We start from the raw sequence: 72,089 nt of genomic DNA, 5'->3' as shown, positions 1-72,089 counted from the left end.
ATTAAGTGAACAATATGCCTCGGAGAGTCGAAGTGAATGAAATACAGACTCCAAGCGGTATTAACTGAACAATACGCCTCAGAGAGTCTAAGTGAATAAAATACAGACTCCAGGCGGTATTTAAGTGAACAATACGCCTCAGAGAGTCTAAGTTAACCTTTAATCCTAAGTAGGTCAGTTTAAAGGTTTAATATGAGGCCTAGTGTATAACTAGGAAAATATATTATGATGGTTTCATATGTAGAAAATACCGTGATAATACTTATTACCTTAAAGCCATGGATTATAAGGTAATTGTAAAGATACTGATTGACGGATGTAAACAAGACGACCTGCTGGCGTCGGAATGAATGTGACATTTGTCACCCCTTGGCTTGCTCGGTCGGGACTGTAGCTAGCAGTCAGGATGTGGGATGGTTTGTCCCGTATAGATCTATACACACAATGCCCGCTCTCCTTCTAGGAAACTCTGGTTACCACTCGACAAAGGTGAAATCCGCGTCATGAGGATGTATCTCGTGGTTTGATTTCTTTATACCTTTCTTGTTACCATAAGTACAAGTTCTTAGAATATAGATATAAGTAAGTTCTCCTTCATGAAAGTCATGGTTGGTTTCTAAACTATACCTATTATAGTTTACTCGAGAGGTTAACTAGATGCCTTTGCTACCCAAAGGTGTTGAACTGGAATAAGAGTATTAACATCTAACCAGATATACATAATATATAACTAGGACTTCAACGAAACTCGGACAAATAACCGGATGCTCTAAGTCCACAACCAAACAAGGAACAGGAAATAAAGCAGGTTATCAGTCCTAAGTCCTTCAAACCCTACTTATATAACTATATCTATATAGACATGATTCTATCAAGAATATAATTTTAAAAGACTTTGATAAAAGCTTGGTAATTTAAAAGAGATTTTGTTAGTTTAAAAGAGATTTGAAAACAATATTTGGAAACCTTTAGCTGGATAAAACAGTTTAACACGCAGAAATCTTTTTGCTATACAGTTATTAATCACATATGGTTGATATAATAACTTTATAGTTCAACTTGTATTCCCCCCATAAAAGCATTTAAAATCATTTAAAAAGGTTGATTAAGGGGTATGAACTCACCTGAAGTGGGTGATTCGGATGAACGGGTGGTATAGGATGCTAAGTGTCAAGTGAGGACTTGAACACACACGCGGATCTTATGGGAAGCTTGTAGGAGTGTTTATAGGCCAAGAACACTAGTGTGTGTTCTTGGTGTTTTGAAGAACACTTGAAGATATTTTTGGCGGATTTGAAGAAATGTGATATGATACTTGAGAGAGAATCTTGGGTGTTCTTGAGTTAGGAAGTGAAAAGTGAGCTAAAAATGACTAAGTGTCATATTTATACTCTTTAGAGTTTACGGCCGTAAACTCCATGTTTGGGGCCGTAAACTCCAAACTCTTGGAGTTTTGAGACTTACGTGATGCACGGCAACCTCTAAAGTATACTTCCTTTTATTTGTTCGCTTGACGAGTATAAAATAAAAACACCCAACGGACTCAAAAATGGCAAAAAACGTACTAAAATGAATTTGGATTTAATTTGATGTGCTTGATCGCGGAATTTATACAAATGAAAATTTCGGGTTGTCACATCATCCCGCCGTTAGAGGGAAATTCGTCCCGAAATTAAAGTTCAAGCACATGCGTAGATACAATTTAGCGAAGCAAAAAGATGAGGATACTTTGGCTTCATCAGATTCTCTTGCTCCCAAGTGAAATCAGGTCTTCGCTTGGCATTCCAGCGAACCTCCACTATCGGGATACGGCTTTGCTTTATTCGATTGACCTCTCGGTCCATGATCTCTATAGGTTCCTACACGAATTGGGGCTCTCAATGATTTCGATCTCGACGAGTGGGATTACAAGAGTCACATCGGACAAGCACTTTTTCAAGTTGAGACGCGAGATAGATTCGGATGAAAATTATGGAATCCCTAAAGTAGTCGAGGTCGGACGGAGGTTGGACCAATTCTTATCAAGAATCCCTGATGGTCCTAGGTTCTTGGGAAGATAGAATGTTTCAGTACTTGGAACATAATGTAGTTCCATGGTTAGATCATCACTTGGCGTGATCGCCATTCTGAAGTTCCACAAGTTCTCTCTTACTGGAGTGCACTCTTCCTGCTTGGTTCTTAGAAGGCTCAGGTCGTCTTCGGATTCGTATTTCCTACTGATTGGTTTTCGGAGGTTTTCTGGATCGTTGGAGGTATTCGCTATATACTGGCATCTATTGGTTACGTGGCATCTATCTCGACCCTGTGCAAAATAGACCTGCACTTCTGACTCTCGAGGTGTTTCTAACAGAAACTCTCAAAGTCAGTGAGATAGAGGGTTTTATCAGACGATGTTTATAAAATTTCAACTTTTGTCACCGCCTAATAGATGCTTTCACAGTATGATTCCTAATTCGAAAGAATCATTCTCTTACTCGATTTGCTGTTTCATGGATAGTAGTCTCTGGTCGGGGCTAGCTTCGCCGTTAAAGATTTTCTGAAGTGATTGACTATCTCGGGAGGTGGATCTACTATCTCTTTCGGGATAGTATTCTTTGGAACACCTAGTAGTCTAACAAATCTCTAAGACTTGCACCATTCTCCATCGCGTCTGCTCCCTCCAGTTTGTAGGAAGCGCGTGTTCTTGTATAACCCATCGACTAACATCTAGACTGGTGTCGAGTCTACAATCTCTTTATGATCTGTGTTATAAAGCTTAACACAAATTACCATCTACTTTATGCAAGTATTCTTGGTTGCGGAGGTAGTCATGTGGTTCTTAGCATTTTAGTATTTACTTTGGAGAATGCAGTCTATCGTCTATAGGGCGACGGTGACTTTTCTCGCATGAGGAGGCATTGTGTCCTAGGCACTACTCGTCTATATCTGGAAGGACAAAGTGCCTGAGTAGTGTGAGTATCCCTTGCAACTACTCTTCTGGTGTTATTGAGTTTCTTTATTTAGATTAAATCTAGATAGAAATGGATTCTGCTACCCAGAACCTCTAATTTCCGCATCCACTCTTCTCAGAGTTTAACCTGTCACAACTTTCAGGTTTTTGGGCCCACTGCTGAGATGCTTAATTCGTGGGATTAAGTGTGAATGAATGGTCGTAGTCAATGTTTTTGACTCTTACGACTTGAGTTACTTTTCCTAACTGAGGGTGTTAGCTTAACCGGGATGACAACAAATTTCGAATTCGTGGTCATTTTAGTAGCTCAACCCACAGTGGTTCTCTTGACTCCAGCTCCTTTTCTATGGGATAGGATGAAGGGTCTTATTATAAGGTTCGTGGCAGACCTCATACTCGGCTCAATCACTAATACTCGGTGTATGCAAGTTGTATATAATTGAGATTTACAGGATGTTCAGATGTGTGGCCCCACCCCAAACCCACAACCATACAAGGAACAGGGAGTAGGGAGGAAGCACCCATCTTAAATCTTATCGATCTAAATCATATACCACTCTAATGCATATACTCAGCAGTAGTAAGTTGATCCCATGAGTTCTTTCTCTTGGTTCACGAACCTGGTTGTGCGGTGCTAATGGTCTTTCTGGGGGATCTACTGAGTATGCCTCGGGCGGTTATTGTCTTCCGGAATATCTGTAGTGCCTTTCGTTTCTGGTTTTAAAGTCTAACGGGGTTGGTTAACAGCACGCGGTACCCCTCTCCTGGGTACTTCTGAAGGTTGGACGAGAGATACGACTGACGGTTCGTATTAGGTTTTCCTTATTAGGTTCGAAAGAATTTTCATTCGATGCTTAGGATACGGTGAAAGTTCTTTTACACAGCACCAGGAATTCTCGCATGGTTGAACCAAGTCAAGCCATGACTGACGGTAGTGTCGAAATTTACAATCATCGACACGATATGGAATGAAGATCGATAGGACTATGTGCTGAAAAGGGCACACAAGTTCTTAGCGTCTCGGGTTTCGTCCACGGAATCACTATCGTTGATATTTGTACCGACATGGTTGACGCTGAACTTTAGGGGTCCTGATGTTTCGGAATAATGTACTTTTCATGAATGAATTTCTCGCGAGGCCTCTCTATAACCGCCTAGTATACACTAGTCATGTATAATTAAGATTTAAAAGGACTGTTGACTGAGCGACCCCGCCCTAAATCCACAACCAAACAAGGAACAGGAAATAAGGCAACATCACTCACTCGTGGTCTATCAATCCCAATTATACATGGCCTTAACGCATATGCTAAGCCATCATAGCTTTACCTGATGGGTTTTTAAGTGTTACAACAGTGCTGCGACTTTCGCCTTAACGAGGGAGTAATTACAATTAGAATGGATTATTTTAAGTTTTCGATTAGCTACTTAAGGTTGAGAAGCGTACCAAAATTCTACCGGGTTCTTGATGTTTCCCCTAGGCACTAGGGTTAAACTCCTCCTGCGCCTTTGTCATTTCTTTCAGTTGGGCAGTCCCTCTTGAAGTGTCCGGTTTCACCACATAGGTGGCATACTGGACTGGTCCCAACATTGGTGGTTGATGTAATGAACTCAACCAGGGTTCTACAGAAGCGAGCGGTATGCTCCTTCATGTTGCACCTAACACAAAAGAGTTCTCGACAGATACCATGATGATGGTAGTTACACTTGCGGTAGCGGGGGAGGTTTCCTAGGTATGGTCTTCCAGGTGTCGAGGTAGAAGGGTTGACAGAGGCATTGACCACTTCGGCTCGTTGCCCTTTGGAAGGTCCTTGAGTCGAGGTACTTCCCTCCTCGTTCTCAGACTTTCTTTTCAGTGGATTAGGTTTGAGTTCTTGGGTGGCTTTACACACCGGTGCTGGTTGCTGCCGTCCATTTCTATGATCGGGATTCCCGATAGGGCCCCTGCTAACATTGGCGTTGTTAGCGTTTAGGTGAGCCATGACAGCTGCTACGGCTGCTGAAACTGCAGCTTGAAATGTAGCTTCATCGATTTGAAGAATCGGTGTCTTACAAGCGGGTTGGTTACGTTTCTTTGGAGGCATGGTTTTTCCTACACGAAAAGGAACACAAGCTGATGAGAGACGATGGTTAACCCTAGACGTATCCTTCTTTACTATGATAGGCATAAATTTTTTTTCCCGCGCCTTGATTTATGGTTATCTGAGCGTCGACCTACATCCCTATGATGCAGTCTGGGTAACAGAGTAGGAGTAAGTGTATCGGAAAGCCATAAAATGGGAGTCGTTCCTACTAAGTTATCTTTATATTGGAGAGGTTCACTCTCCGGCTTTGAAAAGATTCGAGAGAAGTTCGGAATGAAGATCACGGAAGAAAAGGCTCATGAAAACTTATGGCTAAACACTCTCAATCGAGGTTTTGTGATCCGATCTATTTATATTAATCGCGACGGGAAAGAAGATTTGCCTAGCACATAGTGTGAGTAGTGTAATCACTAACTCACTAAATTGTATTATTTTATGGATTATTAGCATGATGTTAAAGAGGTAGAAACACTTCTCGGGTTCCATGCATTGGCTCCCTCTGTCCACCTCTTATCCCTGACTAGAACAAGCGTTGGTTTCCTTCGGGTATCTATATAGGGTTCTCTGCTCTCGTGGACATATTGAATTTCTGCTCCGCCTTACTTCTGATTCTGATTCTGAGTGTCATCACTTCATAATGGATGACTGGAATCTCAGAAGTTCAGGCGAATTCCCCACCGATGTCCCTAAAAGGTATAGGCACATGGTGATTTCAATAGCCTCATCACTGTTCGTTCACTTCCTACTTGGAAATCTTTCTCAATGAACCTCTTTTGGGTCTTTATCGACTCCTCTGCTGATTACTGAAGTGGATAAGGTTCCCTAAAGGGGTTTGTGCGAGAATTGGAATGTCTAAAGAATCTTACGAGATTATTAAAACATTTTATTAGGTGATCCATATCGAGTGCGGCTACAATTACATAGTGTACACAAATCATATATAACTTAGATCTGATAGGCCTTCGAATATGTGATACTACCCTATATCCACATCCAAACAAGGAAAAGGAAGTAGAGCGAAACCACACATTCTTAGCGTATGAGATCCTCACTATATATAACCTTGGGAGTATACACTCTGTAATCATAGGTCTATCAATAAGGATCTCTTTTAGTTTTCACGCAAGGTTATTTATGGTTCCTAGAATACCCCTATAGTATTTTAATTACATGTTTGATTCCCAACTTCTGAACATGCTTTTGGTTTAATTGCGAGTCTTTTAGTATCCTAAAATACTCCTATAGTATTTTAACTTTATGTTTGGCTCTAGCATTCCTATTTGGTAAGTTTCAGATTCATTCCAACACCACCATCACTCCCAAGCACACGTTAGTCGCATCTCGAATAAATGTAGTTGATCAGGTTACATTTATTCCAGCTTACGATTACATAACTGCCCAGGTTTGACTGTAATTCTCAACATCCAAAGACTTTTATTCTTGTTCTTCTTGTGATACTTGTTCGGGCTTTTATATTTTGGATGTTCTTATACTTTTGTAAAATATGGTCATATTTTAAATTATAATTCTTGGTCAGAGTATTTTATACCATTGTATTTATAGGTTGTATATCTTTTATGATTTAATATACTGAGCTCACTATAAACAATGCTCCGATACCAATCTGTCACACCCCAAAACCGGAACGGCGGAAACGTTCTGGGGTGGAGGACGTCATGTCAAGTATCACAACATATGCAGTATAGTAATCAAAGTACAACAACCATTGCATTAATAGTAATAATTTTACATAGGTTACATTTAACAACAACATCAAAAGTAGATATAGGAAATAACATAAGCTGCAGCTTGGTACTAGGCTGACTTCGCAAAAGCTCCCGGAGTGTACCTGTCTACTGATGACCTGAGAATACAAGTTATTTTGAAAGCGAGTATCAACATTTTAATGCTGGTGAGTTCATAAGTATTTAATGACATTGGTATAAATACATGTTTTTCTTCAAAATAATCTCACTAGATAATGGTGATTTGAGTTTACAGAGTATTAGAATTCTTTCCAGAAAATCCTATACTTTCTAATAAAAGTAGTCTTCTACCAAGACCCAATTGTTTTATGTTTAAGGAGTAATTTGCCCCAAAGGTACCTAATATTATCAAAATATAGTTTATACTTTAAGGAATATGTGAGAAGATCACAAGCAAAAGTAATAGGGAAAATACTATTTTACCTTAGCAGTAACGCTGCTGACTAAAAGTGAATAAAACATAGACTCTAGGTGGTATCGAATGAACCATATGGCTCGGAGAGTCTGAAGGAATGAAGTATAGACTCCAGGCGGTATTAAGTGAACAATACGCCTCGGAGAGTCTAAGTGAATGAAATACAGACTCCAGGCGGTATTAACTGAACAATACGCCTCGGAGAGTCTAAGTGAATGAAATACAGACTCCAGGCGGTATTTAAGTGAACAATACGCCTCGGAGAGTCTAAGTTAACCTTTAATCCTAAGTAGGTCAGTTTAAAGGTTTAATATGAGGCCTAGTGTTCAACTTGTATTCCCCCCCCATAAAAGCATTTAAAATCATTTAAAAAGGCTGATTAAGGGGTATGAACTCACCTGAAGTGGGTGATTCGGATGAACGGGTGGTATAGGATGTTAAGTGTCAAGTGAGGACTTGAACACACACACGGATCTTATGGGAAGCTTATAGGAGTGTTTAAGGGCCAAGAACACTAGTGTGTGTTCTTGGTGTTCTTTGTGTTTTGAAGAACACTTGAAGATATTTTTGGCGGATTTGAAGAAATGTGATATGATACTTGAGAGAGAATCTTGGGTGTTCTTGAGTTAGGAAGTGAAAAGTGAGCTAAAAATGACTAAGTGTCATATTTATACTCTTTAGAGTTTACGGCCGCAAACTCCATGTTTGGGGCCGTAAAATCCAAACTCTTGGAGTTTTGAGACTTACGTGATGCACGACAATCTCTAAAGTATATTTCCTTTTATTTGTTCACTTGACGAGTATAAACTAAAAACACCCGACGGACTGAAAACCGGCCAAAAACGTACTAAAATGAATTTGGATTTAATTTGATGTGCTTGACCGCGGAGTTTATACAAATGAAAATTTCGGGTTGTCACATCAAAATTCGATTATGATTACGACATCCCTCTTCATAGTTCGAATTGTTAGAACATGGCAAATAAAAAAAATTATAGCATGAATCGTGTCCATATGCTTCGGGTATAGGTTCGATTACATCCATTCTATATTTTCCAAATGCTTAGGGCATTAAGAGGGAAAAGGGAATAGAACTGAATATGACTAAAATGATTAAGCAATTGTCGAGGACAATCTGAGGTTTACTAAAGATTGGTTGCTCGTGGACAATTGGAAGTATAATGTAAACTTTAGAAAGGACCATATTGACATATTCTGAAAAAGAGGCAAATCTTGTTCAGAAGTGATAGTCAAAATGGTAATATGGAATTGTTTCCATAGGTGGAAGTTATTCTTTGAATCTGTGTAAGATTAGAAAGCTTAATGCAAGAAGGATGTTCAAAGGAATGAACTTTGAATTTGAGACTTCGGTTCCATGTAATTGCTCTCCATTGGAATACTTTGTAATTTCTGTTGCCAAGTCTTTATGACTTTTGTGCATATTCATTACAAGAGATTCATTGCATATAAGTTTAGAATCTAACAGATTATAGTAAATGGCAAGAGTTTGGTATTCTTACATTTACAAAAGGGATTGGGATTGTGAAATGAGCATCATTGGAGTCGTGTTGAATTGAACTATTTCACAAAAGAAAGGACCATGGGTAAACATAGTGTACATGGTTAGAGCATGGCATGACTATTGTTTTAATTTAAGTATTACGTTGATAAATCGAAACATTATACAATGAATAATGAGTAATCAATATGGTGCTTAGTTAAAAGGGTTTTTTATTTACATTCAAGAGTTTGGGGCCATATAGGATTAGTATTATTCTTGTGTTTCACTTTGCATGTTTTAACTTCCAGAATAATTTTTTTATTCAAACTCTCCACAGTCGGTCATACGTTGGAAGTGGGTATTGAATTAAGACAGTCATGAATCTAGCTTGTAAGATTTGTCTAAGGTGCATGAGACATAGCAATGGTTGCTACAACATTCATGAGTGCTCATAAGTTCTGAGTATTGGATTAAACTCACGCTCATTTGAATCACTTCATGGATTTTATCACGAGTGAATCATGAGACGATAATATCTTATATTCTTCAAACGTAGAGATATGAGTTGTTGACTATGAGTCTGTTATACATTGATTGTATGAAAATGCATCAGTAACTTGATGTTATAAATCGTGCCTTTGTGTATGATTCAACAAGTAGTTAGTACAAGCATATGAGTCGAAGTTTATCTATTCCTTTTATCTCATAAGAATAAAAGTGATATCTGTGGGCCCCTCGATGATTTAGTGATGACACCCCTAAGTGATTGGCCAAGCCTGGACTGATTTGATTTGTTCAATTAGTCAGTTGTCATAAATCAAAAATTGGGAAACAACAAATGGACAGAGAGAATGATTATAATCAGTGTCTCAGTCCATATGATATCTAGAATGGAGGAATATATGATCACTTATCTGATGGACGCGTCATTTGATTTGCTCAGAGTTCGATAGCGGCTTTAAGAGCTATGATTGCTAGTTGGGTTATGAAGTCGTACTTGCAATAATATTTATTAGACTTATCCAATTGGGAGACTGTTGGATTAGTGTCTAAGTCCATAACTATAATTGGTATGACTTGACCTGACCCGGCATGGTCCATTTGGGTTGCACTTCACCAGAACAATTTGTATGGCTAAACTTATGAGAAAAAGGATATTTATGATTTATTAATATATTATAAGTTATAATATATTACTATTGAAATCGTATTATTTAATTAGTATTGATCAAGAATTAATTTGGAATTAATTTAGTGATCAAAAGAGGCTAATTAAATATGGACTCTTATATATATATATATATATATATATATATATATATATATATATATATATATATATATATATATATATATATATATATATATATATATATATATATATATATATATATATATATATATATGGAATGGCCCAAGGTTTATTTAGGATGGGCTAAAAGTGTATGGAAGTCCATGGATCTTTTAACCTATGGATCCTATGTAAATGAAAGGTCATGAGTATTAGGGTTTACATGGATGTAACCCTAATCCTCCATAATATATAAAGAGGTCCTTGGCTCACAAAATCGGCACTAGAAGGTGTAAAAGAAAAGGTGGCCGATTTTAGTGAGCTCCATATTCTCTCAAGTTATTCCAAGTTGTTGATGGTGATTTGTGATTCCACTTGAGGCTTCCACACTATTGGGGCTAAGCTCTTAAGGCTAGATACATCTAGACTTCAATCTCAACTATAAGGTATGGTATCCTAACTAGATTCTTGTGTGGTATATGTCAGTTTTATGCTAGTCATAGGTTTAATACCTTGGAAACACCATTAAATGTATAATTAGTGAAAACATAGATCCAAGGTATTTAGGGTTGCATAAACACCTTAGGAGTGTTAGAATTCTCAAAAACCAACAGTTTCTTGGAAGAATCTTGGATCGGCTGGTTCTTTTTGTTGTTCCAGAACTTCCTTTTGTTGTTTCACCCTTTCGCTTGCTCGGAGGTGGCCGCCACAGCGCCATGGCTGGCCCTATGGTCAATAAGTTGTTGTGCCAAATGTTTGGCACTGTCAAAGGTAGTCCGTTTTGAAGCCAACATGTTTCCTTGAATATGGGGGTTAGTCTCAAATGTATTTCTCTACCTTTTTACTCTCCGGGGTGACCATCCCCGGACATAGTATGGCCAGATCGCTGAACCTGGCAGTATATGATGGGATGTCAGAACTGGTCATTTTGAGGCCCCAGAGTTCCTGTTCCAATTTCTGAACTTTGCCCCTTGGGCAATATTCTGCTACCATTAAAGTCTTCAAGTCCTCCCAGCTTATTGCATTCTCCACTGGGAGATTCAATGCCTTTACAAGATCGTTCCACTAGGTAAGGGCTCGGTCAGAGAAAGGGCAAGCTGCAAATTTGACTTTGCTCGCTTCAGGGCATGCACAAATCTCGAAGACTGATTCATTCTTCTCGAACCATTGCATCAGAGTGATGACGCCCCAGCTTCCATTGAAGGATTTGGGTTTTTCAATTTGTAAAATCTTTGTAGGAGCATTCATTTGAGCGTCCCTGACTGTCTCCCTGGTTAGAGTGTGTAGTACCATTTCCCGTTCCACCAATACCATTTGTACTGATGTGTGAAATCATACATGCCACAACTGTTGTCACGGCAGCTTGGAAAACAGCGGGATCAAATTGTGGAGGTGGTGGTGGTGCGTTGTTGAAATGTCTGGGATTTCTCCGTGGTGGCATAATTCTGCCACAAGTTTTTAAAGATAAAATGATGGTAAACCTTTAATAGTGGTGATAGGTGGGTTGTTATTCAACTAAATGATCAGTTCCATGTGTATTATGTCCCGACTTTAAAGTATGTGCAAGCAATTCATAATAGAAGTCCATATAATCAACTTATGAATTTTATACTAATGTCTCAATGAAATCTTGTGATTTGATCCATACCAGGTCCTTCTGCAATCGCTTTGTGTATACTAGTTGTGTATAACTAAGATTCGAATAGATCGTTGAATCTCATGCGTCTGCCCTAAGCCCACAACCAAACGAGGAACAAGACCTAAAGCGGAACCACCATTTCTAAATCGATAGATTCTTAATTACATACAACATTTCTGTATACACTAAATAATCGTAGATTTACCATAAGTAACGATATACAATGTTATGAATTTAGCGGTAACACTCCCAATGAAATATAATGCATGCCAATTTAATTGATATGGTTTAGTACATAGTGTTTGGAAAATTTGACCTTCGTTCAGGTCTACATCACATCAATGCAAGGAAAATTTTCGACAGCATTACGATCCTTCGACTAGTGTAATCACCGAATCACAGGATTGAACCTACACACAGAGAAGAGTAGCACCAATGCATACTCATAAACCTAATATACAAATATTTGTGAGTAGTATCAACCCTACTCACGGCGACCAGTCCCCTGCGGTCCCTGAGACGAAGTCGAGGCGCCCTGTAGTTCTGCTAACTGACACTCGACTGCGGTCACTCTCTCCTCGAGAGCCGAGTGCCTCTCCTGATACTCCCTTACCTCCACCCGAGCGGTGGTAAGGTCCTCAATGAGTCGATCAATGGGATAGTAGTCTCTCTCTAGGTCCCGAGTACGCGTGTCGGTGGCTTCCGCAGCAGCGCTCAGCTCCCAAACTCGGTTCGTCGTCGCTCTATTTTGATCCCTGAGGTCTGTGATTTGCTTGATCACGACTGGGAGGGCTTTGTCAGATGGTCCTCCATGGTTGAGGTCATAGTAACCTCGTTGTTCGCCAAATGGTGAACGCTGTCGCTGGTGATAACTCCACCTCTTGATGTCTGCTGCCTAACGGGGCATAGGTCCATTGTAGCCGAAACAGTTCGCGAGAACCCTGGAAACATAAGGAGGGTTGATAACCTCTGACTACTCTTCATCTTCTTCTTCCTCCATTTCCTCTTCAAGTTTATCTTCTTCGAGCTCTTCCTCTATGTTTTCTCCAGGGTCCTCATTGGGATCTTCTTCTTCCTCCATTTCTTCTTCTGGTTCCTCTTCTATCCATCACCCGTTTCCTTGATTCGGGAAGTACGGGTCTCCCCGTAAGTGGAATCCTGCCATGACGTCTGTGCGAGAATAGGGGTGTAAGAGGCACATAATGAATCTATAAATATTACGCTAAAGCAACATAAAATACTCCTATTGTATTTTAAATGTTATGTTCGGTTCTTAGTTCATTTCTTGTATGAGTGATGTTAGGTTGTTAGACTTTTTGTCCACTACGACTATCCCCCAACACATGTGAATCACTTCTCGGACAAATATAGTTGATCAGGCTATATTCATCCCAAACTTGATTTACATATCCCAAGGTATACTCGCAGTGTGCAACTCATCCTTTTTACTTTTGTACTTTCCTAGTTACGACACTATACTGGCATGTATGCATGTACTTATACTTTTTGTAAAAATATTATTTTATTTCTAAAACTATAGTTTAATGCATAAGGTTTAGTCAGAGAGTTTTAGTCCCATTGGGTTTATAGTTAGTATATCTTATGTGGTTCGATATACTTAGTTAACTATATACAATGCTCTGATACCAATCTGTCACGCCCCCAAACCAAGGATGGCGGAAACGTCCCAGGGTGGAGGACTTCATGTATAGTATCATAACAACGAGTATAATAGCGATCAAAGTAAATACAACCATCATATATATAATCGAGAAAGTTACATAGCTTCGTAACTTACATGTTTCAAAATCGATTACAATAAAATGATAAAATGCTTTGTCTAACACCGTAGCGTTCCATCCTCAAAAGCTGGTAGTTACCTGTTTTTATAGATTACCTGAGAATACAAGTAATTTTGAAAAAGTGTCAACAATTAAGTTGGTGAGTGCATAAGCTTTTGTATGTAGTGTTGAAATCATTTCCTTGTAAATATATTGCATGTTCAAGAAAATCCAATATTTTCCTTATAAAATGATTTGTAGTCTTAAGACTCTAAGACCAAAATGTACAAGTATTTTCCATTCTTATGATAGTAAGTGCAGTTTTAAGTAAATAAAACCCTTATGAATGTATGAATTCCCGTAAACTATATGTGTCGTTGTTTCCCTATGTGAGTTATTATAACCATGCAATTGACATAGTAAGCCTGTTACAACGTACTTCGGGCGTCAGAATGTTTTGACATTTGTCACCCCAGACCTGCCGGTCTAGCTGTTGCAAGCAACTTAGGTGCGGGATTGTCAGTCCCGATATAGATCTGTACACAAGTATCATGCTCTCCCTACAAGAGACTATGGTTATAATACAAGACTTTAACCAGTACTCTAAAGAGTACAATGAAGTAATGTCTCACAAGTATCGCGCTCTCCCTACAAGAGACTATGGTTATGAAACCTTCCTTAGTATGTTTGTAGTGTTAGTGTACCATAAACTATACCTATTATAGTTTATCATATATGTTTGTAATGATGAAAGATTATTTCTGTTTCATGGAAGTAAACTAACAAGAAATACAATCAACATGTAGTTATTTACTATTATACACTTTGCTCAACATGTTACAAAGTGTTAATGAACTTATAAACTATTTTACTAGCTTTAACCTTTCTGTCACTATTTTGAGAAAAATCATAGTAAAATTACTGTAAGTCGAAAACTGAAACCATAAACTCTGGGAGTTCAGAAAATGTGTCTAGTTTGTTCATAATTTTTATTATGGTTTTTTTAGTGGTCTCTAACCAGTGTGAACATGTCCCTCTTCACAGACTGGTCCGAAATCATTTATGAAATGATAGGCAGTGTTGAAAAAATCGCCATATATTGTAGAAAAATCATATGAATGTGTGCAAGTAGAAATTAGAAAGGTATAAACCTGAACTATTTTCATATTTCACAGTTTTGAAAAATATTAAGCTTAAGATGATCAAAACAGTTCGTGAATAGACCACAACCTTTCTATTGAGAGCTGTTGGTTGAGTTAGAATATGTTTTGGTGTTGTAACTTGTATTATCCCCCTTAAAACTTGAAGAAAACATGAAAAGATAGGGGTATGAACTCACCTTGAGTGATTTCCTGAGGTGGTAGGTTGAATAAGGGGAGTTTCAAATAAGGGGAGTTTCAAGTCAAGAACACTTGAAGGATACTTGAAGATTTGAAGATCCTAAGAACAAATATGTCGATATTTGTTTAAATGATCCATGATTTGTATGAAGAAGTGTAGAATATTTACGAGTTGAATGAAGAAACTTACCAAGAATGGAGGAAACTCAAGAACACTTATTGTCAAGAATATCGTAACTGAGAAAGAGGGAGAGAGAAAGGTGTGCTTTTGGTGAAGGCAAATGGGATTTTGAATGTGAAGAATAAAGATTTCTTGGGTGGATTTGGTTAACGAAAATCTGATGGAGTGTTGGGAAGAGTTGAATAAAGACAATGATTTGACTAGGTAGAGTGTGAATAGTGAGATAAAGTTGATGTGGCGATGGCTTCGTGTCATAACTCTATGGAGAAGTCAAAGGGTACCTTTATGCACTCTTGATATTTTATCCTAAGCAAAATATGATTTATATTAAATAAATCTTCAAAATGGGGATAAAATACGAGTTTAGAGGGTCAAAGATGATAAAAATACGAGTTGGGTGAAAATCCCACGTCAAAAATGTCAAAAACGGGCTTAAAATGCGAAAGTAGTTAAAAACCGGGAAGGAGAAGCGAACGTGCGAATGGAAGGCTCGTAGCCGAGAAGGTTCATGGTTTGGGAAGGTAGCGAGGTTCGCAGGGGAGGTTGAGAGTCAGGGATGCAAAGGTCAGAGGATGCGAAGGTCTCCGGTCCGAGAGGCTAGGATGCGAACCTTGTCGAGTAGCATGCAAACCTAGTCGACCAAAAATCAAACGTGCTTGGTTTATGCAAAAGTTGCCGAGTAGAGACGAACGTGGTTGAACATGATGTGAACCCCACCTGATAGGAACGAAAGTTGTCGACTAGAAGCGAAATTTCTCGGTTCTTAGATGCGAACCTAGGTGGTACATGCGAAAGTGCCCGGTTTCGCTTGTGAGAGGTGTCAGGTGCGAAATTACCTGGCTAGAAGCAAACCTCCAACTAAAAATGAACGTTCGCTGGGAGGATACGAGGACCTGCAAGCGTTCGCAGGTGAACACTAACCTGCGAACCTCCAGGCTTCTTTTTGACTTCCTTCTTCCATTTTAAGCTGTTTTCGACCATGGGAAGGTTCGGGATGGTACGAATGTTCATATAAACATTGGAAAATGTGATTTTTATTACCAAGAGGTTAGAGAGAGATTAGGAGAGATTTGGGAGAGATAAAGATAGAGTGAGAGAGACTTTGTTTGTAGCCTTTTGCTATTGTTTGGCCCCATAATGAGTGTTTTACGCCCCCGAAGGGTGCATAATAGTGCTTTATAGAGTTGTTACATCACTCACCCTGGTTAGGGTTAAGAATTTTTGAACATATGAAACTTCCGAGTGATACTTTGTATTAAGATAGAGAGTTGTACATTAGTAAGCATAGAGTAAACCCTAACATACAAGAACTAGTTGAGTTTACCGGTTTGACTCGTTGACTTTTTTTGAATTTGACTTGACCAGAAATTGACGGTTGTCACAACATACCCCTGTTAGGCATACCGAGGTGCCCAACCTACCCATGTCATACATACGGGGGTGTCCGACCTACCCCTCCAGTTTATCTCAATCAGTTACGGGGATTATTTCACCCCTACCACTACCATATAATAACATATCATATGCATACTGCTAGGCGTACATGGCTACTATCTACTCCTTCGGTGTCTTTCAACCGGTAACTGGGGACTATTTCACCACTCCTACTACTATCACATAATATCAAAACATACTAGCACATAAGGCATAACAGATAGTAGCATACCAGACAATTATCACAAAGACAATCATCTTATCTATAATCACCTACTAGTGGGCCGACATCGGTGCTTTAGACCCGCTTCTACTGGAAGGTAACTCACCTCAAATGTCGTGAAGTAGTTGAACTGTCCTCGGCTCTTCAATAAACTTCTCTCAAACTTCTACACATAAAATATCCTTTAAAACCCAAAAACCATAGCGAACTCATTGAGTCATATCCTAGACTCGCCGAGGTTTCTTAATAACAAGAAAAGGTTGGGGGACTACGATCCAACTCACCGAGTTGGATAAACAACTCGTCGAGTTCCCTTTAGTCTAAATCCGTTCAATCGCTTCCAATCGATTTCAACGCTTCCAAACCATAGATCTGGTCCTCTAGGGCTAAGTTACCACGTAAAGTTGCTAACTTTACGTCCATGCATGGTGTCATGAAGCTATAAACACCAAAACTAAGCTATATAATAGATCTAGGGCGTGGAGAAGGCCAAGGCTTGATAAAGCTGGCAACTTTAAGCCTTATAAGCTCATGAGTGCCTAGATCTGGGTAGTGCTCCCTCATCTCATTCTCCAACTCCCAAGTCCATTCCGAGATCTTGCGGTGCTGCCATTGCACTTTCACTAACTCTACCCTCTTGTTCCTCAAATCCTTCGTCTTCCTGTCGAGGATGGCTACCAGTCGCTCGATGTAGTTTAGGCTTTCATCTACCTTAATATCCTCTAAGGGCACCACTGCAGAGTGATCTACCAAGCATTTCCGCAGCTGGCAGACATGAAAGGTGTTGTGGATCTGATTAAGCTCGGCTGGCAGATTCAGTCGATACACAACCTTGCCCTCCCGAGGTATAACCCTGAACGGTTCGATGTATCTAGCCCCCACCTTGCCCCGCTTCGTAAACAGAATGACACCTTTCCAAGGTAACACCTTCAGGAGGACTATATCTCCTACCTGAAACTCCAAGTCTGATCGTCGTCTGTCAGCATAGCTCTTCTGCCGACTCTGGGCCGTCTGGAGTCTACTTTGGACCTGCTGGATCCTCTCTGTCGTCTTAAGTACCACTTCAGTACTCCCCATGACCCTCTCTGCAACCTCACTCCAACATATCGTGGTTCTTCACTTCCTCTCATAAAGCATCTCAAAGGGAGGACGGTCGATGTTGGCATGGTAGTTATTGTTGTAGGCAAACACTGCTAAGGGAAGGTAGGTATCCCAGCTACCACCGAAGTCTATAACATATGCCCGCATCATATCCTCCAATGTCCGGATGGTCCGCTCACTCTGACCATCCGTGTGTGGGTGAAAATTTGTGCTAAAGTGCAGACGAGTACCCAACTCGTCATGAAATTTCTTCCAGAATATGGAATTGAACCGTACGTCTCGATCAGAAATCACGGAAACTGGCATCCCATGACGAGCTACTACCTCTCTGATGTAGATGCCAGCCAACTTCTCGGCCGAAATGCTCTCCTGGATGGGAATGAAATGGGCGCTCTTGGTCAACCAATCCACGATGACCCAAATCGAGTCCACTCCTCGTGGGGTCCTGGGAAGCTTCGTGATGAAATCCATAGTAATATCTTCCCATTTACACATAGGGATATCCAACGACTGTGTCTTGCTGTGAGGTCTCTGGTGTTCGTACTTGACCTTCCTGCAGGTCAAACACTTTTCAACGTACCAGGCTACATCATGTTTCATGTAGGGCTACCAATAACCCGGACGAAGATCTCTGTACATCTTCGTCGCCCCGGGATGGATAGAAAACCTGGATTTGTGCGCCTCCTCCATCAAAACCTGGCACACACCTCCTGTTGGGTTTTGAGCATCCTATCACTCCTAAGGTGTTCATGCAACCCTAAATACCTTGAATCTATTTTTTCACTAATTATACATGTAATGGTGTTTCCAAGGTATTAAAACTATAACTAGCATACAATTGTCACATACCACTCAAGAATCTATTAAGATAACATACCTTATGGTGGAGATTGAAGTCTTGATGTATCTAGCCTTAAGAGCTTAGCCCCAATAGTATGGAAGCCTCAAGTGGAATCACAACACATCATGGACAAAGGAGGAACTTGAGAGAGAATCTCCATGCACCCAAAACCACCACGAACTCCAAGAATACACTTCTTCCGAGTTTGGGCAATGAAGTATGTATTTATATGTGGGATTTCTAGGGTATTGGATATAACCCAAATCCATACGCATGGGTGTTATGATCCATGGTTCATGTGGCCCAACTCTTTATGTATCCATACATAAACTTGGTCCAACATGGATCATAAGCGTAACACACATAAATATAACTAATTAACATAATTAGTCCCCATAGATTTAATTCGTGTTTTTTTTTATCACTAAATCAATTCTAAATTAATTCTTTATCAATACTAATTAAAACCATATGATTTCATATTAATATATTAGTACTTATAATATATTAATAAATCATATATAACCTTCTCTCAAGAGTCCATCCTAACAAATTGTCCTGATGATTATGGAGGATTAGGGTTTCATCCATGTAAACCCTAATACCCATGACCTTTCATTTACATAGGATCCATGGGTTAAAAGCTCCATGGAGCATCCATGAAAGCTTAGCCCAACCTAAATGAACTTGGCCCATTCCATATACATAAGAGTCCATATTTAATTAGTTCTTTTTGATCACTTAATTAATTCTAAATTAATTTTTGATCAATACTAATTAAATAATATGATTCCATATTAATATATTAGAACTTATAATATATTAATATAAATCATAAATATACTATTCTCAAAAGACTATCCATATAAATTGTGCCGGTGAAGTGCAACCCAAATGGACCATGCCGGGTCGGGTCAAGTACATACCACATATAGATATGGACTTAGACATTAATCCAACAGTCTCCCACTTGGATAAGTCTAAAACTATTATTGAGTATGACTTCAAAACCTAACTAGCAATCGTAGCTCTTAAAGTCGTTGTCGAACTCTGACCTTGTCAATGACTTGTCCATTAGATAAGGGATCATATATTCCTCCATTCTAGATATCATATGGACTGAGACATGGATTATAATCATTCTCTCTGTCCATTTGTTGTTTCCCGATTTTCGATTTTTGATGACTGACTGGTTGAACAAATCAAATCAGTCGTGGCTTGGCCAAGCACTCACATGTGTCATCGCTAAATCATCGAGGGGCCCACAGAAATCGCTTTTATCCCGAAGGTAAAAGGAATGGATAAACTTCGACTCATATGGCTTGTTCTACTACTTGTTGAATCATACACAAAGGCACGTTTTATAACATCGAGTTACCAAATGCGTTTTCGTGCAATCAATGTATAACCAACTCATAGTAACAACTCATATCTCTAGGTTTGAAGAATATAAGATATTATCGTCTCATGATCACTCGTGAAAAAACCATGAAGTAATTCAAATGAGCGCGGGTTGAATCCAATACTCAGAACTTATGAGCACTCATGAGTGTTGTAGCACCACTTTGTCCACCAACTTGGACCTCTACAAACCAACCCATGACAGTCTTGATTCATATCTACTTCCAACATATGACCGACTGTGGATGGTTTGAATAACTTAATCATTCAGGAAGAGCGACTTAGTTATTCTGGAAGTCAAAACATGCAAAGTGAAACACAAGAATAAATGAATCAAATATGGTATCAAACCCTATGAATATAGATAAACACTTTTATTTATCACCATACTGATTACTCATTATTCATTGTTTCGGTTTTATCAACTTTATACTTGAATTAAAAACACTAGTTGTCGCATGCTCCAAGCATGTACACTATGTTTTTCTTAAACAATAGCTTTGCCATACACCAAGTATGCACTCTATGTTTGTCTATGATCCTTACTTTGTGAAATAAACCAATTGAACATAATTTCAATGATTCTAATTTCACACTCCCAAATCCTTATTGAAAAATGTGAGAATTTCAAATTCCTATCATTTATCGAAATTTGATTAGATTTTAAACTTATATGCACTGACCCTCCTGTAATGAATATGTACAAAGTCACAAAGACTTGTCAACAGTCATTATAAGGTATTCCAGTGGAGATCAACTCCATGGAAACTAAGTCTCATATTCAAAGTACATTGCTTTGGACATGCTTCTTGCATTAAGTTTTCTAATCTTACACAGATAAATTCCACCTATGGAGACAACTCCATATTCTCATTTTGACTATCACTTCTGAATAAGAGATGCCTCTTTTCAGAATATGTCAATATGGTCCTTCCAAAATTAGCACTATACTTCCAACTGTCCCTGAGCAACCAATCTTTGGTAAACCTCAGATTGTCCTCGACAATTGCTTAATCATTTTAGTCATATCCAATTCTAGACCTTTTCCCTTCTTAATGCCTCTGTGCATTTGGAAAAATTTAGAAATGACAAATATTATAGCACATGCAATCGATCCTGTACCCAAAGCAAATGGTACACGATTCATGATGTCTCACATAAAGACATGATTCTAGACCAGTCTTTTGCTACAATATTTTTATTTGCCATGTTTTCAAAATTTGACTATGAAGAGGGATGCTGTAATCATAATTGAATTTTGAGAACGCAATATATAGAATTTCCTGAAGTTGAACCAATCCAACATGAAATTCATATATATATTCTTGACTAAAGATGATTAAGGTCTCAATCTAAGCCTTTAGAACTGAAATGAAGTATATCCTCTCCCTTAATTATAGCAAAACAACTTTTTCAATCCCTGCAGCCTCACGAATAGAAACTTTTGTTTTCTATAATTAACATTGCTAACTTGCAACACTAACAATAATTATCATGCTCCCACTAACATGATGATTATTAGCGTAACACTTATGCTCCTACTAGCTTTGACATGTACTCAGAAATCAGCTGGACTTCTAGAAATCAATACTTTATTGACTTTCTTACCAAATTTCAGATTTCTGATATGAGATGCTTTGATAAAACTTTATCAAAATCATACACCTTTCCTTAGATATCATGCATGTGTGTCTAAACAATTTCAGAACTATGAAAAGGGATGCCGTAATCATAGTCTCAATTGTTTAGACCTTTTGCCATCTACTTCAAATCTACTTGGTGGAAGTGTTTCCTCACCATCATTTTCATGAATCAGAGAGAAACCTTATGACCCTTAGATTTTATGGTGTATGTGTTCTTATCCATGTGAATCCTCAACACCATAGTCACAAGACAAGGATAATGACAAATCTAAACTCATATGGACTGAACTTATGCAATCTTAACTTCTTGCCACCTGGCAGTACAGGGCCTGCCATTGCTTCCAAGTTGTTATGCAACCAATTGAGAACTTTCAGAACTCCTATGCAAAGCCAACTTTAACTGGAATGGGCACAGAATATGTCAACACGATAGGTTATAAACCTCAAGTTGTGTGCTAGTGAAGAACCTCAGGTTTTATTCTTGATTAGTTCTTCAAATTCTTTTTAGGATCTTTAAGACTCCCACTATCCTCTTGACATATAAGACTATCTTGCCAAATATTTAAGAGATAGTGCAGATTCTTTATCAAGACAAACACTTCACACAATTGGCCTTAGTTGGTCTTTGTTTTATCCAAAACATCACAACTTACCAATTTCAAATGTACAAGAGTAGGACACTTTTACTCTTACATTTGACAAGTGTTTTAAACATTTCTTTAAGATATGTCACTCAAGTTACAATCTTGGAGTATGACTCTAAGAATTGTTTTGGAACGAAGTATGACTCATCTTCCTGATCTAACCATTTCAACAATTCATGACTCCTCTTCTTAGTCATAAGAATGCACTAAGATGACCTTTAGAGGACTAATTGTGATATGATTTCTAAATCATTAAGATGATCACAAACATGATACTAAAGTACTCTCCCATCTTTTCAGATTTGAGAAACTTTTATCTTTCTGCCTAATTTGATTCTTCCCATTCGTTCTGCCATACATTGATACTTTTCCAATGTTTCAGAATTATACTTAAACTTGTAAGTATAACCATATTTACTAAACTTTAGTAAATCAAATAGTCTTAACGAGCTTTGTGGTGGACATGACCAGTGCACAAGAATGTACACTCGATCCCTTTAGTCCTTCACTTGACTCACACATCCATGTGAACAAGTAATTAGTCTTGATTTTCCAATGCTTGAAAGTTCTCATTCATCATACTATTCAACTTGCATGATTCCAAGTTTCGGTCCAATTGAAACTTGGGTGATGAGGAACTTTCCTGATTTGGTAAATTTAGACACTACCACAAATGAAAGAATCAAATCCATTTTCCAATATTGCTGTCAGTGGAATCATATAAGCAACAATTTTCCACAAATGCCATTATAAGGATACTTCAAATAAATAAAATTAAACAATTTTTCTTTTATTTTAAAACTTTGCGGAAAAACTTATCCTTACAATCCACATGGAAAATTATTGTTATCTATTCCTTAGCAATATATCATAACTTCTTAAGCAACTGCTCAAAATTCTGATGCGATCGAAATCCACCTTCGCGATCAGAATCAACATATACTTCCTTTAAGATTTCTCTCTATTCTTTGATTCATAAAACATCAACATGTGACCCAGTCACATCATGTAATGAGGATCTCAGAATAGAACTTAACAGAGTTAGATAATGGGCTCTACCTGATGTAGAGTCAAACTTAATGACTTTAACATCCTTAAGTAAATTTGGCAGCTTTGCAATCAACGCCCCTTCCTTTGACAAAATAAACATATGGACCCTTTGGTAATGGGACTATCTCAGACTTAGCCTTTCTCTTTACCATTTGGTCAACCGGGTTGACTATGGTCAATCCCTTTCCATTGGGAAGAGAATGCTTTTTCTGGATTTCTAGTGTCACCATTGTCACTGTCCATAAAGTTTTTGGGAAGTTGATCTTCTAATCAAATTTGCTTTACTATCGTTCCAAATCATTGCTGATTCAACAGCACCAAGCAAATAGATATGATCATTAGGGTTCATGTCATAGGCTGTTTTATAGTAGTCCTAAAGGAACTCACTATGTAACTTACAAGGTGATTGAACATCCAACTTTCTCAAGACTTTGACACCCAACTCTCCCGACTTGTCAATATGTGACTTCATCTCTAAGATGTGATCACACATAGACCTTGCTTGCCATTAGGGCTTGAGTGACCTTGAACTTGTGGGTTAGGGAGAATAATTGGAGGAGGTGGAGGAAGAGAAGTATGACTTCCATGAGCCAAACTCGGGAAGTCATATTCATTAGGAAAGCTTGGTTTGGGAAGATCATTGTTGTCTAAACCAGACATCAACAATGGGAGAAATTCACGTAAAGTTGATTTAAGTCCTTAATATAACACCCAATATGATATATTAAGGCTAGGACCCAACAAACTATTTTATAACTTGGAAGAGGGATGCCGTAATCCAAGCTATAAAATACTTGAAGGTAGGTGAATGACGATTCACCAATTTCCACCAAGATAAACGAAATGTATTATTAGGTTTTAATTGGTTTTGAAACTCCTAGATTCTTTTGAGATTCATTGAACTTTTCAGTGGCATGTTTCAATCTCGAGTGTGCCCTTCAGGTTTTGTGACTGGGATGCCGAGGATCACAAAACAAGGTGTGAAGTAACCATGCAAATATACTTGGTACCCTTAATATTTACCCCTCAATCGATGTGCCGGTTAACCACACACGCACCAACGATACTATGATAAACATTAAGTTACCCTTTGCCTACCTTGTTAAGTCCAGGTTAGTGTGCCGGTTAACCACACACGCTCCACTAACACTTTAAACAAAGTGCAAAGTGTAATTTCATGGATTAGCACCTTATTCACATTTTCCTAAGTAACTAAGATTGGGAATTTATAAGTGTTTAGTTACTTAGTATTTATAATTATACTTATAATGAAGGGAGAATTATAGTCCTTGTCCTACCTGTTCGACTAACGACCCTCCACCGGTCAAGGAAGCGGTGAGTGAGAGTGGACACCCATTAAACTGCCATTTTATAGGCAGTAACCTTATACCCCCCCCCCCCCTTATAGACCGGCTTCGTAAATGAGGCCTACTAATGGTAAGACGACTTGCTCTTATACATATAATATATTAAACTTTTAATATTATAATAGTATAAGGGTGTATTTTAGACATTTAAAATACTTGGTGGTTTAATCTATTAATTAAACTAGACTTTTAATTTAATTAAACTCAAACCATATATTTATAGATTAATAATACTCTTTTAATTAAACGCTTTAATTAACTATTAATAAAGTCCATAAGAGTTAATTTGAACTATTCAACAAAACATCATAATTCTAATTATTAAACTCAAAATTAAAACCATTTAATTAATTGTTTAAGTTATGAACCCAAGAGTTTTAGAATTCAATTCTTTTTTTCATAAAAAACTTTTCTCAAATTCCAAAACTTGAGGGCAAGTTTTGTAATTCTTGAAAAACTTTGGATTCCATAACTTATGGAATTAAATACTTGTTTTATGATGAAACTTTTCATGTTCCATAACTTAAGAACAACTTATGGAATTCTTTAAAACATTAAAACCAAGTTTTGTAACTCCATAAAAAACTTTGAATCAATTTTTTTTAAAAGCTTTTCATATCCATAACTTATGGAGGTTTCAAAAAACTCTTTAGATCAAACTTTTAAAACTAATAAAATAATCATATCATTTTATCTTTTACTAAATTTGACCTAATTCAACTCATATAGCAAATGATTCAAATTTTACAAATAATTAGTTTTTCACAAAAACAAGTAATTATCTTAAAATTTGACAAACGTCATGTTTTTTTTCCTTTTTTTTCCAACTTGAAAATAAAACATTTGCATCAATATAACAGAAAAGAACCCATGTCTCTGATACCACTGTTGGGTTTTCAGCATTCTAACACTCCTATGGTGTACATGCAACCCTATAAACCTTGGATCTATGTTTTCTCTATTATACATGTAAATATTAACTATTCCAAGGTTTCATCCTAACTAGCATATTATGAAGCACCTATACTACAAAGTTCTAGTTAGATGACATACCTTTTGATGTAGCTTGATGTCTTCAAGCTTTAAGAGCTTAGCCCCAATAGTGTGGAAGCCTTAAATGGAATCACAAATCACCAAAACACCTTGGAAGAACTTGAGAGAATATGTATGCACACTAAAATCGGCCCACTCTTATTTTCACACTCTTGTCCAATTTTGTGGGCCAAGGACCCCTTTATATATTATGGAGGACTAGGGTTACATCCATGTAAACCCTAATACCCATGACCTTTCATTTACATAGGATCCATGGGTTAAAAGCTCCATGGACCATCTATGAAAGCTTAGCCCAACCTAAATGAACTTGGCCCATTCCATATATATATGAGTCCATGTTTAATTAGTTCTTTTTGATCACTTAATTAATTTTTGATCAATACTAATTAAATAATATGATTCCATATTAATATATTAGAACTTATAATATATTAATATAAATCATAAATATACTATTCTCAAAAGGCTATCCATATAAATTGTGCCGGTGAAGTGCAACCCAAATGGAGCATGCCGGGTCGGGTCAAGTACATACCAAATATAGTTATGGACTTAGTCATTAATCCAACAGAATGACCTAGTTATTCTGGTAGTCAAAACATCCAAAGTGAAACACAAGAATAATACTAATCCTATATGGCCCCAAACTCTTGAGTGTAAATAAAAACCCTTTTATCTAAGCACCATATTGATTACTCATTATTCATTGTTTCGAATTTATCAACATTGTACTTGAATTAAAAAAACACTAGTTGTCCCATGCTCCAAGCATGTACACTATGTTTTTCTAAACACCAGTTATACCATACACAAAGTATGCACACTATGTTTGTTTACGATCCTTACTTTGTGAAATAGACCGATTGAACATAATTCCAATGATTCTCATTTCACCCTCCCAAATCCTTATCGAAAAATGTAAGAATTCCAAATTCCTACCATTTACCGAAATCTGTTAGATTTCAAACTTATATGCACTAATTTTCTTGTAATGACTATGCACAATAGACACAAAGACTTGACAACAGACATTACAAAGTATTCCAATGGAGAGCAATTCCATAGAACCGAATTCTCAAATTCAAAGTACATTCCTTTGAACATCTTTCTTTGCATTAAGTTTTGTAATCTTACACATATTCAGAGAATAACTTCCACCTAAGGAAAGAATTCCATATTTCTATTTTGACCATCACTTCTAAACAAGAGTTGTCTCTTTTTAGAATATGTCAATATGGTCCTTACTATATACTTCCAATTGTCCATGAGCAACCAATGTTTGGTACACCTCAGATTGTCCTCGACAATTGCTTAATCATTTTAGTGATATCCAATACTAGACCTTTTCTCCTCTTAATGCCCCCAGGCATTTGGAATATTATAGCACATGAAATCGATCCTATTCCCGAAGCATATGAGACACGATTCATGCTATAAAAATTTTTATTTGCCATGTTCTCACTATTCGAACTATGAAGAGGGATGCCGTAATCATAATCGAATTTTGAGAATGCAACATATGTAGAATTTCCTTATGTTGAACCATTCCAACATAACATTCATATATATCCTTCACTAAAGTTGATTAAAATCATAATCGAATTTTGAGAATGCAACATATATAGAATTTCCTTATGTTGAACCATTCCAACATAACATTCATATATATTCTTGACTAAAGTTTATTAAAATCTCAATCTAAGCTTGTAGAATTAGAATGAAGTATAAAATCCTCTCCCTTAATTATAGCAAAACAACTTTTCAAAGCGAATTGAAACTTTTGTTTTCTATAATTAAAATTGCTAACTTGCAACATTTAACATTATAATCATGCTCCCAATAGCATAATGATTATCATCTTTCTAGCATAGCACTTATGCTCCCACTAGCTCTGACATGTACCCAGAAATCAGTTGGACTTCTAGAAATCAATACTTTATTGACTTTCTTACCAAAGTTCAGATTTCTGATATGAGATGCTTTGATAAGACTTTATCAAAATCATACACCTTTCCTTAGATAGCTCACATGTTTAGCTAGAACTTTTGCCATTCTCACTAGTTAGTGTTCCAGTTAACCACACACGCTCCACTAATGACATTAGAATGCAAATATCACAACTGTTAACTTACTTAAAATCTACTTAGTGAAAGCGTTTCCTCACCATCATTTTCATGAATCGAAGAAAAACCTTATGACACTGAGATTTTCATGGTGTATGTATTCCTATCCATGTGAATTTGTCAAAACCATAATCACAAGACAATGTTAGTGACAAATCCAAACACATATGGACTGAACTTGTTCAATCTTAATTTCTTGCCACTCAACAGCACAAGGGCCTACCATTGCTTCCAGGTCGTTATGCAAACAATTGAGAACTCATAGAACTCATAAGCATAGTCAAATTTTAAATGGAATAGACAGAGAAATAAGAATATGTCAACACGATAGGTTACAAACCTCAAGTTGTGGGCTAGTGATTAACAATGCTCTTGATTAATTCTTGAAACTGTCTCAATATCTTTTAAGACTCCCACTGACCTCTTGACATATGATATTCTCTTTGTCAAGAACCATTCCTTGACAAAACAAATATTCAAGAGTTAGTGTGGATTCTTAACAAGTTAAACACTTCTCACAATTGGTCTTAGTTGGTCTTTGTTTTATCCAACACATCACAACTAACCATCTTCAAATGTACAAGAATAGGAAACATCTTACTCTACATTTGACAAGTTTTATAAACTTTCTAAAGATTATGGCACTCAAGTTACAATCTTGGAGTATGACTCTAAGACTTTTTTTTGGAACGAAGTATGATGTATCTTTTGATTTGACCATTTCCACAATTCACGATTCCTTTCTTTAGCCAAACAAATGCACTAAGGTGTCCTTAGAAGAAAAATTGTGATATGGTTTTATAATCACTAATATAATCATAAAACAAGATACTCAAGTACTCTCCCATCTCTTCAGATTGGTGAAGCTTTTATCTTTCTGCCTAATTTGATTCTTCTTATTTATTCTACCAATCATTGAAACCTTTCCAATGTTTCAGAATTACACTTAAACTTGTAAGCATAACCATATTTACTAAACTTTAGTAAATCATAATGAATAATATTATTAGCCTTTGTGGTGGACTTGACCAATGTACAACCTAATGTACCCGATCCTTTAGTCCTCCACTTGACTCACACATACATGTGAACAAGGACTTCGTCTTAATTTTCCAAAGATGAAAATTCTCATTCATCATACTATACAACTTGCATGATTCCAAGTTTCGGTCCAATTGAAACTTGGATGATGAGAATCTTTCCTTATTTGGTAAATTATGACACTACCACAAATGAAAGACTCAAATTCATTTTCCAATATTGCTTATCAATGGAAACATATAAACAACATTTTTCCATAAATGCCATTGTACGAATACTTAAAATAAATAAATCAAGACTTTTTTTTATTTTAAAACTTGCGGAAAAAATCTTATCCTTACAATGCAAATACATATGAAAACTATGTTGATATCTATTCCTAAGCAATCTATCGTAACTCTTAAGTAATTGCTCAAAATTCTGATCACCGAACCATTTTGCGATCAGAATCAGCATAGTCTTTCTTTAAGCTTCCTTTGATTTTCTTAAACATAAAAATGTAATTAGATTACATTATATATTAAGAATCTCCAAAAGATACTTAATAGAGTTAGATAATGGACTTTACCTGAAGTAGAGTCAAACTTTTCACTTTACCAGATCTTTCAGGTAAATCTGGCATTTTCGCAACCAATGCCCCTTCTTTTGGCAAAAGAAACATATGGACTCTTTGGAAATGGTACATGAGACTATCTCAGACTTATCCTTTCTCTTTACCATTAGGTCAAATGACTTGACCATGGCCGATCCCTTTCCATTGTGAAGAGAAAGTTTTTCTGGACTTCTAATGTTACCATTTTCAATGTCCATGGAAGTTTGGAAAGTTGATCTTCCAATCAAATCTTGCTTTACCAGTGCCCCAAATAATTGCTGATTTAGCAGCATCATGCAAATAGGTAATATCATTAAGGGTCATGTCTTGATCTGTCATCAGGGTGTGACTGAAGAACCAAGTCAACAGCCAGCTAACTCGAGACTTCAACACCCGACTCTCCCGGCTTGCCAATAGGGATTGAGGGACCTTGAACTTTTCAAGTATTTGAACTTGAGGGATAGGGAGAATTATTGGAGGAGGTGGAGGAAGTGAAGCATGATTTCCAGTCCCATTAATGCATAATAAAGGGATTAATCTTTCACCTTGATTGCCATTTGGGATATCAGCTTCATTAGGAAGCCTGTTCCTAAAGATTTGGGAAGACCATAGCTGTCTAAACTAGACATCTATAATGGGAGAAATTCAAGTTAGCTGATTTAAAGTCCTTAATATAACACTCGATATGAAATATTAAGGCTAGGATCCAACAACCAATTTATAACCGGAAGAGGGATGCCATAATCCAAGCTATAAAATAGTTGAAGGTAGGTAAATGACGATTTACCAATTTCCACCATGAAAACGAATATAATTAAGTTTTAATTGGATTTGAAACTCCTAGATCTTTTGAGATACATTGAACTTTCAATGGCATGTTTAAATCTCGATTGTGCCTTCTCAAGTTTGTGACTGGGATGTCGAGGATCACAAACAAGGTGTGAATAATCATGCAAATTGACTTGGTACCCTCAACTTTATCACCTAATTGATGTGCCGGTTAACCACACACGCTCCACCAATCTATGATAAACATTAAGTTATCCTTTGCCACACATTGTCAGTCCCATGTTAGTGTGCCGGTTAACCACACACGCTCCACTAACGACTTAACAAAGGTGCAAAGTGTAATTTCATGGGTTAGCACCATTTCACATTTTCCTAAGTAACTAAGATTGGGAATTTATAAGTGTTAAGTTACTTAGTATTTATCATTATACTTTTAATGAAGGGAGAATTATAGTCTTTATCCTACCCGTTCGGCTAACGACCCTCCACTAGTCAACGAAGCGGTGGGTGAGAGTGGACACCCATTAAACTGCCATTTTATAGGTAGTAACCTTATACCCCCTTATAGACCGACTTCGTGAATGAGGCCTACTAACGGCAAGATTGACTTTATCTTATATATATATATATATATATATATATATATATATATATATATATATATATATATATATATATAACCATTAAGTCTTAATATTATAATAGTATAAGGTTGATATTTAAACTTTAAAAATTCTACGGGTTAATTTGGAATTAAAGTATACATGGGGAGGTTGATGGGTTTTTGAGCATTCTAACACTTCCCAAGTGTGCATGCAACCCTGATAACCTTGAATCTATGTTTTCTCTATATACATGCAAATTTCTTTTTCAAGGTTATTTCCTAACTAGCATGGCATGGGGATTACATAAAACATAAAAACTAGTAGAAATACATACCTTGTTGTTGCTTGGATTCCTTCAAGACTTTGTGAGCCTAGCACCCCAAATGTTGTGCCTCAAATGCTTCACACAACACCACAAGACTTGGAATAACTTGAGAGAATACTTCTAGCACTCAAAATCGGTTATGCCCTCTCTAGTAACACTACGTCACCATTTTGCTAGCCATAGGGTTCCTTTTATAATGTTGTCACAATTAGGGTTTACACATAAATGCCCTTAATTGTCATGACTCTTGATTTCTCATGACCCATGGGTTTGTACCTCCCATGGACTATCCATGGCGCTCCATATGGTTATAACCAAACCCATAAACCATGGATCATTAATCCACCATAAAAGAATTGATGATTGTCATAATCAACCCTATATATTTAATTAGTCTCACTTTGATCACCAAATTAATACTAGATTAATATTTGATCAATACTAATTAAATAATACTATTATTAATATATTAGAACTTATAATATATTAATAATCATAAGTGCCTTATTCTCTCATTTAGTCTATCCAAGTATTGCAATGCCATGCAACCCAAATGGACCATGCCGGGTCGGGTCAAGTACATACCAAATAAAGTTCTGGACTTAGACACTATATCCAACAGTCTCCCACTTGGATAAGTCTAATAACTATATTTGCAAATATGACTTCAAAATCCGACTAGCAATCGTAGCTCTTTCAAAGTCTCTCGGAACTGAGATGATGACGATACGCCATTTAAGATAAGTGATCATATAATCCTCTGTTCTCATGATATCAGCCGGACAAACACATGGAACATGGTCTTACTTATTGTCCAGCATTTGTTTCTCGATCTCTGATTTGTTTCGACATAGAACTAAATTGAACACATCAATTAGGTTTTGACCGGGCCCGGTACATAGGTCAAAACCAAATCATCGAGGGGCCCAGATATCGCTTCTATTTCTAGAAGGAACAGATAAACTTCGACTGATATGATTGTACTAACTACTTGTTGAATTATTCACAAAGGCACGTTTTATGACATCGAGTTACCAATGCGTTTTCGTGCAATCAATGAATAACCAACTCATAGTCAACAACTCATATCTCTAGGTTTGAAGATTTATATGATATTACCGTCTCACGATCACTCGAGATAAATTCCATGAAGTGATGCAAGTGAGCGTGGGTTGGATCCAATACTCAGCCCTTATGAGTACTCATGAATGTTGTAGCAACCATTGCATTGTCCAAAGCACTTTCAGACAAATCATACAAGCCAAATTCATGACAATCTTAAATCAATACTTACTTCCAAAGTTTGACTGACTGTGGATGGTTTGAATAATAACATAATTATTCTGGAAGTAAAAACATGCAAAATTGAAACATAGTAAACAATCAACACAAGATAGTAACACCTTACTCATAAATAAATAACAACTTTTATTTATCATCAAATGTCAATTACATTTTACAAGTTTCAGGAATCTAATTATTGAAACTAATATCGTCCTTCAGCCCAATGCGCCTCGCATGCTGTAAATGCTTAACCCTGCTCAGTCCCTTCGTGAGGGGATCTGCCGGGTTCTCATCTGATGATAGCCTCTTAGCCACGAGGAGTCCTTCTTCTATTCGATGTCTGATGAAATGGTATTTTCTGTCAATGTGCCTAGATCTCCCGTGATCTCTCTGTTCCTTAGCCAAAGCAACCGCACTTTCATTGTCACAAAAAATTTCCATTGGCTCCTTTATAACTGGTACAACTCTAAGGTCTCCGATGAAGTTCTTTAGCCATATCGCCTCCTTAGCTGCTTCACTTGCTGCTATGTACTCTGATTCACAAGTAGAATCAGCTACTGTCTCCTGCTTGGAACTTTTCCAAGTAATTGCCCCTCCATTTAGGAGAAAGACCCAGCCTGACTGAGAGCGGAAATTATCCCTATCAGTCTGGAAGCTAGCATCGCTATATCCTTCCACTCTCAAGTCATCACTGCCTCCGAGGGTAAGGACCCAATCCTTAGTCCTCCGCAGATACTTGAGAATGTTCTTTACCGCTGTCCAGTGTGCTTTGCCAGGGTTCCCTTGATATCTACTGACCATGCTCAAAGCAAAGGCCACATCAGGGCGAGTACAAGTCATAGCATACATGATTGAGCCCACAGCGGAAGCATATGGTATATGACTCATTTCAGCTATCTCAGCCTCTGTACTCGGACTCTGAGTCTTACTCAGCTTGGCATTACTCTGGATTGGTAATTCTCCTTTCTTGGATTCTTGCATGCTGAACCTCTTCAGCACCTTATCCAAGTAGGTACTTTGACTAAGTCCAATTAGTCTCTTACTCCTATCTCTCAATATCCTTATCCCTAGGATATAGGCAGCTTCCCCAAGGTCCTTCATAGCGAAACACTTCCCAAGCCAGGACTTAACCTCCTGCAAGGTTGGGACGTCGTTTCCTATGAGAAGTATGTCATCCACATACAACACCAAGAAGCTAACTCTGCTCCCACTAGCCCTGACATACACACAAGACTCATCCTCACTCCTAGAAAAGCCAAACTCTTTGACTTTCTCATCAAAGCAAAGATTCCATCTGCGAGATGCTTGTTTCAATCCATAAATGGATTTATCAAGCTTACACACTCTATTAGGGTATCTTGTATCGACAAAACCCTCTGGTTGAGCCATGTAAACATCCTCAGCCAACTTTCCATTAAGGAAAGCGGTTTTGACATCCATTTGCCATATTTCATAATCATGAAATGCAGCTATGGCTAACAATACTCTAATAGACTTAATCTTAGCTACTGGTGAGAAGGTCTCATCATAGTCAACTCCTGGAGTTTGAGTAAAGCCCTTCGCAACCAGTCGCGCTTTGTAAGTATGTACCCTCCCATCCATGTCGGTCTTCTTCTTGAAGATCCATTTGCACCCAACTGTCTTACGACCTGGTACATTGTCAACCAAGTTCCAAACTTGATTGTCATACATGGACTGAATCTCGCTGTCCATAGCCTCCTTCCATTTAGCAGACTCAGGGCCTGCCATGGCTTCCCTGTAGTTATTAGGTTCATCCAAATCTATTAGTGTACTATCACTAATAAACGTATCACCTTCAGTGGTGATGTGATAACCATAATAAAAATCAGGTGTGTTCCTCACCCTAGTGGAACGTCTTGGAGGTACAGACTCATCTATATGATCAACAGGAGTTTCCTCCTCAGGTTGGTCGATAGCATTTGAGGTTCCTTCACCACTTGACTCTTGAAGCTCTTCAAGGTCAATTTGCCTCCCACTGTCCCCTTGGCTTATGAATTCTCTCTCACGAAAGACTCCTCTTCTTGCTACAAAGACCACATTATCACTGGGTCTGTAGAAGAGGTAACCAAAGGATCTCTGTGGGTAGCCGATGAAAATACACCTCTCACTTCGAAGTTCAAGCTTATCATGAGTCTCATGCCTCACGAAAGCTTCACAACCCCAAATCTTCATGTGGTCCAAATTGGGAACTTTCCCAGTCCACATCTCGTGAGGTGTTTTGGCAACCTTTTTAGTAGGGACTAGATTAAGGATATGGGCGGCAGTCTCTAAGGCATACCCCCAGAAAGAGATTGGTAACGAAGCTCGACTCATCATGGAACGAACCATATCCAACAAGGTTCGATTGCGCCTCTCAGCTACACCATTCAACTGTGGTGTTCTGGGAGGTGTCAATTGTGAGACAATCCCACATTCCTTAAGATAGTCAAGGAACTCAATGCTAAGATACTCCCCTCCCCGATCGGATCGGAGCATCTTGATGTTCCTGCCCAATTGATTCTCCACTTGCTGCTTAAACTCTTTGAACTTTTCAAAGGTTTCTGACTTATGCTTCATTAAGTAAATATATCCATATCTACTGTAATCATCAGTAAAAGTCACATAATAGCGATTATCATCCCTTGTAGCAACTCTGAAGGGCCCACACACATCCGTGTGTACAAGGTCCAACAAACCTTCACCCCTATCACAAGTACCTGTGAAGGGTGACTTTGTCATTTTTCCAAGTAAACAAGACTCGCAACTATCATCTGACTTGAGGTCAAATGATTCCAAGACTCCAGCCGTTTGGAGTTGGCCTATGCGCTTCTTGTTAACATGTCCAAGACGACAATGCCACAAGGATGCTTTATCCAAGCTATCTGAAGAATCAATATACAACACATTATTTCCTAGATTGTCTACAACATTCACGGCTTCATATACACCATCACAAGGTAATGCTTTAAAGTAAAATACATCATTGTAATAAACATTAATAGCACCATTTTTATTATCAAATGAAAATGAAAAACCTTGTTTGTACAAGCCATGAAAAGAAATAATATTTCTCGCCATTTCGGGCGAGTAACAACACTTATTCAAATCTAACATTAACCCATTATTAAGCAATAAAGAATAAACTCCTATCTTGGTAACAGGTGATGCTTTCCTGTTGCCCATGACTAAGTTTATCTTCCCGTGCTCCACTTGCTCACTTCTTCTTAGTGCCTGCAAATCAGTACAGATGTGAATACCACAACCTGTATCAAGCACCCAAGAATTAGCATTAGATGAGTTATTAGACAATATTGTGTAAATACCTGCATGGGTGGGTTTAACCTTCCCATCCTTTACATCTTGCAGATATTTAGGGCAGCTTCGCTTGAAGTGTCCCTTATCCTGGCAATAGAAGCAATGTGCTTCCTTTGGGTATGAAGAAGGAGTAATGAGACCTTTCTTTGTCCCACTTGAAGAGGAACCATCAAGAGTCTTACCCTTGGTACCCTTCGAAGGGCTTTTCCTCTTCTTACCCTTTCCTTGCCGAATAGCCAGAACAGGGGCTGTTGAAGGAGTAGAAGTAGCAACCGCTTTACCCTTAAGGCCATTCTCAGTTGTCCTTAAGAGTCCTTGAAGTTTGCTAAGTGTGACTTCCTCCTTGTTCATATGATAAGTCATACGAAACTAATCATAACTTGGAGGTAAGGAATGGAGAATGATGTCAATCGCCATTTCCTCAGGAAAGTCAACATTTAGCTTCAGCAACCGGTCAACGAACCTTTGCATCTTCTGCAAGTGACCGGTGATGGGTTCACCACCCTTCATCCTTGCGGTTATCATGGAGGAGATGATTTCATACCTCTCTTGACGCGCGCTCTGATGGTACCTTTCCATCAGATCCAGGTGCATCTCATAGGGGTAGAAATCTTCATAGGATTTTTGAAGTTCAAGAGTCATGGTGGCCATCATGATGCATGCTACTTTAGTAGCATCCTTTTCATGTGCAAAAAACTCCGCAAACTCTTCAGGAGTAGCAGTGGCTTCACTCACAACCTTAAGCTCCCTATCGAGGACATATTCTTTGTCCTCATAGCGGGTAATCATTCTGATGTTTCTGATCCACTCATTGAAATTGGATCCATCAAAGATGACCTTACCACACAAGTTCATAAGGGAAAAGGAGCCTGTTGGGTTTGAGCCAGAAGCATTGTTGGAAGACATCTGAAAGGAAAGAAAGACAAGTTTCATTAGATTAGGAATCCTTAATAATTCACCCAAATGAAATATTAAGGCTAGGATCCAACAAACTATTTATAGTTGGAAGAGGGATGCCGTAATCCATACTATAAAATATTTGAAGGTAGGTAAATGACGATTTACCAATTTCCACCATAAGAACGAAATATTTTATTATTAGGTTTTATTGGTTTTGAAACTCCTAGATCTTTTGAGATACATTGAACTTTTCAATGGCATGTTTGAATCTCGATTGTGCCCTCTCAAGTTTGTGACTGGGATGCCGAGGATCACAAACAAGGTGTGAATAACCATACAAATTGACTTGGTACCCTCAACAATATTACCTAATCGATGTGCCGGTTAACCACACACGCTCCACCGATCTATAATAAAGTTAAGTTACCCTTTGCCACTCTTACTAGTCCATGTTAGTGTGCCGGTTAACCACACACGCTCTACTAACGACTTGGTAAGGTACAAAGTGTAATTTTATGGGCTAGCACCAATTTCACATTTTCCTAAAGTAACTAAGATTGGGAATTTATAATGTATAGTTACTTTATAATTCATTATACTTTTAACGAGTATTTAAAGTCGTATCCTACCGGTTCGGCTAACGACCCTCCACCGATCAAGGAAGCGGTGGGTGAGAGTGGACACCCATTAAGTCATCATTTTATAGGCAACAACCTTATACCCCCCTTATAGACCGGCTTCGTGAATGAGGCCTACTAACGGTAAGAATGACATAATCTTATACATATCTATATAATAAAATTATAATAATAGTATAAGTGTTGATTTTTAAACCTTTTAAAAATCTAAGGTTTAATTTGGAATTAAAGTATTAAAGTGTAAGACTTTTCAAATTCCAAAACTTGAGGGCAAGAATTGAAACTATTCCAAGTCTCTTCAATTTGTAACTTATGAGTTTTAATGGTTCATAAAATGAAGACTCTTCATTTTATGAAACTTCTTTAGTTCTTTAATCACAATTTAAAGAAGTGACTTTTGGTTATCCATAACTTGAGGACAAGTTATGGACACCATCATTTCCATTAAGATCATGAATTAAACATACATGGAGGTTACATATAATTCCTATGATCTTCTAAAAACTCATAAGAACACAAATTCATGTCAAGCAATTTCAAGAAATCATATAAACATATACAATACTTGAAAATTGATAAAAGTCATGTAAAATGGGTTAACATAATCATTATCATTTTGAAAAACAGATTTTACAAGTCCAAAACAGATTGGGATAATGATCTTAATCAATTTCCAGCAACAAAACTCGAAAAAACTGCCCAGCACGCTCCTACTCGCCGAGTGCATTATTCTACTCGCCGAGTAGGATGAATTTGTTCATGGACTCGGCGAGTCCTCCCCATGGACTCGGCGAGTCCAGTCGTCAGAGTGCAAAATTTTTCGATTTTCAAGCAGTTTTGCATCAAGTATACAGAAAACAATCCTAGGCCCTGATACCACTGATGGGTTTTTGAGCATTCTAACACTTCCCAAGTGTACATGCAACCCTGATAACCTTGAATCTATGTTTTCTCTATATACATGCAAATTTCTTTTTCAAGGTTATTTCCTAACTAGCATGGCATGGGGATTACATAAAACATAAAAACTAGTAGAAATACATACCTTGTTGTTGCTTGGATTCCTTCAAGACTTTGTGAGCCTAGCACCCCAAATGTTGTGCCTCAAATGCTTCACACAACACCACAAGACTTGGAATAACTTGAGAGAATACTTCTAGCACTCAAAATCGGTTATGCCCTCTCTAGTAACACCAGGTCACCATTTTGCTAGCCATAGGGTTCCTTTTATAGTGTTGTCACAATTAGGGTTTACACATGAATGCCCTTAATTGTCATGACTCTTGATTTCTCATGACCCATGGGTTTGTAACTCCCATGGACTATCCATGGAGCTCCATATGGTTATAACCAAACCCATAAACCATGGATCATTAATCCACCATAAAAGAATTGATGATTGTCATAATCAACCCTATATATTTAATTAGTCTCACTTTGATCACCAAATTAATACTAGATTAATATTTGATCAATACTAATTAAATAATACTATTATTAATATATTAGAACTTATAATATATTAATAATCATAAGTGCCTTATTCTGTCATTTAGTCTATCCAAGTATTGCAATGCCATGCAACCCAAATGGACCATGCCGGGTCGGGTCAAGTACATACCAAATAAAGTTATGGACTTAGACACTATATCCAACAGAGGTAACTTTGCAAATTCAAAAACTTGAGGGCAAGTATTATAACTTTTCAAAAACTCTTGGATTTTCATAACTTATGAGCTTAATTAAAGTTTTAAAACCTTTAATGAAGAGACTCTTGAACATCCATAACTTGACGACAAGTTATGAAGTCCATAAAACCATTTATGAGAAAAGACTCTTCATTTTGTAACCTATGACACTTTTATGAGTTTTAAGATTCATAAATGTGACTTTTCATATAACTTGAGGACAAGTTACAAAAACACATTTTATGAACAACTTTTAGATTAATTTGGATTGAAAACAACTAACACATAATTTTTTCATTAATCCAAATTAACTCGTAATCAAGGTAACACAAAAAAAACTTTTTGTAATCCATATCTTCAGGACAAGTTATGGAATCCATTCAATGTCATTATGATCAAGAATTACACTAACAAACAATTTGCACATAATTCGTATGATCTACCAAAACTCATAAGCATGAACATTCATAATCAACAATTTTCAAGAATCATATAAACATATATAAAACTTTGAAACTTTGATTATAACTTTGAAATTGGTTTACCATAATCATTACCACATATAAAAACGGGTTTATAAGTTCAAAACAGCCTAGGGTAATGATTCTAGTCCAATTCCAGCCTTAAAACTCAAAGATATGTTGTTTGGGGGTCCAACTCGTCGAGTGCATTAACCAACTCAACGAGTTGGATGAATTTATGATGTTTTTAGGCATGGACTCATTGAGTACCTCACTGGACTCGTCGAGTCAGCTGTCCAGACAGCAAAAAACTTCGATTTTCAGCCTTAAAAAGCAAGTAGCATCAAGTATAATTGAAAACAACCCTAGGCTCTGATTCCACTGTTGGTTTTTGAGCATTCTAACACTCCTAAGGTGTTCATGTAACCCTAAACACTTTGGATCTATGTTTTCAATAATTATACATGCAATGGTGTTTCCAAGGTATTAAACCTATAACTAGCATACAATTGTCACATACCACTCAAGAATCTAGTTAAGATAACATACCTTATGGTGGAGATTGAAGTCTTGATGTATCTAGCCTTAATTGCTTAGCCCCAATAGTGTGGAAGCCTCAAGTGGAATCACAACACATCATGGGCAAAGGAGGAACTTGAGAGAGAATCTACATGCACCCAAAACCACCATGAACTCCAAGAATATAGTTCTTCCGATTTTGGGCAATGAAGTATGTATTTATATGTGGGATTTTTAGGGTCATGGATATAACCCAAATCCATACCCATGGGTCTTATGATCCATGGTTCATGTGGCCCAACTCTTTATGTATCCATACATAAACTTGGTCCAACATGGATCATAAGCCCAACACACATAAATATACCTAATTAACATAATTAGTCCCCATAGATTTAATTAGTCTGTTTTGATCACTAAATCAATTCTAAATTAATTCTTGATCAATACTAATTAAAACCATATGATTTCATATTAATATATTAGTACTTATAATAAATTAATAAATCATATATAACCTTCTCTCAAGAGTCCATCCTAACAAATTGTCCTAATGATATGCAACCCAAATGGACCATGCTACTCTCGGGTCAAGTACATACTAATAAAAGTTATGGGCTTAGACATCTAATCCAACAACTCCATGATAGAGAACCCACACTCTACGATCGAGTGTCAACAACCTGCGGCTATCATAGTCGAAGGAGGAAACCTGACCCACAATACGCTCACTCTTCCTATGTTCCTCTTTCATAGCTTCCTGCTGGGCCTCTCGGATCTGTTCGAAAAGTAGAGTCACTACTGTTATCCTCATACAAATATCTCTGATCGGGGCTGCGAATGCCTTGCGGCTAAGTGCACCGGCCATAAAATTGGCCTTCCCCGGGTGATAGAGGATCTCACAATCGTAGTCCTTCACCACACCAAACCACTGACGCTGCACCGTGTTCAGATTCTCCTGATCCATGAGGTACCTCAATCTCTTGTGATCCGTGAAATGGTACAACGGACCCTATAGAGGTATTGTCGCCAAATCTTGAGGGCAAAAAAAACCGCCCCCAATTCTAGGTCGTGCGTCGGGTATTTCGCCTCGTGAGGCTTCAACTGCCTCGAAGCGTAGCCGATGACGTGCCATCTCTGCATCAGCACTGCACCTAAACCCCAGATGGACGCATCACAGTATACCATGAAGTCATCAGTGCCCTTTGGCAGGGATAAGATCGGCGCCTCGCACAACCTCTACCTCAAGGTCTCGAACGCTACATGCTACTCAGGCCCCCAACGAGAAACAACTGCCTTCTTCGTCATTCGGGTTAGATGTACATCTATCTTGGAAAAATCCTTAATGAATCTCTAATAATAGCTAGCTAAACTGAGGAAAATACTAATCTCAGATGGAGAGTTCGGAACCTCCCATCTCATCACGACCTCCACCTTGGCCGGGTCGACCAGAATACCGTTTTGGTTGACAAGGTGCCCCAGAAACTGCACTTCGCGCAACCAGAACTCGTACTTGGAGAACTTGGCGTACAAGATCTCCCTCCTTATAGTATCCAACACCTCTCGTAAGTGCTCCTCGTGGTGCTCATGCATCTTGCAGTAAACCAAGATGTCATCGATAAAGACTATCACATACCAATGCATCATCAGTCTGCATACGTGGTTGATGAGGTCCATGAATGCGGCATGGGAATTGGTGATCCTGAACGGAATCACCACGAACTCGTAATCACCGTAGCAAGTCCGGAAAGCAGTCTTCTGTACATCCTCATCTGTTACTCTCATCTGGTGATATACTGAACGCAAATCGATCTTGGAGAACTAAGATGCCCTCTGTAGCTGATCGAAGAGGTCGTCAATCCTCGGGAGTGGGTAACTGTTCTTCACCGTTACCTTGTTTAGCTCCTGATAATCTATGCACATCCGATGGGACCTATCCTTCTTCTTCACAAACAGAATCAGGGCTCCCCACGGCGAACTGCTCGGCCAGGTAAATCCTTTGTCTAACAGCTCCTGCAGCTGTGTAGACAACTCCTGCATCTCGGGAGGTGCCAACCGATTTGGTGCCTTGGCTATAGGTGTCACACCAGGAATGAGGTCAATCCGGAACTCCACCTGCCTCTCAATAGGTATCCCAGGCAACTCCTCTGGGAACACGTCGGGGTACTCCCACACAACTGGCACATCGCTCACGGTCGCCTTACCCGCCTCCCGGGTATCCATAACGTAGGAGACATAACCTGTGCAACCCTGCTGAAAGTAGTGCCTAGCCCTCGCTGCCGAACACAAAGGTAGCCTACGTTGCGGCCTCTCGCCCTGAATAACCAACTCTCCCCACTTGTGGTCCTGACACAAACCAACTGCTTCTCGCAATCGATCACCTCCCCATTAGGGCTCAACCAGTCAATACCTATAATGCCCGGACGGATCGGTCATCCGCAATCTCGACCTCTAATGGACAATCCAATGTGTCGGATGACTCAGCAAACCTCTTGCTGAGTGCAAGGGATACAAATGATCGAGTAGCCCTCGAGTCAAATAACACCAATATTGGAATACCATTCACATGGAACGATCCTAACATAATACATAAAACATAAATATCAAAACTGACCTAATATAAGAGATAGGTAGAAGAAACATACCCGTCACCACATCTGGTGTGGCACGCGCCTCCTCGGTGGTAATATGGAAGGCTCGACTCCTAACCACTGGAGCATCTGACTTGTGCTGTCGGCCATCTGTGATCTGCAGGGTCGCTGGAGTTGGCGCCGACATTGGCGCTGCTGATGTAAATCTCGGGCAGTTGACCTTTTTATGGCCCTTTTGATTGCAGTGAAAGGAAATCAGGTCCGATGTCTGAAAGGTGGGGGTAGGGGCAGTACAATCCCTACCAAAATGCCAGTCTTGCCACATTTAGCAGCTCGATGCCCCCAATCTGCAAACTCCCTCATGTGGCTTGTCGCACTTCCCACAGCGGCTCCGGCCCTGGTGGCCCTTCAACCTCGAGTCGAATCCCTTGGGTTTCTTCCCAGAAACCCATGTCACCTGCCCTGTTTCCGCCTTCCTCTTCCTGATGTGCTCTATATCAATCTCCCTTTCCTCACCCTCGCAAACATGTCATCCAAGTTCGGGCATGCCGAGTAGCTTACATGTTTCCAAATATCAGCTCTCAACATGTTGTTGTACTGGGTCTTCTGCATCTCCTCATCCCCCGCGTACTGAGGCACCAGAAGGCCCTCTCCCTGAGCTTGGCAGTAATCTCCATCACCGTCTCAGTAGTCTGCCTCATATACAGAAACTCCCTGGCCAGTTGCTGAAGCTCCACAGCCGACGCAAAATCAGCCCTAAACCTGGTCAAAAAGTCTGACCAGGTCATAGCCTCAATGGTTGGGGCTCCCAAAGTGTCACTGACTGCCTCCTACCAGTCTCTCGCTCTGTCTCTCAAACGTCCCGCAGCATACCAGACCTTTGACCTCTCAGGGCAGAAGCTCGTCAACTGCGCCTACTCGATGTCTGCAATCCATCTCCTCGCCACGATGGGGTCCTTCACCCTATAAAAGTCTGCTGCACCGCATCCCCTGAAATCCTTGAAGGAGAGCGTGCGAGTCCCTGACTGGCCTAGTGCAATGTCGCTCTGTAATGCCCTAAGGCGATCCTCCATCACCTCAATGATCACTTCCTTGATCGACTCAAAAATCACCGAGAATCGACTGAAGGATGCCTCTCGTAATCTCGGATACGATGAACTCGCGCAATCCCTCATCGACTGGCTCGGAACCCGAACCTGAACCTGATCCTGACCCAGAGCCTAAACCTCCTGCTCCGTGACGTGTCACCACCATTCTGAAAAAAAAACATAATCATGAGGGTCGTACATAACCTACGAGTTCCCTAGTTCTATATCAACCCTCTTTGACTCGAGTACGGATCCTCTGCTTTCAGTAGTACGGGCCCATACTACCTTCCACATCTATCCGTACTTTCCTCAAGGATTGCCTTGACTTCACCAAGTCCCTTCTACTACTATTGCTCTCCATTCTAATCTCATCCTAGGCTTACCCTAGGGTAATCTCCGACCTACTCTCTGCCATCAGCTGCATAAGAAGTCCCTGCAATCTCTCCCTATCTAGCTCGCGAATACCATTACATATTACTAAGACCAGATAATTCTTCGAATGAGAGGTCCTACCCTACAACGGTTGGACTCAAACACGAGCTGCGAAATAGGACTAGACCTAACCTTCTGAAATTATCCTAGATCCTTAGCCCTAATCTAGTATGCAATTCTCATAATTATATCATATGTCATATCAACATGCACTACAAGAAAAACAGCATTTTACGACACACAATGCGTGTCGTAAAACGCTCAGACGACACACAAATGCGTGTCAAGGAAGGCCCTGTCATAACGAAAGACGACACGCTTTTGCGTGTCGTCTATTTACGACACACATTTACAACGCGCAGTTACGACACACATTTACGACACTCATTTATGAAACGCAATGCATATCAAGGAAGGCCCTGTCATAAAGGAAGACAACACGCATTTGCGTGTTGTAACCTTACGACGCGCATTTACGACTCGCATTGCGTATCATTAAAGCCCCTGTCAAGAAAGTCCATTTCATAAATAAAGACGAAACACATTTTTGCGTATCGTAATTTTAAATGTTAAAAAAAATATTATTTATAGATTTACTAATTTTCAAATTAAATTTTCATTTAATGTCTCATAATAGAAAATAATATATCATATACAAAAAATACAATCCATTGCCTAAAATTTAGTGTTATACGAATAATCGTTCCATGGAAAGATAAACAAATCAATAGAAGTTGTAATAGAAATTTACAAACTAATTAGATACAGAAATATGAAAAACTTGAAATCTCTGAGATTAATAGTTCTAACAGAAGCTTCATGTGAGATACATACAGTTGGACCAGTAAGCAAAGATGTTCCCGAATCCACAATAGCAGCACAAGAACACGTACACGATATCTTCTGCTAGAAGGTATCGATCCAAAACTACTGTGCTTCTATCTTGCAAAAAAGAAATGTAAGGTTAAAATGGTCGTTTAGTGATTTAGTCTCATACCAACAGTTTCTTCTTTATTTGGACTAGAAAAGAAACATACCTAAAAGTACTATATTAACAAACTAACAAAGATTGTTTTCTTTTTGGGACTGTATGAATGATCTGAATATGAAGAAGGTAAAATGAACATTTTACCCTTCTTGCTGGAAAAAAGCAACCAGGCTCGTTTGGTGGTCTGCAAGACATCTTGATCAAGTCTATTGGTGAATGTCATAAACGGACGCACACTGATTACCTAAACTGGACAATGAAAAAGTTTTAAGTTCTAGACAGAAATACAAACCAACTAAACTTTCAAAAAAGTTGTTCGTAACTAACCTTTGCTGGAACAGATTGATAGGGGGTTGCTTTTGATGATACGAAGAGGTGCATGCAGTTCTTGTCCGCATCATAAGCAGAGACACCCAATGAACCATCCTAAGAAACACATAGGAGATAAATGAACTCACAGAGTTCACATAAAAAAATGAATATCATTGGTAAGTAGATAAATATAATTACCATGTCAGAAAGTGGAGTAAGATCAATAAGATCCCTAAAATGATCATTTCCACTGTCGCTAATGGAGGTAAACAGGCCCAATAGTTTGAAGTTGAGAGATGAAGCAATGGTATAGCCTTCATGAAATTCCTCCTCAGTGATCTCCTCTAAGATTCCCTCATTCGTCTTTTTTGACTTAAAAGGGTTTCGTTTTGCTTTTTTTGCAGACATATCTACAAGCCTGAATGTAACTGGCGTACATCTAGCAATCATCAACTAATATGGAGAATAAACTCTTAGAGTCCTGGGTGCTAAAGGCCTTTCCATTTCATAGTTCTGTTTAAGAACTATATGAACAACCCTGCATATACCAACAACAAATGCATATTAAAATAAGCTCAAATGAAAAAACAGTAAGATATATATATATATATATATATATATATATATATATATATATATATATATATATTTATGAAGGGTTTTGAGCATTCTAACACTCCTAAGGTGTACATGCAACCCTATAAACCTTGGATCTATGTTTGTCTAAAATACATGCAAAATACTTTTTCCAAGGTTCATAATCCAATCTAGAATACATGGGAAACTTTAAAACATAAAAGGATAGCTAGAATTACATACGCTGTAGTTGATTTGATTCCTTGAAAACCTTGAGATCCTAGCACCCCAAGTGTGATGCCTCAAATGTTTCACACAACACCAAATGCTCCTGGAATAAACTTTGAGAGAGAATGTCACACTTAGAAATCGACTTTCCCTCTACATTGCATCTAGTGGCCGATTTTGGTGAGCTTCATATCCTTTATATAGTGTGTTACAATTAGGGTTACACCATGTAAACCCTAATGTGACATGACTCTTCATTTCCATGACCCATGGGTTTGTAACTGCCATGGAGCATCCATGGAGCATCCTATGGACCTTCGCCCAACTTGATAATCCATGGAGCATCTAGCCCACTATACAAGTATGGATGATTTACACAATCAACCCATATATTTAATTAGTCTTCTTTTGATCACTTAATTAATTCCAAATTAATTCTTGATCAATACTAATTAAATAATATTACTAATATATTAGAACTTATAATATATTAATAAACCTTAAGTGTTATTTCTCTCATTTTAGTCTATCCAAATGCATGATGCCATGCAACCCAAATGGACCATGCAAAACCGGGTCAAGTACATACCAGAAATAGTTATGGACTTAGACACCTTATCCAACAATATATATATATATATATATATATATATATATATATATATATATATATATATATATATATATATATATATGAACTCAAACTCCATATCAACCATATCATTCAAAAACAAATCCCTGCAATAACATATACCAATCAATGATTAATAATTAATAATACATATAATAAAATATAAATCCCTAGAATAACATAATTAAATCTTCAAATACAAACCTATGCTCTATCCACCAGCTCCACAAATCTTCAAATCGACTACTTACATCAGCTACCTGCTCCCTTTTTAATTTATATCCCTCTTAACCTTACTGTATTTAAAATGGTAGAAAATTAAAAAACCACCCAAAAAAGAAAAATTAAAAATAAATAACAAGTTTATGGTTTATAGTACCTGACAATGGAAAAACATGATTCACGTAAACAACAGGTAATAGTGCTTGCTTGGTTGCATTTGGCATCAGACTTTGACTTCGTCTACAACATTGACCGGAGGAGCCTCTTCGGGTATTACACATTCGGAAGTATATATCATGTTTTGACCCTAGGGTGGTGGTTCCGAGCCTCTGGATTTCTTGATAATTTGCAACTTTTGGGGAACAAGTCCAAAAAGTGGAAGTGGAAGACTTTCTTTAGGTTTCAGTTCTCCAATAACAATCTGTTTCTATACATCTGTATCAGTTCTGGAATCTTCTAAGGTGTCCAAATTCTCTTTAGAAGAAGCATCAAGCTGGAGGCATAATTCGAGTACTAAATTTGTGTTGTTGGTAACTGAAACCAAAGATCTGATATTCACATATCTATTTCCATCCTCTACAAGGAATTCACTTGCAACTACAACATTTCCTAATGGCCAGCAGGCAGCGTGTGCAACATAGTTTAGTCTCACTGTGGTCCAGGGGCCTTCCACAGTGTTGTAATAACAACAACTACTCCAAGAGGATTCCACATTTGTAAATAGTCAATAATATATAAGTGTAATTGATGAAATGAATAAGCATACATTAAATAAAAAATTGTTATTAGTACCTCATGCTTCATATGATTTGGACATGTCAACAAACCAACCATGGTTAGTATTCACCTACAAAAACACAAGAAAAACAGAATTAGGATTTAGAATGCCGAAGGGTTAAGAATATTTTATTCTTGGAAATGATGAAAATAAAAAATAATGAATTAAGAGTTGGATTGCAACCTAAATAACCAGGGAGAAGAGAAAGATAAAATGAAGCCCCTGCATCTGGATGGAATCCCATTTGAACTTCAGGAGTTGCAAACACCTGCAATTCATTTCGTGAGGTTAATTTTAAAATTATTAGAAGTAGCCAAATGCAATAAACAAAATAAAAGAAAAAGAACTAATCTATGCATCTTGGGTGGAAAGAGAAATATGAAGTGGGTTAACGAATTGCTAGAACTATATAGACAATTAGTAATTGGTGTCAATTAAAATTCAAAGTGAAAGCAACAACCAGAATTTCCATACAAGTGAAAGAAACAAACAATTGGTTCAATTAACGCTTCAAGATGTGATACCTGCATCACTTAAAGATAAATAATCAAGTTTAAGGACATACATATTACATACTTAAATACAACTCTGAACAAATACAATGCACAAGTAAGGCAATAGTCCACCTTCTCTGTATAAATGGACACATAGGGAAGAACAAGAATTTCCATACAATGTTTGCATCACTTAGACCCATTTTTTAAACAATTTCATTACTATATATGACAATTTCTAAAAAGACAAGCATGTCTGCTTCAGATAGCTCTAGCGAGTAATCCACAGACAGGCTACGCATAGCCTGAAAAATAGAAAGGGCAAATTCGTCATTTTGGGATAAATTTTATTTCCAATGGGTCAAATGGGTAGAGAATGTACCTACATTTGCAATACAAACCATAGAAGTGACTCCAGCTGCAAAAAGTAAAGCAGGTAGGAAGAGAGAACCATAGAGAATCCAAAATGAATAAGATGAGGTGGCAAGCAAGCAAAATAAAAAAAGGTATGACATCATAATCATACCAGTTGATGTATTCAGAAGATTTGATGGACGACTGAATGAGAGCATCGTTCATGTACCAAGGGCAATTATGGAACATAACTTAAGACTATTTGGTTGGTTAAACCCATCAAACCATGAACCCTAAAAGCAATTCCAGTAAGCTTTCCATTTAGCTCTGACAACACCTTTCCCACAGCCTAAATTTTTTTATAAAATATAAAAAGATTTATAAAAAAGAATATAAAAATTTACAATTTCATTTTATATAAGAATAATATATACCTTGGTAGCACTAGTGGAACTAGGGATGATGTTTTGTGCAGCACCACGTTCTCCACGTCAATCCTTCATTGAAGGTCCATCAACCGTTTTTGTGTAGCTGAAAACAAATAAAATAACAACAACTTATTTAAATTAAATGAAAATTTTATATATAAAGAGAATGAAAAATGAAGGTTTGAATAAATGTCAACACCTGTGGTTGCATGTACAGTTGTCATCAAACCTTCAATGATACCAAACTCCTCATGAACCACCTATATATAAAAATAAAAAGAGAACCATTATATAAAAAAAACATTAAGAGTTGTTTCTTTTTGAATTAGGCATTTAACCATTCAGCCATTTTATCCATACATATAGGAAAAGATAAGTACCTTGGCTAAAGGGGCTAAGCAGTTAGTAGTACAGTTGGCATTGGATACAATATCCATGTTTGATTTGTATGTGGTCTCATTTACCCCTACAACAAACATGTGCGTATCAGCTGATGGAGCTGAGATCACCACCTTATTAGCACTACCTTGCACATCGAGTCATTCGCACCAACAAAATCATCCCAGGGGTACAAACGTATTTTAGAAGTGAACCAAAATTTGTTGGTTTACATTTACCTTCTTGTGGCTAGATCTCTGAATATAGTCAGCTCCAAAATCACCCTGTGGAATTGTGGCTGGATCTCTGAACAAAATGTGTGTTTTATTTCTTAGGATAAAAAAAAGTAAATTCACAAGTAACAAAAGGGATAAATATATACCTTTGGATGGTTACTTTTATTTGCTTCCCATTGATTTCTAAAGTGGACTCATCAAGTTGATGGTTCCTTTGAATAAGCCATGAGTAGAATCATACTTCAACAAGTAAGACTAAAAAGGTCAATCATAAATCATGAATCATCTCATAGTTATCTTTCAAATAAATTGATGTAATTTTTACAAAATCATCATATGCATAAACCCTTACCATGTACTTGGAATCAATAAAAGGGTCGTTGACTACATACCATTGATTCCAACCTTGGTCTTCCCTCCGGTACTGGTCCCTATGGAAAATCAAAGTAGGGAGAATTTGTTACAGGAAAATTTTAAAACGTAGCTTTAGTATAACATCAAACAGATAGAAGGCATGTTATGAACGCTTATACAACTTCTTACTTGAAACAGCAGGAGGTGCCTGAGTGGCAGTGGCTGTGATTGGCTGGATATGGCATGCATGTGGTTTCCTGCATGATTAATGTGGAAAGGGATTAATTTCATAGAAAAAGAAAGTGAAAACATGGTGAAAAAACCTAAAAACGAAAACAAAACTCAACTGTGAAGTCGATGACCATGACCTTCGTCACCACCACCAATAGTCGAAACCCTAGACCTCTTGTCGTTACTAACTACATTACCAGAAGTAGATGAATCATCGTCGGAACTATCGATATTAATCACCAATACCCGAAACCCTAGACCTTTGGCTAAATTTAATTACGTCCGTGGAAGTGGATTTAACTACGATTCGAGTTACATAAGTTAACAGAAGAAGAAAAGTAAATAGACACCACTGATTGTTCTTGGACAGATGATCGTTCGGTAGGAGCATGGCCGCTGGGGAAGGACCAATGGTCAACGGAAAAGGTAAGGAACTAGATGTTTGATGAGACCAATAAGAAGGAGGTCAGGAGTAGCGGAGAAGCGGATCGAAGAGGAGAGAGTCGATTGCGAAGATGAAAGATAGAAAGAAGGTCGAAAAGAACGACGGACTTTAAAATTTTGGCGATTTCATTTCCCTGGTTGTTTGCTAAGCGCGTTTCATTAAAATTATAAGGCGACAGGTATAGAGGACGCGCGTTTAATAAAAAGCGCCCTCCTTGTTTTTAATTTTGTTTCTTGAGACACTAATTTAAGGGCACACAATAATGCGTGACGTAAATCCTTAAAATTTTTTAAGAGGTAACACTATTATAAGGTCACTCTCTTTTGCGTAACATAAATGAGTGCGTGTCGTGTTTTGCGCATCATTAAAGGCATATATTCTAGTAGTGATGTATAGGTCTCTTGGGGAAAACTTACTTGAGCTCGGCTGATTGCAGACATCACACTCCTTGTTCTTTCTCAAAACGTTAATTTTAAATTTTTGAAAATTTATTTTTCTTGTAAAATCTTTCAAACCCTCGATTTGAGTCCAGACACCCCCGAAGGTGTGTCCAAATCCTTCAAACCAAGGCTCTGATACCAACTTGTAACACCCCAAAGTTTAAGTCCAAAATTTTGATTTTTAAATTAAAGTTTCGTAAAACACGTTTAGCGAAAATGCCAGCAGTGTTATCTCATATCATAAAAAACCATAAGTAAAATATCTCTCAAATCATATCATAAGAAAATAATGTCAAAGTACAAATCCTAGGAGTCTCGTATGCGGAAAATCGAGTGTGTGATGCGCTGCAGTCATGCCGGATCCTTTCCCTTCGAAGAAGAGGTACCTGAAACCAAAACTGCAAACCGTAAGCACGAAGCTTAGTGAGTTCCACCAACATACCACATACCATACAATAAACATAATGTCAGGCATATCTGGGTGCCCGACCTACCCTGCTGAGCATACCGGGGTGCTCAACCTACCCCAGTTAGGCATACCGGGGTGCCCAACCTACCCCTGTCAGACATACCGGGGTGTCGGACCTACCCCTCCGGTTTATCTCAACCAGTTATGGGGACTATTTCACCACTACCACTACCACATAGTAACATATCATAAGCATACTTCTAGGCATACATGGGTACTGTCTACCCCTTCGGTCTCTTTCAACCGGTAATCGGGGACTATTTCACCCCTCCTACTACTATCACATAATATCATAACATACTAGCACATAAGTGATAACAGATAGTAGCATACACGGCAATTATCACAAAGACAATCATCTTATCTATAATCACCTACTAGTGGTCCGACATTGGTTCCTTAGACCCACTTCTACTTGAAGGTAACTCACCTCAAATGTCGTGAAGTAGCTGAACTGTCCTCGGCTCTGCAATCAACTCCACTCAAACTCCTACACACAAAATCTCCTTTAATTACCCTTTCATACTCATAACCCCCTTAAGGGTCAACTCTGGAAATAGTCCAAGTCAAAGTCAACCTTTTAGTGAAAGTCAACGTTCTGGGTTGACTCAACTCGCATAGTCCCATAAATCATAAACCTCTTAAATCACGATCCAACTCATCGAGTCCTTGCATGAACTCATCGAGTTTCTCTTATCAACAGTATCGGGAAATTTTACTACAAATCGTCGAGTTCCTCCCTGAACTCGTCGAGTTCTTCAATCTTCAAAACCCAAAAACCATGGCCAACTCGTTGAGTCATCTCCTAGACTCGTCGAGTTTCCTTAATAACAGAAAAGGTTGGAGGACCACGATCCGACTCTCCGAGTTGGATGAACAACTCGTCGAGTTCCCTTTAGTCTAAATCCATTCAGTCGCTTCCAATCAATTTCAATGCTTCCAAACCATAGATATGGTCCTCTAGGGCTAAGTTACCACGTAAAGTTGCTAACTTTACGTCCATGCATGGTATCATGAAACTAGAAACACCAAAACTAAGCTATATAATAGATCTAGGCCATGGAGAAAGGCCAACGCTTGATAAAGTTGGCAACTTCAGGCCTCATAAGCTCATGAGTGCCTAGATCTGGAGTCACAACTTCGTGATATACGCAAATCCCAAAAATGACTTCAATATGGCCCAAAAGTGACAACATACCACCCTAAATGAAGATCTAAGTAATAGAAAAGCCAATGTATCGACTTTATACATCAAATGAGTTAGAAATGCAGCTCAAACTCTAGATCTACTGGCTTCCTCTTGAAACCGCAAGCTTCTCTTTCCTTCACAAGCTTCAAAATCACAAAGAATGCACAAAATGGCTCAAAACTCTCCAAAAATGGATTAGGTTTTTTGGCTAGTGTTTGGGATGATGGAGGCTGTAAATGAGGCCAGCCTTTGGAGTTAAGGTGTTTAAATAGGGTGCTAAACCTTGAAAATTAGGGTTTCATTATGGCAGCCCTACTCGTCGAGTTGAGGCTCTCGACTCGACAAGTAGACTTTAGATCCCGCGTCCAAATTCCATTCCTACTTGACGAGTTTGGGGCGTCCAACTCGTCGAGATCCTGTATAAAAATGAATAAATTTATTTGAAATACATACCGAGAATCGGGCGTTACATCAAAATACAGATCCAGTCCCTTAGGACTGAAATGCCACGTAAAGTTGCAAACTTTACATGCATACAAGGCCTCAAGAGGCTAAAACAATTAAAATAAGTCTCATACAAGGTTTAGGGCATGGAGAAGGGTCTAGACTATATAAAGTGAGAAACTTTATGTCCATGGAGGCCTAGAGGTGTCCAGATCTGAAACCATATCCTCATGGCAAGTTTAAACCCGAGAATGATACCATTATGCACGAAAAGTGACAATATACTTCCATAAGATGAGATCTAAGAAAATAAAGGTTAAGGTAGCAGCTTTATAGATCAAGATGGTTGCCAAAACAGAGCAGATGTCAGATCTACTACCTCTCTACTTGCTCCAATCTCTTCAAGCTCCAAATTTCTTCACAACCACACCAAAATCACTCTCATAAGCTCTCTCACATACCCAAGAAGGTATAAGGCTCGAACTAGGGTTTCTCTGGCCTATAAGGACGATGAGGGAGGCTACAAATGAACCATAAGTTCTTTAAATAGGGTACACAACCTGGAAAATTAGGGTTTTCCTTTACACTGTCTACTCGTCGTGTTGGGGCCTTCCAACTCATCGTGTAGACCCTAAGTCCCGCGTCCAAATTGATCTCTATTTGTCGAGTTGGGGCACCCAAACTCGTCGAGTCCTAGTGCAAAACCCTAAAAATATGAGAAATAAATGATACCTGGAACAAGCGTTACACAATTATTGGTTGTGGAATTATTGTTAATAGGAGGCTTGAGTTTGGTAGATGTCCTTGGTTATTGGGAGTTCGTATGTCACAATGGCGTTGTTTAGTTTTTCAGGTATGGCTTTAGATCTGCGTAGAATCCAATTTCGGCATGTTGCTTCGGTAGGGTTGGTATTTTGTATTGATCTAACCAGGGTTTCAAAATCATTTATGGATGAATTCGGAAGCTCTATCGAGCTAGTCACATATTGGTAGGATCTGTTCAGTTTTAATCAAGGTATGGGATCTTTGCTTCGGCCATTCATGAGGATGTTTCTGTTAGCGATTGAGGTTTGTCATTTCGATTAGATCTACTGGTACCTCACCCTTTGGGTAAGGTTGTAAGGAATAAGGAATGTAGTAGATCTATGGTTGGTTATGTGTTACCCTTGGGTTGTATATTGTGGTAGTTCATCAAATATGGTCATGAGGGGTGTATGTGGACTGAGTGTGATGGCATGAGATACTTGTTCCGAATTTATTGGTATAGTTATTATGTAGTTTATAGATTTTGAATTGGAACAAGATTACGACCGACTATCTCATTCTCTGGTTGTGTGTGGCCATGTTTTCGTTTGATTTTGCATAGGTAGCAGCTTGTACTATAAAAAGGAATTGTGTGTTATAGAAGGGTATAGATCACAATGTTTTTTTAAGTGATCGAGAGGAATGTTGAATGGGTTCCTGCAAGTCGGTAGGTTGATGGTTGAGTACCTTTGGCTGAAAGAGTTTTAATTTCTAGGGCATACCACTAGTGAATATGGTGTGAAGGTAGATCCTATAAAAATAAAAGTTGTTATGGAATGGGAACCGCCGAAAGACCCAATAGAGATACGTAGATTTTTGGGACTAGTAGGGTACTACCGTTGATTTTTTTTGAAGGTTTCTCAACTATAGCGATTCTATTGACTGGAAACACTAAGAAATTCGTTTGAACAGAATTGCAGCAACAAGCCTTTTTGCGTCTTAAAAATGTATTATGTGAGGCACCGATATTAGCCTTACCACAAGATGGAGAAGACTTTATTATTTTTAGTGACACTTCGGGTGTGGGTTTAGGATCTCCTTTAATGCAAAGAGGTAGAATAATTCCATATGCAGCAGTGGTGTTTGCATTGAAAATATGGAGACATTATATTTCTGGTGTCAAATTTCAGATATATACTGATCATAAGAGTTTAAAATTCTTCTTTGATCAAAAAGAGTTAAATATGAGGCAACAAAGGTGGATATAGTTATTGAAGGATTATGAGTGCAAAATATTATATCATCCCAGGAAAGCCTACGTAGTGGCTGACGCATTGAGCCGAAAAGAGCTAGTAATTCGAGTAAAGCCTGCTCAAATGGGAATTTCTAGTAAAATACTCGAGTTGATACGAGAAGAACAGTTAGAGGCTAAAAACCTGAGAGGATAAAAAACGAGAAAATGAAGGGATATATATCCAGATTGGAAGATGATAAAAGAGGTTTGAAAAGTTTTATGTGGCGATTTTGGGTCCCTAAGTTCAGCGGTGTACAAAAGATGATATTAGATGATGCACATTGCACATGGTTTTCTGTTCACCCTAGGAGTCAAAAAATGTATCATACTTTGAAGTCTATGTACTAGGTGGACCGGAATGAAAAGAGAAGTGGGGAAGTATGTGGAAGAATGTCTAAAATGCTTACAAGTGAAGTGAAATAATGAAAAACCTTATGGTGAAGTACAACCATTACCAATTCTAAGAAGAAAATGGTACGACATTACTATCGAATTCATTATGAAGTTGCCTCAAACCTCGCACGGGTATAATTCCATTTGGGTTGTAGTTGATCGACTAACTATGTCAACCCAATTTTTACCAATAAGAGAAAGTTATACTATTGAGAAATTACCCAAATGTACATTGATGAAGTAGTAAGACGATACGAAGTTCCTACTTATATTGTATCAGATAGAGATAGTAGACTTACTTCGAGGTTTTGGCAAAGTTTTCAAGAACAAATGGGCTTAAAAGTGTTAATGAGTACTGCTTATCATCCGCAAACTGATAGGCAAAGCGAGGAAACTACCCAAGCATAGAGGATATGTTGAGAGCATGCATGATAGATTTTGGAGAGAGTTGGGATGATCATCTACCCTTAGTAGAGTTTGCATATAATAACAGTTACCATTCAATCATACAAATGGAACCGTATGAATCTTTATACGGAGTACCGTGTAGAACTCCTACTTGTTGGACAAAAGTTGGAGACAACCCGCTTGCTAAACTCAATATCGTGCAAGAAACAAAAATAAAAACTAAAGAGATTCGAGAAAACATGAGAGTTGCTCAAGATCGTCAATGACAATTGCTAACAACCGTCGAAACCAATAGAATTCCAAGTCGGGGATATGGTGATGTTAAAAGTATCGCCATGGAAGGGTGTATTCCTTTTTGGAAAAAGGGGATAATTAAGTCCTCGTTTTATTGGACCTTTTGAGATTAAACGAAGAGTTGGAAAAGTTGCATATCGCCCTAAATTACCAAATGAATTTGAAGGTATTAATGATGTGTTTCATGTGTCATGTTTAAGAAAGACATTATTTGACAAGTCGCAAGAACTACCGTTGAATGATATAGAGATAGATGAGAAATTAAGGTATCAGGAACAACCGGACGAAATACTGGACAAAAAAGATACAAAACTGTGAAATAAAAAGATTAGACTTATAAAATTTAAGTGGCGACATCATAGATGAGCAGATGTTACATGGGAATCCGAAGAAGAATTTATAGTTAAATACCCACACTTGTTTAAGTAGATTTTGGGAATGAAATCCTTTTGAGAGGGGATAACATGTGACACTTGTTGTTAGAATGAACTATAAATTATGCATAAGTAATAGTGTAAATTATTGTATGTGAGTATGTTAAAGAGAGTAATGTAACATCCATAAAAATCATGCCAAATTTAAACTTTTTAAAACATTTCAAAACCGATGATTATTACGAAACTTGTTTTCAAAATAGTTTAATGTCAGAGTATCCCAGAATCAAATCATAAAATCATGAAATATGAGGAGTTGTACCATCACACCTTCGCCATCCCACGATCATCAGAAGTACCTGAAACAATAATCGATAAATGTAAGCTCGAAGGCTTAGTGAGTTACCCCCAAAATACCAACGCCCTTGTGACAACCGTCAAAATTCGAGTCGGTTCTAAGATTTGACTAAACTTAGTTTCACATATAGGCACAACACATACTAGACTTAGTAAATAGAAGCTAAGTTATAACCTACTAGAAACTTGGAAACAAGTAGAATCGAAGGATAGTGTACTTAGAGTTCACATTGATATGTGAATTCTACAACTACTTAACTATAGAGACTATCCATATTCGGGTCACTCTTTGACTCGAACACCATTTCATAAATCATATACACCCATCTTGCACTTGACCTAGTAGTAGAAATTAGGTCATAATCTCATAGAAACTTGAGTCAAAATTGAAAACTAGGACTAGTATACTTGATTTCCTCAATTTCACTTGAATCTCGAAACCACTACATAGAATGCCAATAAGCCGATAAAATAAGTTACAAACATTATTATAACTATAAAAGATTTATAATACCATAAGATAAATTTAAGTCTCAAAGATTCTATTGATTTTGATATCCAAAGATTTACAAACTCTCAAAAACCCTAAATGCCCTAAAAACCTAAATTTATGAAATTTAACCTTAAAATTTCTATAAACATAGTTATGAACCTCATAATATGATCTTATAATAATTAAAATTATAAAAAATGCATTCAAGGAAAATAAAATTTAACTCATTAACATTTACCCTTAATTTGTAAATAAAAAATCAAGGTTTTATGAAATAAAAACTTGATTTTAGTGCACATTTTATATCAAAATTGAGATATTTTATAAAACAACTTAAATTTTATAAAAGAAAATGAATGAGAAAGGGGTAGTATACAAAAAAACTTCGGATTCCTCTCTCCCCATATCTCTCTCTCACACTCTCATTCTCCAACACACACACATCTCTCTTCTTTCTCTCTCTAGAAAACTCTCTCTACCTTCTCTCTAAATTTTTTTCTCCAAACACCACTCCATTCTCTCTTCCTCCCTCTAACAACCACGAAATTTTCCAGAAAACAAACCCAAGAACACTCCTCAAACTCGAAATCTTCATCATCTTGTGGTGTTCTTGAAGGTAAAATCGATTTCTACTCACTTTTCCTTCAAGTTTTGCTATTTTTCTTACACTTTCTCCTTCTTCATCTTCTTCAAACTTGTTTTCTTTTTGTTAAAAGGGTTTTTAGAACATGATGGATGTGTTTTAACATCATGCATGTATGATAAACAAGGTTGCATGTTCATGATCTTAGTGCAAAAATCGATTTTAAGGACTAAAACATCAAGCTCAAGTTAAGAGTTTTTTAGAAACAAAATTTTGTTCATAAATGCATGTATACATTTTGATAAGTTTTAATCTTTTGATCTCTGGAAACATGACTAAAATATGAGTTTATCATGATATATTTAAAATATTTCAAAAGATTTACTCAAGGAAATGATGAAAACTCACTTTTCTAACCAATCATCATGCATGCAATCTGTCAGATTTCTTTAACTGACTTTAAACTGCCATATCTCAGTCATTTCTTAACCAAAATTCGTGATTCTTTTTCTGGAATATAACATTTTGAGTTAGCTTTCAAATCCGTCTGACCTCACTGGAAAATTTCAATATTTCGATTTTTAACAATTTTTACAAAACTGTTGCTCAAACAGCACTTTCCTTATGAACATTTGTTTTGTGTTGCATGTTCAAAGAACTTATTCATCACTAAAAATCATTCAAAAATTATTTTGAACTCTTAACATCATGTATTAATAGGTACAAAAAGATCTTGATTCAAAAGTCTTTGGAACATGTTGCAAAAATTCTCAAAGTAACATCAATAATCTTTACCAAAATCACAAGAATCAAGTTTTCTCTATAATTGTTTGAGCCTTTAGGCATGTTTTTCGACATCAAAAATACGAAAACAATTTTTCATTGTTATTAAATTGTTTGAAGTTGCATTCTGGAAATTTTTAGCTCAATATATATTTTCTTTATTTTTACATGAAAATAATAAGAAAATAGAGTGTTAAAGCATATAAAATACTTACACTTGTAAATAAATTCTGGAAATATTTGTGGATGACCCTTTAAGTTAATAAACATCTCTCATGAAGTTTTATCGATTTTTGTTCTTGTTTAGTATGGTTTTTAATTTTCTTTTTATTTAGCTCTAATAAATCATAAAACCACTTTAGGGAATATGAAAATATTATTTCTTATTTTTCGCAGCTTGTACCCTGTATTTAAGACTCAGAAACATATTTTGTGAATTTTTGAAACTGTTATCTATTTATTTCTATATATATAGAATAAATACACAAAAATCAGAAAAATTGTGTTAAACTTTTTGAAAACACATATTAATATTTTTCCCAGATTATGTACACTGCAAAACAGTTACACAAAAATTATAAGAATGTTTCATGATAATTTACTATTTTTCCATGATTTTATGATTATTCAAGGAATTAAATGGTGAAAAATAGTTAGACAAATCAAAAAATTCAAGAAAATTTATCTTAAGGTCTTTGACTTCAATTAAAACTGAAATACAAAGTTTGGGAAATTTAGAACTAAATTGATTTAGTTTTTGAATATTTAATCATTAGAACACCTCTTAAAATGTTAAATATTAATATTTCAATAATGAGAATTTTCCACTTAAATTGTTATATAACAATTGATCCATTGAAATTTAATTTTCACAGAAAAATGTTTGTAACTTATCAATATTAAATTTTGACACAATATTGTCATAATTCTATTGTAGAAGTAAGTATACTAGTGTTAGATTTCGATTAGAGACTCACTAGCGAATACCATTATTGTAGGAATCGGTAGTGGTACACGTGGAACGTAGTTCAAGGCACCATTTGCATCATCTCAATGCATGGTGAGTATTCACGCACTCCCCTATTTTCGGTTTTTATGTTTTGGGGTGGAAAAGCATGTCCGAAAAACTATTTATTGTTCGTTGTATTTATTTGACTCGTATAAACTTGGTTGCTATGTTTTGCATATTGTGAGTATTCACGTACTCCCCTATTTTCGGTTTTTATGTTTTGGGGTGGAAAAGCATGTCCCGGAAAACTATTATTTGTTCGTTGTATTTAAATTGATTTGTATCAAACATGATTGCTATTTTCTTGCTATATCTCTCTATGTATGTCTATGCAACACGGAACATAAGAACTTATCGTCTTAAGGCCCTTCCCCTACACTTTTCTCTAACCATTAACTCTTTGAGCCAATGGTCATTGTGGATAGCGCTATTAGGAATTGACAACTCCTCACTCGCCCGATTGCTGGAGTGCATGATACCATATAATCTATGGAACGATAAGCATAGATCTTGATAGGGCTTCAGTCATAGGCTTGGTTGAGAACTCATTGTTTGCTCACACACATACAAACTTGTTACTTATTATAGCAATAAACTTTGTATCTCATTATAACAACGAACTTTTGTTACTAAATACTTATATACTTGTTTTAGCAACAAACTTGGTTGCTTCTTATAGTAACAAACTTGTTTGCTCCTTGTAGCAATGAAACTTGATTACTCATTTTAGTAACAAACTTTATTTTCCATGAGGATATTAACGTTGCATCTCTTTTGGGCAACATACTTTATTTCTCATGATGACAAAGAACTTTGTTTACACAAACTTATTTACTCATTTTAGCAATATACTTTTATCTATGGAAACTTATATCAAAATTTTGATTTCGATTCATGAAACCTATATTATTTTTAAACTTGTGAGTACTCACAAACTATTTTTATAGTTGACGCTCGTTTTACATTCTTTTTCAGGAATCATCGAGTAAGTGGCACTTAGGGACACTTCACTTTTAGGAGCATTCGCATGTGTTGTATTTCAATTTACATTGTAATTTCTTTTAAAAGTTGATCAAACCCATTGTAAATTTGTAATGATTTTTAATACTATGGTTGGTGTTGTCTTTAAACTTTTGCTATGAAACCCTTTGTACTGCCACGCCTCGTGTTTCCGCTTTAGCGGGGTGTGACAGAAATGGTATCAGAGCCGAAGGTTATAGAGAATACCGGTTTTCCTTTGGAAAACCACAACTATAGCCAAAAAATTTCAAAATGTTTTTCAAAATACTGAACATACTAATGGTATAACTAATTCTAGTACACATTATTGGACTTTAATTAAGTATAGCCTGGCCAACTATGCTTAATTAAGGAAAACATAATGCGAGGCTTGAAACGGTTATAGTAGAATTATGTTCAAAACGATTCTCAGCTTGAACTTTTGAAAAACAAAGTTTTTCGGTGTGCGTATGGGAATTGCATATTATAGGCATTCATCTAGGTACACTTAGAAACTAAGTGCACTTTTACCACAATGCCTTTATTTAGAAATATTCTTATCCCTTATCAAGTGCTAGGTTAACCACTTAGGTTATATCACTAGCCACTCTAGGAGCAATGCACTTAGTACTGAGAATGGGTATTCCTCGGTAGCTATTGACTTTAGATTTAAGGTTAGTAGCTAGATATACACTAATCTTAAGTCGAAACCTATACCAGTTATTCCTTAGTACCTCTTCATCGTCTTCGTACTAGAGTTACAACTAGGAAAAAAAAAGTGTTTCGATATCGACACGAATGTATTTGGAGCATCGCGTAAGGAGGTAGATGAGTCGCCACTAAGTAATCACTTGGATACCATTGGTGGGCATTCCGGATTCGACTCACAACGAGACACAAAGGTTTAACCTATTGCTACTAATATGTGAGACCTTATTACTATGCTACGATTTAGCTTTAGGTTGTTTCCACCTTCAGGTTAAAACTTAACATAGGATATCCCTTTGACCTCTATAAAAGGCCACAAAACTGCATTGACACCATAAAACGTTTTACAAACAATTTTTCTTCTCCTTAATTTTGGGGAAAAGACACTGGTACTCGCCTTAGACTCGCCTTGTACTCGCCTTAGTATTTAGGTACGATCAGCTACACTAACATACTTATTCCTTACTTCTTAATCTTCCATCGAAAAATTATTTCGCTTCATCGGTTTTATTTATCATCAATAAAATATTTTATAACCACTTCAATCAACTTAGTAGACATTTCTTAACAATGTAAGCCATATTCTCGCTAAAAATCTTTTGACAACTTGCTTTAACTTAACACTTTTCTTCAAAACTCAATTTAACCATTATTGGTTTTAACCTTGCTATTTCAATTTTATTTCAAATCCATTTCAAACCCATTTCAATGGATAAATGTGTTTTTAAGGGCATATAAACCATTTTAAACCTTGCTTACCATTTTGACACGTTTTCGAAAAACTTAGAAACATTTTCTTTTATAAAAGTGTATAAACTCTATGCTATAAAACTTAAACATATAACATTGAAGTCCTATTATATGTAAAAGCGTCCTCGGATTTTCCAAACCACTTTTGCTTTGACACATTTAACTGCTTTCTCATTTAGACATTGTAATTTACTTTAATGTGTTTTCTTGAAAACACAACATGATATTTATGCAAATGTCTACTTCAAACATGTTTATAAGATAGATCTAACGCTTGTAATTCAAAACATACCTTATTTGTGTACTTTGCTTCAATATAGTTTTATAATCTATAAAGATTCTAAAATATAATGCATTGCAAAACTTAGTGTTCACTTTTAAATTTCCAGTGGCGCACTTTCGACAATGTACAATTATTCATCTAAATATGTTAAGTCTTTACCTTATCCGTTTTAACCATTGTTGGACTCCAGTCAAAAAGGTCAAAGCTGTCGGAATTTCAATTACAAGTTTTAGTGTTTCTTCTTTTTCACAAATGGAGTTTAACTTAATAGATAACTCATAAATTTTTAGAAAACACTTTAAAACTCCCACATGTCTATTTAATCATCAATATACATCAAATATTGAAGTTTGAAATATATCTCAACCTGGTTTTAATCTACTTATAGGTATTATTCTTATAATTTTAACAATAACAATCATTGCCGCCGCTACCTTCCTTTTTCTTTCCCCCGCACTTGATTTCTTGCTCTCCTTATGATTTTAGATCTCGCACACCCATAATAGTAACATAATACATTGTCTAACTTTGTTTCTGTCTATTTTGCTTCTCCTGGTATCATGTTTGTACACATACATACTAGAAGTCTATCCTTTCGTTTTGAGCGATTAATACATGTATAGCCGTGAGGAATAATTTTTATTTACTCAACTTTGATATATTTAATTACACCTTTTATCATATACATCTTGTTTTTATTTTGAAATCTCAATAAACAAGTGATCTTTATTTACATTTGCTTTTTCGTTCTAAATTCAGAAACTTGATATAAAATGCAATTTTCATTGTATTTTTCCTTATAATTAATACACAAGATGAATACTCTTATGCTTATAATTTTTCTATATCCGGAAAATATATGTGAAGGATATATTTCCTTATGTTTCTTCTTTTCTTTAAATACATCAAAAGTTTTGAATTTTACGATTATCTATTCTCTAAATGATTGTTTTTGTAGAAACACTAAACTATAAATGCACAATTTTCAAAGATTGACATTTTTACGCCTTTCTTAAAATAGTATTTTACTTTGCAATTTTCAGTGAGTTCCTAAACTCTCAAACTTGTTTTCATAAGTATTCTGACTCCTCGTAAACTTGAATTTGTCTTGACTTAAGCAATTGGACAATTTCCAAAAATTGTAATATAAATATTTCTATATAAATTCCCTCATTGACGACTTAAACCTTTAACATTAATTAATCTCTTTATTATTTACTACTTCGTTTTATTGCCACACATGTATCTTCTTTCTCTTGGAATTATCACCTATTTTTAATAACAGTGAGATTATTTATCATTTTTAAACGCTCAAAATGCTACCTAAATAATATGATTTGAAATATCATAAACTTTCACCGCCTTCATTAGAAACAACGACTCTCTAAATATACATGTTCTTCAATTATGGTTCTATTATAGTTAGAGTACCTGTAGTGGAAATTATAACTTCGGAAATCCTCGATCGTTTCGTAACTTCTATTGTTGACGGGACTTAAATAGTTTTACGCTTGAGATGTACTAATAGCACGTATCATTAGGAACTTACCCTTGATTGTTTCTCTTTCATTCGTGCTACCCCTTCTTATTTCGGAATATATCTTTTCCAGATGTAATAGCCAACCCGGAAGTGAACAAATTGTTCCTAATCTTTTCTTTATTAGGCGACAAATTTACACTTAGTGTTGATTTAGAATGCAACTTAAGGATCAATGCGGATTTAACGTTCATTGCAGTTGGTGCTTCAGCAAAACTAATACCGCTATCTTAATTCAGATAATATCTAACTAGATGATATTTTTCGACTAGGTCGCCATGGTTGGATCATGATTCCGTGACCCAAATTTTCCATAATCTAGACGAAAGAACTCGAATTAAGGAAACATTAATTTGATTATAGCTAAAGAGTTGGGCTCTTCCCTTGATGAATTAACCCAAAATAATCGAAGAGCTCTTCAAGTCACCATCTCTCCAATTCTACAATTGTATTCGGCTGAGTTCTAATAGAATGTGTCACGAATTGAATTTCGGGACGAAATTCTTTCAACCGGGGGAGACTGTGACAACCGTCAAAATTCGAGTCGGTTCTAAGATTTGACTAAACTTAGTTTCACATATAGGCACAACACATACTAGACTTAGTAAATAGAAGCTAAGTTATAACCTACTAGAAACTTGGAAACAAGTAGAATCGAAGGATAGTGTACTTAGAGTTCACATTGATATGTGAATTCTACAACTACTTAACTGTAGAGACTATCCATATTCGGGTCACTCTTTGACTCGAACACCATTTCATAAATCATATACACCCATCTTGCACTTGACCTAGTAGTAGAAATTAGGTCATAATCTCATAGAAACTTGAGTCAAAATTGAAAACTAGGACTAGTATACTTGATTTCCTCAATTTCACTTGAATCTCGAAACCACCACATAGAATGCAAATAAGCCGATAAAATAAGTTACAAACATTATTATAACTATAAAAGATTTATAATACCATAAGATAAATTGAAGTCTCAAAGATTCTATTGATTTTGATATCCAAAGATTTACAAACTCTCAAAAACCCTAAATGCCCTAAAAACCTAAATTTATGAAATTTAACCTTAAAATTTCTATAAACATAGTTATGAACCTCATAATATGATCTTATAATAATTAAAATTATAAAAATGCATTCAAGGAAAATAAAATTTAAGTCATTAACATTTACCCTTAATTTATAAATAAAAAATCAAGGTTTTATGAATAAAAACTTGATTTTAGTGCACATTTTATATCAAAATTGAGATATTTTATAAAACAACTTAAATTTTATAAAAGAAAATGAATGAGAAAGGGGTAGTATACAAAAAAACTTCGGATTCCTCTCTCCCCATATCTCTCTCTCACACTCTCATTCTCCAACACACACACATCTCTCTTCTTTCTCTCTCTAGAAAACTCTCTCTACCTTCTCTCTAAATTTTTTTCTCCAAACACCACTCCATTCTCTCTTCCTCCCTCTAAGAACCACGAAATTTTCCAGAAAACAAACCCAAGAACACTCCTCAAACTCGAAATCTTCATCATCTTGTGGTGTTCTTGAAGGTAAAATCGATTTCTACTCACTTTTCCTTCAAGTTTTGCTATTTTTCTTACACTTTCTCCTTCTTCATCTTCTTCAAACTTGTTTTCTTTTTGTTAAAAGGGTTTTTAGAACATGATGGATGTGTTTTAACACCATGCATGTATGATAAACAAGGTTGCATGTTCATGATCTTAGTGCAAAAATCGATTTTAAGGACTAAAACATCAAGCTCAAGTTAAGAGTTTTTTAGAAACAAAATTTTGTTCATAAATGCATGTATACATTTTGATAAGTTTTAATCTTTTGATCTCTGGAAACATGACTAAAATATGAGTTTATCATGATATATTTAAAATATTTCAAAAGATTTACTCAAGGAAATGATGAAAACTCACTTTTCTAACCAATCATCATGCATGCAATCTGTCAGATTTCTTTAACTGACTTTAAACTGCCATATCTCAGTCATTTCTTAACCAAAATTCGTGATTCTTTTTCTGGCATATAATATTTTGAGTTAGCTTTCAAATCCGTCTGACCTCACTGGAAAATTTCAATATTTCGATTTTTAACAATTTTTACAAAACTGTTGCTCAAACAGCACTTTCCTTATGAACATTTGTTTTGTGTTGCATGTTCAAAGAACTTATTCATCACTAAAAATCATTCAAAAATTATTTTGAACTCTTAACATCATGTATTAATAGGTACAAAAAGATCTTGATTCAAAAGTCTTTGGAACATGTTGCAAAAATTCTCAAAGTAACATCAATAATCTTTACCAAAATCACAAGAATCAAGTTTTCTCTATAATTGTTTGAGCCTTTAGGCATGTTTTTCGACATCAAAAATACGAAAACAATTTTTCATTGTTATTAAATTGTTTGAAGTTGCATTCTGGAAATTTTTAGCTCAATATATATTTTCTTTATTTTTACATGAAAATAATAAGAAAATAGAGTGTTAAAGCATATAAAATACTTACACTTGTAAATAAATTCTGGAAATATTTGTGGATGACCTTTTAAGTTAATAAACATCTCTCATGAAGTTTTATCGATTTTTGTTGTTGTTTAGTATGGTTTTTAATTTTCTTTTTATTTAGCTCTAATAAATCATAAAACCACTTTAGGGAATGTGAAAATATTATTTCTTATTTTTCGCAGCTTGTACCCTGTATTTAAGACTCAGAAACATATTTTGGGAATTTTGTAAAATGTATATCTATATTTCCATGATTTTTGTGTTTATAATGGATTAAAAACAGGAAAAATAGTTTTACTCATTCAAAATTAATGAAAATTTACCAGAAACTCTTATAATATGTTAGGATGATACCTAAAATTGTTGATGATTTTTATCTTCTGTATGCTATTTTTTTTTCTATTTTCCCAAGATTTAATACACTTAACTGTACAAAAATCATAAAATTGGGTTAAACAGTTTATAAATCCATTTTTATATTTTTCCCAGCTTAAGTATGTGTAATAACACTTGTAAAAAAAAGTTTTGTGAATTTTTGAAACTGTTATCTATTTATTTCTATTTATATGGAATAAATACACAAAAATCAGAAAAATTGTGTTAAACTTTTTGAAAACACATATTAATATTTTTCCCAGATTATGTACACTGCAAAACAGTTACACAAGAATTATAAGAATGTTTCATGATAATTTACTATTTTTCCATGATTTTATGATTATTCAAGGAATTAAATGGTGAAAAATAGTTAGACAAATCAAAAAATTCAAGAAAATTTATCTTAAGGTCTTTGACTTCAATTAAAACTGAAATACAAAGTTTGGGAAATTTAGAACTAAATTGATTTAGTTTTTGAATATTTAATCATTAGAACACCTCTTAAAATGTTAAATATTAATATTTCAATAATGAGAATTTTCCACTTAAATTGTTATATAACAATTGATCCATTGAAATTTAATTTTCACAGAAAAATGTTTGTAACTTATCAATATTAAATTTTGACACAATATTGTCATAATTCTATTGTAGTAGTAAGTATACTAGTGTTAGATTTCGATTAGAGACTCACTAGCGAATACCATTATTGTAGGAATCGGTAGTGGTACACGTGGAACGTAGTTCAAGGCACCATTTGCATCATCTCAATGCATGGTGAGTATTCACGCACTCCCCTATTTTCGGTTTTTATGTTTTGGGGTGGAAAAGCATGTCCGAAAAACTATTTATTGTTCGTTGTATTTATTTGACTCGTATAAACTTGGTTGCTATGTTTTGCATATTGTGAGTATTCACGTACTCCCCTATTTTCGGTTTTTATGTTTTGGGGTGGAAAAGCATGTCCCGGAAAACTATTATTTGTTCGTTGTATTTAAATTGATTTGTATCAAACATGATTGCTATTTTCTTGCTATATCTCTCTATGTATGTCTATGCAACACGGAACATGAGAACTTATCGTCTTAAGGCCCTTCCCTTACACTTTTCTCTAACCATTAACTCTTTGAGCCAATGGTCATTGTGGATAGCACTATTAGGAATTGACAACTCCTCACTCGCCCGATTGCTGGAGTGCATGATACCATATAATCTATGAAACGATAAGCATAGATCTTGATAGGGCTTCAGTCATAGGCTTGGTTGAGAACTCATTGTTTGCTCATACACATACAAACTCGTTACTTATTATAGCAATAAACTTTGTATCTCATTATAACAACGAACTTTTGTTACTAAATACTTATATACTTGTTTTAGCAACAAACTTGGTTGCTTCTTATAGTAACAAACTTGTTTGCTCCTTGTAGCAATGAAACTTGATTACTCATTTTAGTAACAAACTTTATTTTCCATGAGGATATGAACGTTGCATCTCTTTTGGGCAACATACTTTATTTCTCATGATGACAACGAACTTTGTTTACACAAACTTATTTATTCATTTTAGCAATATATTTTTATCTATGGAAACTTATATCAAAATTTTGATTTCGATTCATGAAACCTATATTATTTTTAAACTTGTGAGTACTCACAAACTATTTTTATAGTTGACGCTCGTTTTACATGCTTTTTCAGGAATCATCGAGTAAGTGGCACTTAGGGATACTTCACTTTTAGGAGCATTCGCATGTGTTGTATTTCAATTTACATTGTAATTTCTTTTAAAAGTTGATCAAACCCATTGTAAATTTGTAATGATTTTTAATACTATGGTTGGTGTTGTCTTTAAACTTTTGCTATGAAACCCTTAGTACTGCCACGCCTCGTGTTTCCGCTTTAGCGGGGTGTGACAGCCATAACACATATCAATAACATATAAGCAAACAACATGCATAATGAGCGTTCAGCCTGACTGGACCGCCTCGCAGGCCTTCAACCTATATGGACCGCTCTCTGAGCCTTTGACACGTCTGGACCACCTCGCAGGGCCTACGACCTTTCCGGACCGCTCGTCGGGCCTTCGGTCTGACTAACATGCCCTCTTGGACCTGTAGTCTATCCGGACCGCCCTGGGTATGTTGGCCTTCAGCACAAAGCAAGACCGCCTCAACCCAACCCTCAATCAAACAAACATGTGCACATAATATCATACGTTAGCATATATAACAGTCAAACCGATCTAACAGATCATCAATCATGGCAACATCCTATAACCAGGATGCATACCTAAATGGTCACTAACATAGCATCATCCTATATACCAGGATACCGACCTAACCTGGTCACTAAGCGTATCACAATCCTAAATACCAGTATGTAATCAATAAGCATATCATTCAATAACCCGGATACAAATCCAAAAAGGGCCGGCATTGGTGCCTTAGACCCTGTGGATATAGATAGGAGAACTCACCTCACAAGTAGCTCAAACTGATAAAGTCAAACTCCACCAAATGCAGCTCCGAATCCAACACCTACATCCACCGATGACCCACTTCCATAAATTCCCAAATTACCATAATACCCGCAGAAGTCAAACTGGTCAACCCTTGGTCAAAGTCAAAGTCAACGGTCAAAGTCAACAGTCCATGTTGACCCAACTCGTCGAGTGCGGCTAGAAACTCGTCGTGTAACATCCCAATTTTCAAGACCAAAATTTTTGTTTTTAATTAAGTAAATCTTATAAAACAGTTTACAGAGAAACATCAACGATTAATATCATTTCATAAAACCTCAGTCACGTGTCTCAAAAGCCATAACATAAAATAGTAATAATGTCAGAGTAAAAATCCCATGGATCTCAAAATGTGGAAATCATGTGTGTGCGATGCGCTGCTACCGTGCTGGCTCCCTCCCCTTCGCTGAAGAGGTACCTGAAACAAAACTGGAAACTATAAGCACGAAGCTTACTGAGTCCCCCAATCATACCACATACCATACAACATACATATTGTCGGGCAATTCTGGGTTGCCCGACCTACCCATGTGAAGCAGTTCTGGGGTGCTGACCTACCCATGTCAAGTAGTTCTGGGGTGCTAACCTACCAATGTCAAGCAGTTCTGGGGTGCTGACCTACCCATGTCAAGCAGTTCTGGGGTGCTAACCTACCTATGTCAAGTAGTTCTAGGGTGCTAACCTACCCTCCGATTTGTCCCAACCGGCTACGGGGACTATTTCACCCCTACTACTACCACACAAAACATAGCATAAACATAATGTCACACATATCTGGGGTGCCGACCTACCCTTCGGCCCTAACGACCGAACTTGGGGACTACTCCCCTCCTCCTACCACTAGCACATACAACATATAATCCTCGCACATAAAAAACATCAGGTAGTAGCAAACCTATATAATTATCACAAAGACAATCATCTATCAATAGCTCCTACTAGTGGGCCGACATTGTGGTCGTAGACCCACCGCTACTGGAAGATAACTCACCTCAATGTCGTGAAGTGTCTGAACTATCCTCGCTGTCGGGATTAACTCCTCTCAATTCCTACATGTAACAACCCTCCTTAATTTACCATTACATACTCAAAACCAAAGTCAAGGTCAACACCTTGGTCAAAGTCAACTCTGGGTCAAAGTCAACGTCCGGTTGACTAAACTCACCGAGTTGACCCCGCAACTCGCCGAGTCCCCAAATCCTCAAAACACTAAGACCTTGATCTTACTCGTCGAGTATTGCACACACTCGCCGAGTTGTCCATCATACAAAGTCGGTACCTTCTTCATCTGGCTCGTCGAGTTCATCCTTGAACTCGTCGAGTCCTTCTTCATGCAAGAAGACACATTTAGTCCTGGACTTGCCGAGTTCCTTATGAACTCGTCGAGTATGCCTTTATATAGTTGGGACTTGCCTTGAACTCGCCGAGTTCTGTTCTTGAACTCGCCGAGTACCATTATTTCCAGGTCCAATTTCACATCTGTTTTGTTGAGTCCTCTTCTAGACTCAACCAGTTCGATCCAAGCTGAAAAGGGTTGGGCAACCATACCCCGACTCGTCGAGTCCCATGAACAACTCGCCGAGTCCCCCAAGGTAAATGTCCATATAGTTGATTTCAGTCAGTTTTAACACATCCAAAACATAGATCTAGCTCCTAGGGTCCATAATACACGTAAGGTTACAAACTTGATGTTCATGCATGGGGTTTTTGGCTCAAAAGGCTCTATAATGGGTTTTATATGATGCATGGGACTCCCTTGGCCATAAAGTTGGCACCTTTATGCTATGGGAACCCCCAATGGTTCCAGATCTAAAGTGATACCCCTCCATAACCACAAAATCCTGAGAATGACACTTCTAAGGCTTAGAAATGGTAGAAATGAACCCTAACTAGAGATCTAAGAGATAGATGGTCAAGGTTTCAGCTCTATACCTCAAATGAGTTAGAAATTTGCAAAAACCTCTGGATCTTCTTGCTTTCTCTTGATCTCTCAAGCATCCTTCTCCTTCTCCAACTTCAAACACACACGAATTTCACCAAAAAGCTCAAGAGCACTTCATAAATGATTAGGGTTTCGAGTTAGGGCTTTTCTGGACTGGGAGGGACGATGGAGGCTGGGTTGGGACATGTTAAGGCATTTAAATAGGGTGAAAACCCTAAATATTAGGGTTTCATACAGACAGTCCTACTCGCCGAGTCGGGCTCCCGACTCGTCGAGTAGGTTACATAAAACCCGCATCCAAAGTCTAGTCTACTCGATGATTTGGGCCTCCAACTCGCCGAGTCCCAGTGTAAAACATAAAATCTTTAAATTTAAAATACGTAAGGGGAACCGGTCGTTACAAATCTCCCCCACTTATTT

At 37.0% G+C, this 72,089-nt stretch overlaps 1 pseudogene; it reads right to left on the bottom strand.

The window, feature by feature from the left end:
• Positions 1 to 47,892: 47,892 nt before the first annotated feature.
• On the bottom strand, positions 47,893 to 50,443 carry LOC145130308 (glyceraldehyde-3-phosphate dehydrogenase GAPCP2, chloroplastic-like; annotated as a pseudogene).
• Between the last annotated feature and the right edge of the window lie 21,646 nt (positions 50,444 to 72,089).

The sequence above is a fragment of the Lactuca virosa genome, chromosome 1 (genome assembly GCF_052849685.1).
Source record: "Lactuca virosa cultivar CGN04683 chromosome 1, Lactuca_virosa_CGN04683_v6, whole genome shotgun sequence".
Taxonomy (NCBI): domain Eukaryota; kingdom Viridiplantae; phylum Streptophyta; class Magnoliopsida; order Asterales; family Asteraceae; genus Lactuca; species Lactuca virosa.
The sequence above is the reverse complement of the archived record's forward strand: the minus strand, read 5'-3'. Positions and strand labels throughout refer to the sequence as shown.